The 71,149-nt window shown below is 48.1% G+C and overlaps 2 protein-coding genes across 2 annotated transcripts; one reads left to right on the top strand and one right to left on the bottom strand.

Moving 5' to 3' along the window:
• The first annotated feature begins 33,089 nt into the window (after positions 1-33,089).
• Positions 33,090-44,430, top strand: NEMP2 (nuclear envelope integral membrane protein 2). The gene is made up of 8 exons (XM_056861559.1): positions 33,090-33,205; positions 35,272-35,500; positions 35,596-35,668; positions 36,298-36,391; positions 37,500-37,614; positions 40,584-40,809; positions 42,519-42,695; positions 44,208-44,430. Exons 1-8 carry the CDS (start codon positions 33,116-33,118, stop codon positions 44,428-44,430), a joined length of 1,227 nt encoding a protein of 408 aa, XP_056717537.1. The 5' UTR covers positions 33,090-33,115.
• A 4,662-nt stretch (positions 44,431-49,092) lies between these two features.
• On the bottom strand, positions 49,093-70,892 carry MFSD6 (major facilitator superfamily domain containing 6). The gene is made up of 6 exons (XM_056861233.1): positions 69,274-70,892; positions 62,678-62,775; positions 55,566-55,727; positions 54,487-54,585; positions 52,723-53,003; positions 49,093-49,284 (listed from the first exon to the last, which is right to left on the bottom strand). The coding sequence occupies exons 1-6, from the start codon at positions 70,845-70,847 to the stop codon at positions 49,093-49,095; spliced, it is 2,406 nt and encodes an 801-aa protein (XP_056717211.1). The 5' UTR covers positions 70,848-70,892.
• Between the last annotated feature and the right edge of the window lie 257 nt (positions 70,893-71,149).

The raw sequence follows: 71,149 nt of genomic DNA, 5'->3' as shown, positions 1-71,149 counted from the left end.
AACAGCTCTGCACCATCCTCTATACGACAGCCCTTCAAGTAGTTGAAGATTTTCAGTTTTCAGAGGTTACCCTGTGCATGTAAGAAAGGACCGTGAGAGCCAAACACTGACACAACCCTTCCTGCTCACCCTCTCATGATCTGCCTAAGGTCATAGAATCAGCATGACTGACAGATGGCCATCTAGCCACTGCTTAAAAAACTTCCGAAGAAGGAATATTTAGTATTTATATAGTACAGGGGTCTCCAACTTTTTTGAGCCTGTGGGCACCTTTGGAATTCTGACCCAGCATGGTGGGCACAGCCACAAAATGGCTGCTGCAAAATGCCTGCCACAGCCATTTCATCCACACAGTGAGTCCTTGTGCTGCGGTGGCCGCTGCTGCCAAAGCAATGTTTTTAAAGATCTGCACGAACTATCAAATCTCCAATTGGCAATCAGACGGTTTGCTGGGCCAAACCCCTCCATGGCCCTGCCGCTAGGATTGCCGGGTCCCTCTTTGCCACCAGCGGGAGGTTTTTGGGGTGAAGCCTGAGGAGGGCGGGGTTTGGAAAGGGGAGGGACTTCAATGCCATAGAGTCCAATGGCCAAAGCTGCCATTTCCTCCAGGGGAATGGATCTCTGTCGGCTGGAGATCAGTTGTAATAGCAGGAGATCTCCAGCTAGTACCTGGAGGTTGGCAACCCTCGTTCTAAGGAAGGGGCAGTGCCTGCCAACAGAGAAAAGAATGCAAGAGACAGGAAATGGCCCCCAAGGCCTTGGCAATGGGGATACCCTCACCTGCCTTGCTGCAGATGTTGGCTAAGGGCCAAAAAGCCATTGAATCTTCCTTATCTATTAGGGTTGCCAACCTCCAGGTATAGGGTTGCCAGGTCCCTCTTCGCCACCGGCGGGATATTTTTTGGGCGGAGCCTAAGGAGGGCGGGGTTTGGGGAGGGGAGGGACTTCAATGCCATAGAGTCCAATTGCCAAAGCAGCCATTTTTCTCCAGGTGATCTGATCTCTATCGGCTGGAAATCAGTTGTATTAGCAGGAGATCTCCTGCTACTACCTGGCAGTTGGCAACCCTATCCAGGTACTAGCTGGAGGTCTCCTGCTATTACAACTGATCTCCAGCCAATAGAGATCAGTTCGCCTGGAGAAAATGGCCGTTTTGGCCATTGGATTCTATGGCATTGAAGTCCCTCACCAAACCCCGCCCCCTCAGGCTCTGCCCCCAAACCCTCCCGCTGGTTGAGAAGAGGGAACTAGCAACCCTATTATCTATCGATCAGGCCGACGGAAGGAATCAGTGGGCAGAGACTAACATGCTGCAATTGACTCAGCCCCAAAAGAAATGCCAACAGCAGAAAATGAAATTCAGCATTTCTTCCAGCTCTGACTGGAAGACCGCCAGATGAATGATGATGGGAACCTTACCAACGCCAACCCGACTCCTACGCTCACTGGAGACGAAATCCAGCTTTGCCGGGGATGTGCAATAAATCTTGTGTTATTCCGTTTATAAGAGATGATGCTCTGATAATTACAGACAGAACGAAGGAGGAAGGAAGATCACACGGCGCCACTCCTGTGGGGGCGGGCACAGTGGCTGGTGCAGCTCCAGCCGGAACGCATCCTGACTACTACTGAGCAAAAGACAGAAGAAGGCTTGCCAAACTCCAGGGAATAGCTGGAGATCTCCCGCTCTTACAACTGATCTCCAGCAGATAGAGATCAATTCCCCTGAAGAAAATGGCCGCTTTGGAAAATTGGACTCTATGGCATTGACGTCCCTGCCCCCCTCAGACTCCACCCCAAAAAACTCCCGCTGGTGGAGAAGAGGGACCTGGCAACCCGACCTGGAGATCAGTTGTAATAGAATGAGATCCCCAGCTACCACCTGGAGGTTGACAACCCTACCTCCGGGACCCTCTTTGCAAAGCCTGTGTGGGCATTCTCCCAGTGTCTGCCTGCAGCTGCAGACACCTGGATGCCAGGAACCGCAAGTTCATCGGCACATCTGTCTCACACCTCCCTGGAGGAACACCTGGCCTTGTACTCGTTCCAAGGAAGGCTGCTAAGGAGGGCTGCCTGATACCAGGACGCCTCTGGCTTTCTTGACAGAGGTAGCGGATCGAGGCGGGGAGCCAACTGAATAATTTGGGCATAGCTGTAAACCACTCCCTTTCCGTTTCATCTCGAGAATGGGACCCTGTCAAGGTTGTTTTCTTTCCAACGTCGACCTGACGCAAACTCCACCTTTGCTTGGTCCAGGCTCACCATGTCAGAGTCAACCAAAGACTTCTGATCCTCCCCTCAGGTGGTTTTCTAGCAATATTTCTCCATCTCCGGTATCTTCAAATGAGGCAGTTGGGTAAGGTTGCTTAATTGTCACAGCGTCTGAGACCATATTACCCCCACCCCACCCCAGTGGAGCAAGCTCAGATAGCTATTTTCCTTCTCGGTGTTTTGTCTTTCTGATATATTGTGTCAAAGGCCGTGTGGGTTGAAACAGATACTCGTATGAAATTCACGGTGTGGTCCTCACAATCATTCATTCATTTATTTAAAATGCCGATATGCCCCCTTTCCATCCAAATAGGGTCTTCAAGTGAATCAACATCAAGGCATTAAAGCAGCATTTAAACAATTAGAACATATAGACATACATTTAAGAAACACAATGCGGAGGGGGACCAATAAGATTTTACTGGAGGTACACGAAGAAGAAGGAGAAGGAGAAGGAGAAGAATGAGAGTTGGTCCTTATACCCCACTTTTATCTACCTTTAAGGAGTCTCAAAGTGGCTTACAATCACCTCCCCCTCCCCTCCCCCTCCCCACAACAGGCACCTTGTGAGGTAGGTGGGGCTGAGAGAACAGAGAGAACTGTGACTAGCCCAAGGTAACGCAGCTGGTTTCATGTGGAGGAGTGGGGAAACAAACCTGGTTCTCCAGATTACAGTCCGCCGCTCTTAACCACTACACCATGCTGGCTCTCCATCCAAACGAATAAAAAAAGGCTTCACCTAGGGAGGTCTGGCAGGGGCACTTGCCACTGGTGCAAGGAGAGGGGGGTGCCAACGTGGGCATGGGGAGCAGAGGCATGGACACAAGGGGCACTGCCGCATGGGCGCAGTTGCCTGCCTGCCGCATGGGCGCTGCGCGCTCCACCACCCAACCGCTGCTCTCCCTCTCTTTTTGTTTTTGTGGGGCGGCTGCCATGTGCCCCGCCCAGCGCCTTTGTCTCCGCCCCAGTGCCTGGCTCCAGCGTGCGCATGTGAACACATGGCACACCCCCTCCTTCCCCGCTGCCCAGGGCACTCCTTCCCCCAGCTCCAAGCCTGTCTTCACAACTGGTGGAAGACAATGACAAAGGGAGACCAAAAAAAAAATCTCCTTGGGAAGGGAGTTCCAAAGTTTCCAAAGTATCTGAAAAAGTGAGCTGTGACTCACGAAAGCTCATACCCTGCCAGAAATTTTGTTCGTCTTTAAAGTGCTACTGGACTCTTGTTCTTTTCTACTGTCTCATGTTAATTATTGTTCTATATAACATGTCTTATGTGTGGGGAAAAAAAAGAAGAGATGTGAAGTTTGTTTATTGTTATTTTCGTTAACATAGGTATCACAAGGCAGGATGACTCTGCCCAAAGACTTGAACTCCTTACATTCTTCAACTGTGAAAGGATTTCTTTTGAGATTCCCTCTCTGAGTTTGCATTAAGTAAATGTTACAGAAGCAACATGGGGAATCTTTGCTGTGCAGAAGCAGCCATATACTGGGTTTATACTTCTTAATTCTCGTGGCTTTCCCCAAAGGATACTGGGAATTTTAGTATGGTGAGGTGCTGAGAAATCTCTGCTTTGGAATTCCTACCAACATGGTCCCTATATTTCTCAGGAGGAGGTTTTATACTTTAGGTGCGAGTGGAATTGAAATGCAGGTTCCGCACAACCCTTCATAAAACACGACATCTCCCATTTTAAAAAATCCCTACAGCCAAAATATCTACTTAGAAGTAAGAGCCTTATAGTGAAGATCCCACTTCTTGCATTCTTCCTTTTGTTCCTTTGTTTTCAGCTTAATTAATTACCTCCTGCCACTAATGAATAATTGGTTAATTATTGGCTCTTATTCCTTGGGAGAGTAGGGCTTAAGCGCTGCCTTTTACTAAGTAGAAAAATAAAGTTTCTGATCATTTTTATTTTATTATTGGGGAAAAAAGTGGTTACAAAATAACAATAATAACTTGTTAAAAATAGGGCTGTGCCTATTGATAAACCAAAAATAAACCAGAAAAAGACCTTATTGACTTTTTTCGGATTTAATTTAAGCCAAACATTAAAACTGGGAATCAAGCCTAAGCCGGATATCCGATTGCTGAAAAAGCCGAATTTTCGAGGTAGAGTCACCAAATTTGCAGCATAGCTGCAAGGGACTCTCCTTGCATGAACCCCAAAGTTTGGTAAAGTTAGGGACAGGGGGTCCAATTTTATGGGCCCCTGAAGGGGTCACCACCCCATAGTATGGTAAACGTTTTTGAACAGCCCTAGTCAGAAACAAATGATCTGGTTTTGGCTGAGTATCCCATTTCACTGTTCATCTTATAAGCATTCCCTGCATATGACTCCTATTTCATCTAGGTTTCCAGGAAAATCTAGACGGAAACTCTATTGATTTAATTTCAACCCGTTGGTTCTGGTCCGACCTTCTGGAGCAACAGAAAACAACTCGGCACCATCCTCTATATGACAGTTGTTCAAGTACTTGAAGATGGTTATCATATCCCCTCTCAGCCTTCTCCTCTTCAGGTTAAACATACCCAGCTCCTTTCCTCATAGGACTTGGTCTCCAGACCCCTCACCATCTTTGTTGCGCTCCTCTGGACACGCTCCAGCTTGTCTACATCCTTCTTAAATTGTGGTGCCCAAAACTGAACACAATACTCTAGGTGGCCAAATTTTGCACTTTGGCCCTGCCGATAAGGAAGCAGATGCTTTAACCTTTTTATTATTGTATTGCTGAAATTAGTGCTTACCTAAGTTGAGAATTTTAAATTGTTTTTACATGTTTTATTTGCGTTCAGCTTGTACCTTTATGTTGGCTGATTTTGTGTCATAATAAATTAAATGAATAGGGTTGCCAGGTTCCCCCTTTCCCCTGGCGGGAGCTTTTCAGGCCAAGGTTGGGGGCGGCAATCCCTCGCGCACAGCCACACATGATGCAAGTACATAACTTCCAGGTTTACCCCGGAAGCGCTGCATCACGCGGGACCCTTTAGCACTCAGTAGGAGAAAAACAACAACTTTAGACACTCCTGATAACTACGATGCAGATTATGAGAGGGAGGGCAGGAAGGGTTGTGTCAGTGTCTGGCTCTCTTGCATTGTGCAGGGATGACCCCTGGTGGTCCTTTTAAACTCTTGGGTTCTATGATTCTATGACATCTAAGGGGTATAGCTAACAGTGACATTTTATGGGCCTCTCCGTTGCAAGGGCGGAACATCGTTTGCATCATAGAAAGGAGATGGGAAGTTCCATGTATGTCGCAAAGTTGTGACTCATACATTCAGCACTCCAACCACCAAAGTGTTATGCATCCGATCGATTTTTATTCTCCCACGCACACCACCACCATCATCAACAACAACCTTAGTTGATCCTCCAGTGCAGACAATTTGACCTTACCACCTTCTCGGTTCATTTGATGGCGAAGACCAATGATCGCCAAGGGACCCTTACCCCAGTGACAGCTGACCTACGCAATACTCCCCACGCTGAAAGGACTCCTATATGGTAACACCTAACGGGCCATGCTGAAATAGCTAGGTATCTTGGTAATGTTGCCATGTTTAACCGTTTTAATAGCAAATCCATTTTGTATTTGTTTTACCCTATACCATTTAACTCTATCGGCTGGAGATCAGTTGTAATTGCAGGAGATCTCCAGCCAGCACCTGGAGGTTGGCATCCCTATTAGCCAGGTGTTTTATCTGCCAGTCTATACACTACTGCATGATTTAATATGTTCTCGGAGAAGCATCTAAGCTATTGTCTTATCTGGTGAACTTCTGCCTTTAGGGCGGGCAGAACTATCGGTGCTTAGAGCAGGGCATTGGGGAGATTGGGTATGCTTCTTATCTTCTGTCTACTACAACCGCATTAGAAGTTTGTGAATCCACAGCTCCTTTCATCCATTTTGAAAAGCTGCTCTCATTATTTTCATTAACCCTTAGCTCAAGCCTACACTATCTGGTAGTTGGCAACCCTACCAGTTGTTCAGATTTGGCTATCCACAGAGGAGGGGGGAGGACAGTCCTTTGCTTTTAATTTTAGTTTTAGTGACAGAGAATTCCTCGTTGTTAGTGGTTGTTCATAATTCCTGCCATGGTTGCCTCTGTTTGTGACACCGTTACCATAGTTCCCTCATGGTGTCTCCCACCAAAATGCATCTTGATGAACCAACAACCCTAGCAATAATTATAAAGTATTATTTCCAAATAATGGAAAGTCATTATTGCAACCTCTTGAGCGCAAAACAGCATCCTTTCATTCAAGGAAGCTTGACAACCGCCTTTGATCGTGCAGGGTTTAATCGTTACGGTACCTGAACACTTTGAGGCTAAACTATAATTCTAAAAAAACAGAGCACATTTTGGTAATGCAGTTATCTTCCCCTGTTTTTAACAATTTCTAAGCATGTGCATCCTCCCCCCCCCCCCGCAAATTATCCACAGATGCTTTAGACGTGACAACTGTGAGCATCTAAAATGTTTACTAAAATGCGATCCAGAGAGAAAGGAAGGTGTGCCAAAGAAAAGATAAATCTGGTTCAGGGACACAGGTAAATTCCACCCTGCAGGCAATCCAGATTTGGATTTGCTTATCAGAGGGTTCCTTTAAAAAACACTTAAAAGGCTATACTGATGATAAAAAGCCAGTGTGAAATCCTAGATCCCCTGAAGCCAAAGAAAGCTGTTGCCACTGATTATTTCAAAAGACTCTAGATTTTTGCTTCGTCAGAGGTCTTTTGAAAGTGTTTCTGGCAATTAAAGACTCCCTGCCTCCTCTATCATCAAAGAGCCTTCTTCCTTACATCCTAGTTTTCAATCTGCAGAGCAGTTTGATGTAGGAATGAATAGCCGGCTGCTATTCATGCAATGGGCAGAAGGGGGACCCCTTCCAGACCCCATAACTCCGGACCCCCTGACCCAATCCTAACCAAACTCATAGGTTCTTGCAAGGAGGGTCCCCAAAGCTACCCTGAAAGTTTGGGACCCCCACCTCCAAAAATGCTCCCCCAGAGCCGTGGGAAAAAACCTCCCTATGTTTTTCTATGATGGGAGAATTCTAATCAACCCACTTCCTTTTTCGCGGTTACACTGTAACTCTGTTAGGGTGAAAAAGGAAGTGGGTTGATTAGAATTCTCCCATCATAGGAAAACATAGGGAGGTTTTTTCCCACGGCTCTGGGAGGGGGGAGCATTTTTGGAGGTAGAGGTCCCAAACTTTCAGGGTAGCTTGGGGGGACCCTCCTTGCAAGAACCTCCAAGTTTGGTGAGGATTGGGTCAGGGGAGTGGCCTGGAAGGGGGCAAGCCCCCTTCTCCATAAAAACCAATGTAAAATCTTTTGCAGAGGTTTTAATGGAGGGGGGGCTTGCCCCCTTCCAGACCCCATAACTCCGGACCCCCTGACTCAATCCTCACCAAACTCGGGTTCTTGCAAGGAGGGTCCCCCCAAGCTATCCTGAAAGTTTGGGACCCCACCTCCAAAAATGCCCCCCAGAGGCGTGGGGGGGGGGGAACACCATCGCCTAAAACTAACTTAGGCCATTTTCTTCTACCCTACCTAATAACTAGTGCACCCTTACACAAAGTTAACCACCAACATCACAAACAAGGCAGCTACCTAGAAGCAGATCGACAACATGCACAACCACACTGTCACTGACAACTCTAGACTGTTAACAAAAACCCTTAACACAATCAACTACAAAAAACTACAAAAAACCCTTACCCTAACCCTAAGACAAGACAAGACAACCACAGCAGAAGCCCCCCCCCCCACAAATCTGAAGCCTGATTTCACACCAGGGAATCACTGCCATGAGGCAGATGGGCTGGATCCCCCACCCCTGCAAGCAGGAATCACACAGGTGAGGCAACGCAACCCTCTAGGAACCCAAGCTAACTTCAACCGGTTTCCAGTTCGGATGGAACCGAACCGACAGTCGAACGAACTGCGTTTGATTGTGACGACTGAACGAACTGGAAAATTTGGCTTCGTGTTCCCATCTGGTGAGCAGAATGTGAGCTGAACTGGTGGGGGTTTAAACATTTGTACTCAGGGGAGGGGGAGTTAACGTGAAGTATTTGAGGTACCCGTTCTGTCTCCATGATTGTCCCCTTTTATTTTCCTGGAAGCAGCAAGTGCTTGATTCCCCCTAGGGTTTCCAGGTACCCCCTGGCAACTGGAAGGGGGTGAGGGGGTGAGGGGAACTTACCAGTTTCCCCCACCTCTGAGGCCTCTGTTGTTGGCAACGCGGCACACGCTGGAAGAGATGTCATCACATTGCTGGCTCCATAGGGGAGCTCTGGTATTTGGGTAAAAACTCTATGGTGGCAGCTGTGTTTACCATAGAGTTTTGCCCAAATACCAGAGCATCCATGCCTTGCTGGTGATGTGATGATGCCACTTCTGGTGCACACAGAAAGTGACGTCGGTGCAGAGCTGGTGACAGAGGCTTCAGTTTGCTCCTGGCAAGCCCCCCCCCCCCCGCTGGCTGAATGGCACCGAGGGAAGGGTCCCCAAAGCGGTCTGGGGTCTGGGAATCCTAATCTACCCCCCATACTTCCTTTATGGCTCAGTGCAAGTTCTTCTTCTTCAATGTACACATGTGACAGTCCTGAGGTGTTTTCACATTGGCTGTCTCCAGCTGGATTGCAACTAAGGTTACCAACCCTTGGTTAGCAACACAAAAGCAGTTGCACAACACTACGTCTGGGCCACTACCTGATAGTGACATCACCGCATCACGCAACCTTCTAGGAATTTTCCCCTATTTCTATGGTTTGTACCTGGAAGTGAGTAACCAGGAGGTTCATCGCTGCGTTGCAAAACACTATAGGAATTTCTATTTTCTACCACAGAGATCGAAAAAACTCTTGGAGTGTCACGTGACACTGTGAAGTCACTTCCTGGTACTTGCCCAGAAGTGACATCATGGCATTGTGTGACATCGTTCCCCCCTCCCTTTTTGCCCTCACTTCTCATTTGAGCAGCAGCAGTTGCCAGAGTCCAGGGATGGGCGGTTGACCATCAAACCGGGAAACCTGGCACCCTTAACTAGGGTTGTCAACCTCCAGGTACTAGCTGGTGATCTCCTGCTATTACAACTGATCTCCAGCTGATAGAGATCAGTTCCCCTGGAGAAAATGGTTGCTTGGGCAATTGGACCCTGTGGCATTGAAGTCCCTCCCCTCCCCAAACCCTGCCCTCCTCAGGCTCTGCCCCAAAAACCTTTTCCCACAGCAAGAATCGGCTGCATAAATTAAGGTCAATGACAGGATGCTTGAGTTGTTGAAATCCTGTGTAAAGTTAATTAAATATGAATCACCATCGATAGTACAGTCCAAGCTGCTAATTAACAGACCTTCACCCTTTCCGCCCCTTTCTCTCACATTAAAAGTGGGTGCGAATCTGTTCAATATTCACATTATTTTTGAGATTCAATGAACAAGTTTGCAGGGAATTGTTTCTGGCAGATCATGAGCTGCTTTCACAGAAAAGCATTGACAGTCCACCAGACTGCCTGGCATCCAAAGACTGTAATTTTTCAGTCGAACGAGAACCCCATATTTCTGTATCTAACGAGATCAAACTCCTCATTTCTGTCCTTCCATCCCCATAGGTACAATAAGCAGGGTAATATGGTAAGGTTCCAGGAATCTTGAACCAACTTCTTTGGCAGCAGGATACTGGCGATATACTCTTTGGCACCACCGTGGGGGATGGCCAAACGTTGGTATTGCAGTTACCAGCTCAAGAGAGATTAGGTGGCACGAGGGGGGAGTAAAATTCCACCTGGCCCTGTAACATTGCTGACTTAATTTTATTTAGTGAGCTAGTTATTGAATTTGGGATGTGAAATGGCCCAGTCTCGTTAAATCTCAGAACCTAAGCATAAGGATGGATGGATGGATGGATGGATGGATGGATGGATGGATGGACGGACGGATGGACGGACAGACAGACAGACAGACAGATAAATCCCTTTTAAGGACCTTCCAGGAGGTCCTATTGTGGGGAAGACAGGAGATTGTAAACCAATTTGAGACTTCTTAAGAGTAGAGAAAAGAGGGGTATAAAAACTAACTTTTCTTGTTCTTCTATCTGTCTCTATCATCTCTCTCTCTCTCTCTCTCTCCATCCATCCATCCATCCATCCATCCATCCATCCATTCATTCATCAGCTCATATCTGCAGTTGAAAGAGAGCAGAAGAGTGAACAGAAAGAAGCACAGAAGCTTGACTAATCGTGCGCAGATACCGTGCCATTTTCAAGGCATGGGGGCCAGCTAAAAACAGAACGGCCGTCTGTGCTGGCCTTTCTTTTTCAGGAAACCAAATATTAACTACCTGGATGACAGGGAAAAAAACCCGCCTCTCCCAGCCAAGCCCACTTCCTCTTGACATTCGCCTCCCACGAATGACACACTGTCCGACGCCCACCCGGCAGCCCTGGGAGCACCGCTCACGATGGCTCCAACCGGCATCCACTTTAACTCCAGCCAAAGATAAAACAGCCCTCTTGCTCGCAAAACAAATATAACGAGTGCTGACGTCAAAGGGAAAAGGAAACGACCAGGAGGAAAGGCCTTAGTCATCCGGAGGCTACGCAGCAAGTGGAACGGCTTTGTTATCTTTTATTAGGGGCTTTCAAAAAAGGGGAAAAAAGAACAATAGGTGATATGAAAAAAAAAGGAGAAAAAATTTATTTGAACCGGGGGGAGAATTAAAACCTTTATGGAATTCATCCCCGTTAGGGTTGCCAGCCTCCAGGTACTAGCTGGTGATCTCCTGCTAGTACAACTGATCTCCAGCTGATAGAGATCGGTTCTCCTGGAGAAAATGGCCACTTTGGCAATTGGACTCTATGGCATATAAGTCCCTCCCGTTCCCAAACCCTGACCTCCTCAGGCTCCGCCCCCAAAACCTCCCGCCAGTGGCAAAGAGGGACTTGGCAACCCTACTGTTGAGGCCTGGAGATCTCTTGGAGTAACAACACATCTTCAGACTACAGAGATCAGTTCCCTTGGAGAAAATGGCTGCTTTGTAGGGTTTCCAGATCCAGGTTGGGATATACCTGGATATTTTGGGGGTGGAGCCTGAGTCAGGTGGGGCTTAGTGAGAGGAGGGACTTCGATGGGGGTATAATGGCATAGAGTCCACCTTCCAAAGCGGCCATTTTCTCCAGGCGAACTCATCTCTGTCACTTGAAGATCAGGTGTAATAGCGGGCGATCTCCAGCCGCCACCTGGAGGTTGGCAACCCTACAGCTTTAGAGGGTGGACTCTATGTAGGGTTGCCATGTCCCTCTTCGCCACCGGCGGGAGATTTTTGGGGCGGAGCCTGAGGAGGGTGGGGTTTGGGGAGGGGAGGCACTTCAATGCCATAGAGTTCAATTGCCAAAGCGGCCTTTTCCCCCAGGTGATCTGATCTCCATCGGCTGGAGATCAGATGAATTAGCAGGAGATCTCCTGCTACTATCTGTCAGTTGGCAACCCTAACTCTATGGCACTGCACCCCTCTGAGGTCCAAAGCCCCACCATCCCCAGGCTCCACCCCCAAATCTCCAGGAAGTTCCCAACCTGGAGTTGGCAATCCTAATCCTCAAGTAAATCAATGTAACACATCATTCATCTAGCTTCTCCTTAGGAAGCTGTGCTGACCATGAGCACAGATGGTTTTATGGCGGAGATCTCCATCACTGGCTACTAGCCATGGTGACTAAAGGGAACCTCCACATCCAGAGGCAGTCAGCTTCTGAATACCAGTGCTATGAAGCAACATCAGGGAAGGGGAAGGAGGAGGAGGAGGCAGACGACGAAGAAGAAGAAGACGACGACGACTTTCTCTTAGCCGATAGAGATTTGTTCACCTGGAGAAAATGGCCCCTTTGGCAATTGGACTCTATGGCATTGAAGTCCCTTCCCTCCCCAAACCACGCTCTCCTCAGGCTCCATCCCCAAAAACCTTCCGCCGGTAGAGAAAAGGAGGGACCTGGCAACACTACCAGGGGTACACTTTCTGGGGGTTGTCCAGAAAGGCCAAATCCAGACTACAAGCTTGGGTTGCCAACTCCAGGTTGAAAAATTCCTGGAGATTTGGGGGTGGAGCAAGGGGAAGGCATGGTTTAGGGAGGGAAGGGCCCTCAGTGAGGTGTAAGGCCAATGAGCCCACCCACCAAAGCAGCCATATTCTCCAGGGGAACTCATCTCCGTAGTCTGGAGAGCAGTTGTAATTCCTGGAGGTCTCCAGGCCCCACCTGGAGGTTGGTAGCCCTGCTACAAGTCCATTAACATGACAGGGTCTATTTTTGTCATTTCAAAAACGAAACGGGTTTTCTTTTCTTTTCATGACTCATGAGATCTATTATAGGATAGGTCTGCGGTGGGAGGAAACATTACAAATCTGTACTGAGCTCAGAAAAATGATGCTCAGCCTCTGGGGATGCACAACCCCTGGAGATGTTCCGCCATACCCCAGGGGTCCCTAATATTTACCGAGCTTCGCTACAAACGCTCAGAGAGACAGCAGGAATAATGGGTTGTTGTTGTTTGCTTTTCTACAACCTCCAGGTGGTGGTTGGAGATCTCCCGGAATTACAACTGATCTCCAGACTACAGAGATCAGTTCCCCCAGAGAAAATGGATGCTTTGGAAGGTGGACTCTATGGCATTATACTCTCTCAGGCTACACCCCAAAATCAGAATTAAGTACCCTAAGGTCAAGAACAGACATACATTAGGGCCAAAATTAATACTAAGTGCAAATGATCTTATGTAATTATATACGATGAATTTATTACAGACAAAAATCAACAACCCGTATACAGCCCTGCTATAGCCTCTATATTTCTATTATAAATATGAATGTAAAACACAATTAAACACAAAATTAAAACATGACAATTAGTCCAAAACTAAGACCATACGCATTTCGGCCATGGGGCCTTCTTCAGTGGTCTAAATCCATTAAAATCCAGAATGCAATAGAATTATACAAATATATATCAGTATAACAGTCTTTATGACTGAGTAGAAGTGGTGTTTATAAAATATGATGTTTACTTATATGAACACCATCCAGGTTTTCCTTTTCAATTTTAGGCTTCAATAAATCTGAAAATTTAATTTCTTTTATAAAACTCTCTTGAATGAGTAGATGTTGGATATCTTGCTTACTATGGTGCACTGATCAGGGTATCCCAGTCATAAAGATGTCCTCAAGTCTGAATAAGTGAAGCAGTATATCACCCCCAAATCTCCAGGTATCTCCCAATCCAGAGCTAGCATCCCTATGGTCATGATGCGTGCCTATTCTCTCTACAGTAACCGAGGAGCATGCCTATTATATTTGGTGCTGTGGAACACAGGCTGGACAATGCTGCTGCAGTCATCTTGTTTGTGGGCTTCCTAGGGGAGCATTTTTCGTGGTAGATTTTGCTTCTCTTTTGCCATGGACCCAAAAAAAACAACGATTTAAATGTTTTTTTCATGGCCGCGATTTATCCCCGTCAATCTCGATGTAGTTTTGGTTTTTCATGGGAACAAAGAACGCTGTATTTGACAACGGTTTGGTCTGTCCCTTTTGCAGGAGGCCTCCCCTTCCAACAAGCTCATTGTTTATGCCTGCCCCCAACTCCGCCCCAACTCCGCCCAGCAGATTACCTCGTGCATGTTCCCCCCAGAAGGCCCCTGGCTTGTGCGCCGGCCCTGATCTGGCCCCAGTGCATCGTGAGAGAGAGGAGGGCTCCTGGCTTGAGCGCCGGCCCCGATCCATCCAGTGTGCATGGCAGGGGGGGGAGAGGAAAGAAGGCCCCTGGCTTGCGCACCGGCCCTGATCCGGCCCCAGTGCATCGTGAGAGAGAGGAGGGCTCCTGGCTTGCGCGCTGGCCCCGATCCAGCCAGTGTGCATGGCGAGGGGGGAGAGGAAAGAAGGCCCCTGGCTTGCACTCTGGCCCTGATCCGGCCCCAGTGCATCGTGAGAGAGAGGAGGACTCCTGGCTTGCGCACTGGCCCCGATCCAGCCAGTGTGCATGGCGGGGGGGGGGGAGAGGAAAGAAGGCCCCTGGCTTGAGTGCCGGCCCTGATCCGGCCCCAGTGCATCGTGAGAGAGAGGAGGGCTACTGGCTTGAGCGCCGGCCCCGATCCATCCAGTGTGCATGGCAGGGGGGGGAGAGGAAAGAAGGCCCCTGGCTTGCGCACCGGCCCTGATCCGGCCCCAGTGCATCGTGAGAGAGAGGAGGGCTCCTGGCTTGCGCGCTGGCCCCGATCCAGCCAGTGTGCATGGCGAGGGGGGAGAGGAAAGAAGGCCCCTGGCTTGCACTCTGGCCCTGATCCGGCCCCAGTGCATCGTGAGAGAGAGGAGGACTCCTGGCTTGCGCACTGGCCCCGATCCAGCCAGTGTGCATGGCGGGGGGGGAGAGGAAAGAAGGCCCCTGTGTCAGGCTGCTATCTCGGTTTCAGTATTGTTTCTGTGTCGGTACTGTACTGTCTAGCCTCAAGGCCGACCACACATACCAAGGCCTGGGAATACTGCTCCTGGGAAAGTTGACTCTGTCTGTGTATGCTGATGTTGTATAATCTCCCGCCATTTACTGCCTTATATTATCGTTCGGCTAGTGAGACTCTCATAGCTGCCATAGTTCCCTGTATGCACTGTATTGCCTTTTTGACCAGTAAAAGCCATCTGCTTGGATTCTATATGACTCTGTGGTGATTTCTGGTTCGAAGGGTCAGGAGCTTACATTATGGCAGCTATCCTTCACCTTCTTTATTGTACTACTAGTCAGGCTGGAGCCCAGGGGGGTTCGCCTGCCGCTTGGATGGGAGCTGAGAAGCTCTCCGAGTGACCTACTATCCTGGATTCCTCTCGGAAAGATCCCACCCTGTTACAGGACATAGTCGCTGAACTCTTCAGAACTACCCTAGAGGTTTGCCGCTTGAGGGGACTGGTACAGGAACAGTGGCAATCTCTTAAAGGGACTCTCTGAATGTTGACGTCGGAGGATACTGATACTCGTTTAGATCTTCAAGACTTGGATCAATTACTGGACGATGCCCGGTTGGCAACTGAGGATTTACAAGTACTAACTGGACTTTTGGATAATCTTATTTCTCGAGAGACTCTTTCCTCTAGTTCTACCATGGCAGGAGCCCCGCCGGAGGGTTTTTCCCTGATCCCGGATGCGGCCAGCTGTCAGGCTGAAGCCAAGCGAGTCGCTATTCGCACCGCTCTTCTCCTTGTGGAATGTACAAAGGACACCCCGGTCGCCACCTTGGCTCAAGCTTTGACCTCGACTTTTGGAGCCGATGCACCTGCACTGGCGGTTCGAATACAACCCTTGCAGGGCGGGGAATCCGACCCCATACTCTCACTCCTGGAAACAGAACTTTTACCGCGCATTACGGCGGAGGCTGCCCTAAGACTTGAGAACGCCAAAGTTCTTGCGGATAAGGATGCCGCCGAAGCGGCTAAGGTCGCAAGAGAGAGAGAGGCTGCTGAAGCAGCCAAGGCGGCAGCAGCAAGGGTTAGGGATCGGGCGAGAATGGATACGCGCCCCAAGGACACTGTACAAGGGCTATCAGGTCTGTCTTTTTCCCCGGCGTTCGTCCCGTCGCGCGCGACCCAACGCGCACGCCGTTTGGCTGACCGACGTCGAGACTCAGGAGAGTCTGAAGACGAGGATCTTTATGGAGATAGCTCTCAATGGGCCACGAGCTTCCGGACCAGTAAACCTCATCTCACTGGTGGCCCAAGTGAGGAGGTCCACCTCTTACGAGCCCAGAATCGGGAGCTCTCCGACCGTGTTGATCAACTCCAAGAACTAATGGAACGTATGCTTCAGGATAACAGGCAATTACAACAAACCCTGATAGCCCAAGCAAAGCCCGTTCCGATACCGGGTCAGGGGGTGCCCATCCAGCCACCCCAACCACCCGCTAATGTGCCTGCTCCACCCTTGCCTCCCGGAGCTCCCGTTGTTCCTCCGCCCGGACCACCCGTGCAACCGGGCCAACCTGCGCCCGGCCCTTGGAAACAACTTAAATTGAGGACTACGTACGACGGATCTCTCGAGACTTTGCCTTGTTTCTTGCATCAAGTGGACAGTTATATGCGAGAACAAGGACAACTTTTCCCCACGGAAGATAGCCGGGTGCGTTATGTAGCTTCCCTTCTGACAGGTAAAGCAGCTGACTGGATGGTCCTCCAGTTTGACACCCGCTCTCGGGCTATTCGTTCCCTCAACAACTTCATGACTGCTCTGAGAAGGAGGTTTGAAGACCCCTTCCTGGGGGAAAGAGCCAAAACGGAACTCTTACAACTAAAACAAGGCTCTGCTACAGTTCGAGAATTTGCCGATGAATTTCAACGACTGGCAAGTAAAATTGTAGGCTGGCCCGAGACCACCCTAATTCATCATTTCAGGGAAGCCTTGCACCCTGACGTCCTGAACTGGTCATACATGCGGGGCGATCCCGATACCCTTGAAGACTGGATTCTATTGGCTGAGGAAGTGGAAAGCCGCCGACGCTTTATTTCCCTAGTCCGCCAAAAGCACAAGGAAAAAGGCAGCCAAAAGCCTCAATCCAAGGCACCACCGCCCGTCCCACGAAATCCTCCACGTCCGCCCCAGGAACATGAAGCCCGATTTCAGAGAGGTGCCTGTCTTACTTGCGGAGAAATGGGCCACTTTGCAGCTGTTTGCCCGCACCGCCATGAATTATTTCGTCCCAGCACGACAACCCGCGCCAGAGGTCGTCCACCACGCAGAGGCACCGCGGCCACCCGCAGCGCAGCTCCGGGAAGACCCACACCCTCTGCACTCCATGCCGGAGACCCAGCCTCCCTGCCTACTACCAACGACCCCGCCGGGTCTCGGATTACAAGTGCCCCATTGGGGGACAGCTTTCCCTCTTCGGATGAGGAAAATCCTTGGAATTCTCTAGCCTTAAACCTGGAATCTCCCCTCGACTTGTCAAAAAACGGCTCCGGTCTGTGGTGAATGGAGCGTCTCCACAGACCTCTCAGGATCCTCCTGTTAAACCGAATGCTCCTACCAAAATCAAAGAAGTGGACTCCACCGTCTACGTGGATGCAGTTTTACAACACATTAACGGTGGCCCACAACTACCCGTCAAAGCACTAATCGACTCCGGTTGCTGTCGCACTCTCATAAGCGAAGCCACTTTTGCTGCACTCAGAGCCGAATCTGAGGCTTTACCCGCCCCTGTCCAATTTGCCCAAATGGACGGGAGCCATTTCCAGGGGGGTTCAGTTGATCACCGCACCATAGGGGTGGCAATGGGAATTGGCTCCCACTGGGAGCAAATAGACTTCACTATAGCCCCTATCCGTTTTGAAGTGGTCTTGGGTATTAACTGGATTAAAGGGCTTAGTCCCAGTATTAACTGGGAAACAAACACTATCTCCTTCGCCAGCCCCATGTGCGATCAGCACCGGCAGAACTTTGCACTGTTATATCCGCCCGTCCCAGCATTGGCCTCCGATGTCCCAGCACTTCCAGTCCTACCTAATGTATATCGAGACTTTGCGGATGTCTTCGACCTTAAAGAATGTGATACCTTACCCCCCCACCGGGCCTCGGACTGTACAACTGAGGTGGTCAAGGACTGCACATTAACCAAAAGTAAAATTTACCCTATGAGCGCTTCCGAGCGCACTGTTCTCCGGGACTTCCTTGACAAAAACCTCGCCAGAGGGTTCATTCGCCCATCGAATGCCCCGAACTCGGCCCCCGCGTTTTTTGTCCAAAAAAAAGAGGGCGACCTTCGTTTATGCATTGACTTCAGGAAACTCAATGCGGTTACCCAAACCAACGCCTATCCTATCCCATTAATATCTGATATTTTGGGACAGTTACAGGAGGGCCGGATATTCTCCAAGTTAGACTTGGTGGAAGCCTACTACCGAGTCCGCATCCGCGAAGGGGATGAGCACCTCACTGCCTTCTCTAGCTGTTTCGGTATGTATGAATTCCTCGTGATGCCGTTCGGATTAAAAGGGGCCCCGGGGGTCTTTATGCAACTCATCAACGAAATCCTTCATGACTTGCTGTATCGCGGGGTGGTGGTTTACTTAGACGACATTCTTATTTATTCAAAAACCATGGAAGAGCATGTAACTCTAGTCCGAGAAGTTCTGCAGCGCCTGCGCGACCACCAACTCTTTGCAAAACTGGCTAAATGCGAGTTTCATCGAAGCCAGCTCACATTTCTAGGATACATAATCTCCCACCAAGGTCTTCGCATGGACCCTGTCAAAGTCCAAGCCGTTCTCGATTGGACTCCTCCCACCAACCGCAAGCAAGTGCAACAGTTTTTGGGATTTGCGAACTTTTATCGAGGATTCATTCCTAACTTCGCCCAAGTGGCTCTACCCATTACTGATCTACTAAAAACCAAAGGGAAAGCAAACACAGCTACCTTACCCTCCGCAAAAATCCTGTGGACTGATCAATGCCAAGCCGCGTTTGTGGCTCTCAAACGCCTCTTCACATCCGAACCCATACTACAGCACCCAGACCCAAACCAAATGTTTATTGTGCAAGTCGATGCCTCCGATGTAGCTATGGGAGGGGCCCTCCTCCAGAAAGGTCCGGATGGCCTCCTTCACCCGTGCGCTTACTTTTCGAGAAAATTTGCGCACGCACAATTGAACTGGCCCATTTGGGAAAAAGAGGCAGCGGCCGTTCACCATGCCCTGACTCTATGGAGACAATTCTTAGAGGGGTCCAATATCCCCTTCGAGGTTTGGACCGATCACAAGAATCTAGCTGCCCTCACGGGGTCCCATAAACTATCAGCAAAACAACAACGTTGGGCTGAATTCTTCGCTCAGTTTCGTTTCGTCCTAAAGCATGTTCCTGGGAAGCAAAACGTTCTCGCGGATGCCCTCTCCCGGTTGCCACAATACCCGGTAAAACTCGAGAGACCAACTGACTCTCTGTTCACCCCTACGCAAAGGGGAGCCCTTCCTGTACTGGCCGTGCAAACTCGATCTCAGCAAACTCGATCTCAGCAACAGCATCCCAGATCCAGTTCTCCAGCACCTCCAACCCGAGCGGCTACCCAACCGCCCTCGCAACAACAACGAACCGACGATTCCACTCCTCCAACCCCACCGGCTACCCTACCGCCTACAATCTGCGCACCACCGCACGTAAGCACTACCCCCATAGCTGGTCCTAAGACTACTATAGCCGGGGGGGGGGTTTCCCGCCAAGGTTCCCATCTCCGAATCCTTTTTAAATACCCTTCGGGACCACTGCCTTTCTGAACGCTCCACTCACACCCTACCCCCTGGGGTAATAGAACAGGGAGGCTCATGGTACAAAGACTCTAAATTGTATGTACCCAAGGCACTTCGAAAAGACGTTTTACACTTAGCTCATGGAGTAAAAACAGCTGGACACTTTGGATTCCTAAAAACTCTCCATTTATTGCGCAGACAATTTTGGTGGGGGGGAATGCGTTCCGACGTTGACTCTTTTATTCGCAGCTGCCCTGTTTGCGCCACAGTGAAACGATCACAAGGCAAACCCCCGGGGCTACTGCAACCTCTTGAAACACCCAACAGACCATGGGAAGTGATTGCTATGGACTTTATGACTGATCTCCCTCTCAGCGGGGGAAAGACTGTATTATGGGTTGTTACTGATTTGTTTTCCAAGCAAATCCATTTAGTTCCATGCGCAGGGATCCCCTCTGCTCAAAAAATGGCCCGCCTCTTCGTGACACATATCTTCAAATTACATTCGTTTCCGCGCAAAATAATCTGTGACCGCGGCAGTGGCTTTGTTTCCAAGTTTTGGAAAGCATTCCTCAAGTTGGTAGGGGTTGAACAAGGATTGTCTACTGCATACCATCCTCAAACCGATGGTCAAACTGAACGTGTAAATGCTGTCCTTGAATGTTATTTACGCTGTTATGTAAACTACCACCAAGATAACTGGGTAGAACTGTTACCTTTTGCAGAATATGCCTACAATAATGCTGTACATCAATCTACAGGTTTTAGCCCATTCTATGCAGTGTATGGACAGGATTTCGGTCCTGTTACTCCCAGAAATAATGTGGAGGGGGAGGGAGATCCTGACGTTGCTTCCTGGGCACACACCCTCCGTACCACTTGGCCTTGGCTCGTTAGCAATCTCGACCGAGCCAAGCGCAAATACAAAGCACAAGCTGATAAACATCGTTCCCCCGGGGGCGAACTGCGAGTGGGTAAATTGGTCTATCTTTCCACCAAAAACCTACGTTCCACCCGTCCGTGCCTTAAACTCAATGCTAAATTCATTGGCCCATTCCCGATCACACGGGTCATAAATCCTGTCACGGTGGAATTAGCTCTCCCGAAAACCCTGAGGCGTGTGCATCCCGTTTTCCACATTAGCCTCCTGAAGCCCCATACGGCCTCTCCACAATGGCATCCCGATCCGCCCCCCGAACAGCCCATTATGGTGGGGGGGGAAGAGCACTTCGAAGTCTCCAAAATCCTTGACTCTCGTGTTCACCATGGAAACCTACAGTATTTGGTCCGTTGGAAACACTTCCCCCCTGCCTACGACGAATGGGTTCGCGCACGAGATGTCTCCGCCCCCAAACTAATCGACGCCTTTCACACTGCCTACCCGGACAGACCATCCCCCTTACAGACTGGGAGGGGGCCTTAAGGGGAGCAGGATGTCAGGCTGCTATCTCGGTTTCAGTATTGTTTCTGTGTCGGTACTGTACTGTCTAGCCTCAAGGCCGACCACACATACCAAGGCCTGGGAATACTGCTCCTGGGAAAGTTGACTCTGTCTGTGTATGCTGATGTTGTATAATCTCCCGCCATTTACTGCCTTATATTATCGTTCGGCTAGTGAGACTCTCATAGCTGCCATAGTTCCCTGTATGCACTGTATTGCCTTTTTGACCAGTAAAAGCCATCTGCTTGGATTCTATATGACTCTGTGGTGATTTCTGGTTCGAAGGGTCAGGAGCTTACACCCTGGCTTGCGCACCGGCCCTGATCCGGCCCCAGTGCATCGTGAGAGAGAGGAGGGCTCCTGGCTTGCGCGCCGGCCCTGATCCAGCCAGTGTGCATGGCGGGGGGGAGAGGAAAGAAGGCCCCTGGCTTGCATGCTGGCCCTGATCCGGCCCCAGTGCATCGTGAGAGAGAGGAGGCCTCCCGGCTTGCACTCCGGCCCCAATCCAGCCAGTGTGCATGGCAGGGGGGGAAGAGGAAAGAAGGACCCTGGCTTGCGCGCTGGCCCTGATCCGGCCACAGTGCACCGTGAGAGAGAGGAGGGCTCCTGGCTTGCGTGCTGGCCCTGATCCGGCCCCAGTGCACCGTGAGAGAGAGGAGGGACCCTGGCTTGCGTGCTGGCCCTGATCCGGCCCCAGGGCATCGTGAGAGAGAGGAGGCCTCCCGGCTTGCACGCCGGCCCCAATCCAGCCAGTGTGCATGGCAGGGGGGGAAGAGGAAAGAAGGCCCCTGGCTTGCGCGCCGGCCCTGATCCGGCCACAGTGCACCGTGAGAGAGAGGAGGGCTCCTGGCTTGCGCGCCGGCCCCTATCCAGCCAGTGTGCATGGTGGGGGGGGGGAGAGGAAAGAAGGCCCCTGACTTGCGCGCCGGCCCTGATCTGGCCCCAGTGCATCGAGAGAGAGGAGGGAGACCCAGAGCAGACTGGCCGCCCCTCTTCAAAAGAGTGATGGGAGGGAGTTTTGCCTTGGGTTTTCCGCTCTCAGGATGCATATTTTTCTCATCTGAATTCTCAAAAATCCCCCCTCCCCGCTGGGGTAGAGGGGCCAACAGCCCCTTCCCTTGAACATCCCCCCCACTGGTCCAGCTGGCCAAGACCAAGCTGCCACCACCACCACCCCCAGCGCACGAGGCGCACATGGCGTGGTCCTCCGGTCTCCCCCTGGAGCCATCCGTCCAACGTCCCCCTGGGCTTGGAGGTGTGGGCCCAGCTCCACGGCCCATCCCGGACGAGGGGCGGGGAAGGTGTGCTGCCTGCCCACCTGCCAGCCTCCGGGATGGAGGAAGAGAAGTGCCAGGACTCTAGGCAGGCAGGCAGGCAGCAAAAGGGGCGGTATTCTTGTCCAAGCGCGAAACTCCCCCAGCCAATCGCCGTTCTTGGGGGAGGAGAAATTAACCGGCATGGGCAGGGACAATTGTTCCAAACCAAGGAACAAAGGCAGTTTTTTTCATGGAGCTCCGAGCCAAAAACCGTGCAGCAGCAGGAAAGAACAGCGCAAAAGTGGTTTGACTTGCCCCAGTTATAACGCGACTGTTATTGCTCAATCCTAAAAAAATCGGAGCAGCTATGAATAACCAAAAATTTGCAGCGATGCAAACCGGCTGGGAAACCGCTGCAAAGCTCCGTGAAAAATCCCCCTAGAGCAGTGGTTCCCAACCGGTGGTCCGCGGACCCCCAGGGGTCCGCGAGAACTAAACCAGGGGTCCGCGAAACAAAGTTTACCACCAGGGGTCCGGCACGCAGCTCTCTCCCTCTCTCTCAGTTGAGCTGCGGCTGCGGCTCAGGGGCCGTGTGTGAGGTAAAGTGCCCTCCTCCTCCTCCTCCTCCCCCCTTTCCCTCTCCTCACAGCGCGGCCGGGTTTTGCACGCGGCGCTCAAGGGCCGGCGGCACCAAGGCGGGCGGCGGCAGCAGCCAATCAGCGGGCAGGATTTTCCCGCTGGTTTTGGCTGGCGGAGGAGGCCGAGGCGCTGAGGACGGGCGGATGGCCGGCCCCCCGGGGAGGGAAGGTAGGAAGGAGCCCAGGCGGCGGCAGCGAGGAGGAGGAGGTCTTGGATTTGCCTTCCCGTGGCGATCCTCCTCGGCCTCCACCCCTCTTTATAGGGCCGTGTCTTCTCCCCCTTGCTCGTCCTCCTATCTCCCAGCCGTTTGTGGGGAGGTCCCTCGCTGTGCTCCTCTCTCATGACGGCTTCCTAGAGGAGAGGGGACGTATTGGCAAGGGACCGGCTGGGCCTCAGTTCCCCCCGGCCCCCAGGCCGCTCACGCGGCCACCATCCTCCCTCGCCGGCGACGCGACCAAAGGGGCGCTTGTTGGCACGCGTGCTGCCTTCCCGGCTCCCTCCGTCGGGGACGGAAGACGGCCCCCTGGGCTAGCCTCCAGGCATGGGTTGCCCCCCTGTGCAGTAAGTATGCGGCATTGTAGAGGGCCCGCGACGGAAGAGCTAACAGCCGTCGGGGGACGGGGTTATTGGCCATTTGTGAATGGGAGGTTTTGCCTTGGATTTGCCACTCAGATGCACGTTTTCCCCATCCAGATTCTCAAAAAAACTGCATGGGGGGTTATTGGCCATCTGTGAATGGGAGGTTTTGCCTTGGATTTGCCTTTCAATAAAAAGTTGTTTGTATCATTGAAAGCTCTGCTATTGTGTTTTTCTTTTAAGGCAAAAGATGTTAACATATGAGTTGTTTTTTCTAAACTAAAACCTCAGTATTCAGGTTAAATTGCCGCATTGGCACTCGGAATTTTTATTTTGAACCTTGGGGTCCCTGCACCGAACAAAAAAGTTCTAGTGGTCCCTGGTCAAAAAAAGGTTGGGAACCACTGCCCTAGAGGAACCTGGTTGGCCACTGTGTGAACAGACAGCTGGACTTGATGGGCCTGGGTCTGATCCAGCAGGGCTTTCTTATGTTCTTATGTAAAGCTGAATGTTGAAGCCGACTACGTTCTCTAGACCACAAAAATATACGCTTTGCATGTCCCTTCAGGATTCCTGAACCTGTCAGAAGAAATTACCAGTGAGTAAGTTTGGAAGTGGAGCGTCATTCCAAGGGCATGTGTTGTATGTCAGGAAGGGTGGGTGGGAAGGAGCGGCGGATTGGGGCTGTAATACAGGGGTTTGCGCATAGCATGGAGTTCGCCTGTCAGACCCCTTGCTGGGTAGCTAAGCTCTGCCTCGCTCCCGCTTCCCCTTTGGTAGGTGAAGCGAGTGGGCTCCGATCCTCCGAGGGAATGTTTCCCATACTTTTAATGAGCATGCCTCAGGGTTTCTTCCCCTCCCTTCTGGATAAGAAGTGGAAGCACATTTTGCTCCTAAAGATATTAATGGGGTTGCCAGGACCTACTTCGCCACCGGCAGGAGGTATTTGGGGCAGAGCCTGAGGAGGGCGGGGTTTGGGGAGGGGAGGGACTTCAATGCCATAGAGTCCAATTGCCAAAGCGGCCATTTTTCTCCAGGTGAACTGATCTCTATTGGCTGGAGATCAGTTGAAATATCAGGAGATCTCCAGCTAGTACCTGGAGGTTGGCAACCCTAGGAATTGAGCACAAGTTTGCACTTCATTCACGGGATTCCGCCTTCCTTCCTTTTACCTACATTTTCCTTGTAATGCAGAGAAACCAGCAATGACCCTCTGACAGACTGCAGGTTAATTGGAAGGGAAATGCAAACATTAAGGAAAACTGGAGGTTCCACACTTACTAAAAGGACTGCGTCAATATTACAAACTAACCACAAAGAGGTTACTCTAATTGGAAAGAATACCGCATTCAAATGTGAATCCTTGTTCCTTTCCGTTCTCTGCAGCTATAAATACGATCACCTTTAAACAAGCCTCTTATGATACTGTTGTGAATTAGCCTCTCTCTTGAACCCCCTTTCTGTTGTCTGCACCACTGAATATAAATACTTCTTGCCCTACTGGATTAATATTTCATGTACCTGTCAAAGGTCATTTATGCAGGGCTGTTTCTGTCGTGGTCTTCATCCCCCCAACTGCTCCTGCGCTTTATTTAGATAATGCATGCCTTTCCTGACCGTCAGAGGTTGCCTCGCTCTCCCCGCGCATTTTTTCCGTGTTTTCTGAATTCTCGCTAAAACAGCACCCAGAAAACACAAAAATCTACCTGTTGTGCTTTTAAAGGCTATATCCATTAATGTGTAAAATGCTTTAAGAATTGGATGAATCCCCCCATTTATTATCCTACGCTCATTTGCTGCAGTTTCACACATGCCAAATAGTGTACTTTCAATCCACTTTCAATGCACTTTGCAGCTGGATTTTACTGTGTGAAATGACAAAATCCACTTGCAAACAATAGTTAAAGTGGTTCTTGTAGGTTATCCGGGCTGTGTAACCGTGGTCTTGGTATTTTCTTTCCTGACATTTCGCCAGCAGCTGTGGCAGGCATCTTCAGAGAAGTGCATTGAAAATGCATTATTTAGCATGTGTGAAAGCGCCTTAGTTTGCAGGCTCCGACTCCTGGGAGCTAGTGTCCAGGGCAAGCATCTAGGGTTGCCAATTTCATGTTGGGAAACTCCTGGAGATTTTTGGGGTAGAACCCGGGGAGGGTGGGGTTTAGCAGGGGAGGGACCATAATGGAGCATAACGCCATAAAGTCTGCCTTCCAAAGTATCCGTGTTCTCCAGGGGAACTGATCCCTGTAGTCTGGAGCTCCATTGTAATTCCAGAAGATCTCCAGGCCCCAGCTGGAGGTTGGCAACCCTAGTAGGTATACCCTCCAACATCCTTTCTTCTGCAGGCCAAGGGCTGGGCCTCAGTTTAGGGAGAGGAGGGAGGTTCATCTGCTCCCTGACCCTTATCTCCCCTCTCCCATAGGGTTGCCAGCTCCGGGTTGGGAAATACCTGGAGATTTAGGGGGTGGAGCCTGAGGAGGGCAGGGTTTGGAGAGGGGAGGGACTTCAATGGGGTATAATGCTAAAAATAGTCCATCTTCCAAAGCTACCATTTTCTACAGGTGAAGTGATCTCTGTCGCCTGGACATGAGGTATAATTCCGAGGGATCCCGCAATTGGACTCTATGGCATTGAAGTCCCTCCCCAAAACCTGCCCTCCTCAGGCTCCACCCCAAAGACCTCCTACTGATGGTGAAGAGGGACCTGGCAACCCTACCAACAGGAGATTTTGGGGCGGAGCCTGAGGAGGGTGGGGTTTGGGGAGGGGAGAGACTTCAATGCCATAGAGTCCAATGGCCAAAGTGGCCATTTGTCCAGGTGAATTGATCTCTATCAGCTGGAGATCAGTTGTAATAACAAGAGATCTCCAGCTAGTACCTGCTGGTTGGCAACCCTACTCTGAAAGGTGCTTTTTAACACCAAACCAAACAAAAGGCTGTGGAAGCAACGTGGACCATGTTGTTTGGTCTCTAAAGCGCTGTTCCCTATACAAAACAGATACTCTTGTTATCCCCCCAAAGAAGTATCTCTTTGTTCACCCCGTCCTCAAATGAATGCAGGGATATTTTTTTTGTTTTGTTTTGTTTTGCTCTGCAAGTTTCTTTGAAGTCTAATTTTCTGATCACTGCTTGTTTGGGAGCATTTTACAGGGAGAACCTCTATGAAGACTCACCCAGGAAATGAACCTCTCCGCAGAAAGCTCTTTCTCGCCCCCAGGTGTTCGTTCACAGCAGAGATGCTAAAGCTCCCATTTTGCATATTAACAAGAAAAGCGTAAAAAGGGGGAAAATAATGATAGGCTCTCTGCTGGACAGCCCCGTAGCCAAATGTTTTATGGTGAGGGGGCATGAGTGCATCATTTCTAGGGGTGCCTACTCTGGATCTGGAAATTCCTGAAGACCTGTCAGCGATTTATGCACTGGAGGTTTTGCCTTGGATTTACCGCTCTCTAGATGCATATTTTCCCCATCCAAATTCTCAAAACTGAACAATAAGGCCCCATGCAGAATTTTGAGAATCTGGATGGGGGAAATGCAGAAGCAGGCAAATGGCAAACCACCTCTGTTAGTCTCTTGCCTTGAAAACCCTACTGGGTTGCCATAAGCCTTCTGTGACTTCATGGCATTTTTCACATGAGGATGGAGCATGAAGAGGGCAGGGTTTGGGGAGGGGTGGGACCTCAGAGGCATCTAATGCCTCAGTGGCGATTTTTCTCCAGGGGAACTGATTTCTATTGCCTGGAGATCAGTTGTAATAGTGGGAGACCTTCAGCCACCACCTGGAGGTTGGCAACCTACCGATCCTGAAGACCTGTCAGGATCAGAGGATCCTGTACCAGAGGACTGGAGAATGGCCAATGTAACACCCATTTATAAAAAAGGTTCCATGGGGGACCCAGGAAATTACAGACTGGTTAGCTTAACATCTGTTCCGGGTAAATTAGTGGAAAGCATTATTAAAGATAGAATTGTCAAGCATATAGAAGGGCAAGGTCTGCTGGGCAAAACCCAACATGGCTTCTGTAAGGGTAGGTCCTGTCTCACTAACCTATTAGAGTTTTTTTGAAAGTGTCAATAAGCATGTAGACAGAAATGAGCCTGTGGATATTGTATATTTGGATTTCCAAAAAGCTTTTGACAAAGTCCCACACCAAAGACTGCTAAGCAAACTTCATAGTCACGGGATAAGAGGACAAGTCCTCTTATGGATTGAGAGCTGGCTGAAAAATAGGAAGCAGAGAGTAGGAATCAATGGTCAGTTCTCACAATGGCAGGATGTGAGCAGTGGGGTGCCTCAGGGATCTGGGACCAGTGCTTTTCAACCTGTTCATCAATGACCTGGAGTTGGGGTTAAACAGTGAAGTAGCCAAGTTTGCAGATGACACTAAATTATTTAGGGTAGTTAAAACAAAATCGGACTGTGAAGAGCTCCAGAGGATCTCTGCCTACTGGAAGAATGGGCATTAAAATGGCAAATGAGATTCAATGTGAGTAAGTGTAAAGTGATGCATATTGGGACAAAAAAATCCCAACTTCACATATACACTGATGGGATCTGTGCTGTCAGCGACAGACCAAGAAAGGGATCTTGGAGTGGTAGTGGATAGCTCAATGAAGATGTCAACCCAGTGTGCGGCTGCTGTAAAAAAGGCAAATTCCATGCTGGCTATAATTAGACGAGGAATAGAGAATAAAACTGCTGATATCATACTGCCCTTGTACAAATCTATGGTGAGACCGCACTTGGAATACTGTGTACAGTTCTGGTCACCACACCTAAAAAAGGATATTACAGAGCTTGAGAAGGTGCAGAAAAGAGCAACCAAAATGATTAGGGGACTAGAGCAACTGTCCTATGGGGAGCGGTTAAGACGCTTAGGGCTGTTTAGCTTGGAAAGAAGGCAGCTGAGGGGAGACATGATAGAGGTCTACAAAATTATCCATGGTTAAGAACACGGGGTCATCTGCTAAAGCTGGAGGGTGAGAGATTCAAAACAGACAAAAGGAAGTATTTTTTCACACAATGCATAGTTAAATTGTGGAACTCCCTGACCCAGGATGTGGTGATGGCTGCCAGCTTGGAAGGCTTTAAGAGGGGAGTGGACATATTCATGGAGGAGAGGGGTATTCATGGCTGTTAGTTAGAATGGATATTAGTTATGCTGCATATGCCCCGCATATATATATATATATATATATATATATATATATATATATATATATATATATATATATATATATATATATATATATATATATATATATATATATATATTAGTTTTTCACGCTGAACCGTCATTGCGGAAGTGAGTGCATTACTTTAAAAGGTAAAGGTCCCCTGTGCAAGTACTGGGTGATTCCTGACCCATGGGTTGATGTCACATCCCAACTTCCGTTGGGATTGAGCTCAGGTTAGGAGCACAGCTTGGACTGCAGCTGACCACTCTGCGCCATGGGGCTGGCATAACGCGACTTTGGTGTTTGCCTCAAGAATCCCCTCAAGGGGCCATGCACAATCACAGCTACGGGTGAGCTATGCAAACGGTGGCTGCTAATAGCTATGCAAACGAAGGAAGGAAGGAGCAAGGTGAGTTGGGGGGATGGAGTGTCTCCTTTGACGTTGGGACTGTGATGTGGCATTTCTCTGTGTTTGTGTGTTAAGTGCCGTCAAGTTGCTTTCATCTCATGGCGACCCTATGAATGAAAGTCCTCCAAAATGTCCTATCTTTGACAGCCTTGTTCAGATCTTGCAAATTGAAGGCTGTGGCTTCCTTTATTGAGTCCATCCATCTCTTGTTGGGTCTTCCTCTTTTCCTGCTGCCCTCAACTTTTCCTAGCATGACTGTCTTTCCCAGTGACTCTTGTCGTCTCATGACGTGACCAAAATACGACAGCCTCAGTTTAGTCATTTTCGCTTCTAGGGTCAGTTCAGGCTTGATTTGATCTAGAACCCACCGATTTGTTTTTTTGGCAGTCCACGCAATCCGTAACCCTCTCCTCCAGCACCACATTTCAAAGGAATCTACTTTCTTCCTATCAGAAGAAAGTAGATTCCTTTGAAATGTGGTGCTGGAGGAGAGGGTTACGGATTGCGTGGACTGCTTTCTTCGCTGTCCAGCTTTCACACCCATACATAGTAATAGGGAATACGATGGCATGAATTAATCTAGTCTTGGTGGCCAGTGACACATCCTTGCACTTCCAAATCTTTCCTAGCTCCTTCACGGCTGCCCTTCCCAGTCTCCATCTCCTTCTGATTTCTTGGCTGCGGCCTCCCTTTTGGTTGATGGGGGAGCCAAGGAATAGAAAGTCTTGAACAATTTCAATTTCCTCATTGTCAACCTTAAAGTTGTGCAATTCTCCGGTAGTCATTACTTTTGTTTTCTTGATGTTCAGCTGTAGTCCTGCTTTGGCACTTTCTCTTTCAACTTTCAGCAGTAGTCGTTTCAAATCTTCACTCTTTTCTGCCAATAATGTAGCGTCATCAGCATATCTCAGATTATTAATGTCCCTCCCTCCAATCTCCTCCTGATTTCTTGGCTGCAGCCTCCCTTTGGGTTGAATGTGGAGCCAAGGAACAGCAAGCCTTGAACCATTTCCACGTTTCTAAAGCCGCAGGACAAAAGGGCTTGGAGCGAGCCTGGCCAGGGAGCCTGCACAAAGGGCCGGGGCAGGTAGAGCATCCCCGGCGCTGCCGCCCGAGCGCAGGCGGCCTTGGGTGGCTCCTCCCGGCGGCTGCTCCGGGCCGGCCCCTCGGCTGGCCGCCTCCCCGGCAGGGAGGAGGAGCCGCCGGCCCGCCATGGCCGCCGCCTCCCCGCCTGCCCAGCCCGGCATGGGGTGCCGCGCTCCGCCGGCCGGCGCCGTGCGCTCCAGGGCTCGCCGCCTGCGCGCGCCGCGGCCACATCTGGCGCCGCTGCTGCTGCTGCTGTTGCAGCTGGGCTCGCTGGCGGCGGCGGGCGGCGGCGAGCTGGCCTTAGCTGCGGGTAAGCCAGGGGGGCGCGGGGGGCCTTGGAGAGCAGGGCTTCCCAGCTCTTTTTTGGCGTTGAGTGCGCCTTTGGGGACGCGGAGCGGCTCACCTCTGCCTCCTCTCCTCCGTTCAGTCCTCCCAACAACCCTGGGAGGTGGTAGGAAAGGGCCAGAGTCCGGTAGCACCTTAAAGACTAACAAGAACATTTTCTGGCAGGGTTACGCGCTTTCGTGAGCCGCAGCTCACTTCTTCCGATGCAGCTAGAATGTGAATCCATCTGTCTTTAAGTAGAGGAGAGTGAATTCACACACACATTAGTATGTAAATGTGAATAGCAGGCCTGATGGGATTACCACACCTAATCCCCTCACGCCTGCTATTCACATTTACATACTGGTAACATTTACATACTAATGCTTGTCTGAATTCACTCTCCTCTGCTTAAAAAGGGCAAGAGTCCAGTAGCACCTTAAAGACTAACAAGAACATTTTCTGGCAGGGTTACGAGCTTTCGTGAGCCGCAGCTCACTTCTTCAGATGCAGCTAGAATGTGAATCCACCTGCCTTTGAGTAGAGGAGATAATTCACAGTGGGCAGCCGTGTTAGTCTGTTTGCAGTAGTCAAAAAGGGCAAGAGTCCAGTAGCACCTTAAAGACTAACAAAAATATTTTCTGGCAGGGTAGGAGCTTTCTGAAGAAGTGAGCTGTGGCTCACAAAAGCTCATACCCTACCAGAAAATATTTTTGTTAGTCTTTAAGGTGCTACTGGACTTTTGCCCTTTTTAAGTAGAGGAGAGTGAATTCAGAAAAGCATTAGTATGTAAATGTGAACAGTATGTAAATGTGAATAGCAGGCGTGATGGGATTAGGTGTGGTAATCCCATCAGGCCTGCTATTCACATTTACATACTAATGCTTGTGTGAATTCATTCACTACTTAAAGACAGATGGATTTACATTCTAGCTGTATCTGAAGAAGTGAGCTGTGGCTCACGAAAGCTCATACCCTGCCAGAAAATATGTATGTGAGTCTTTAAGGTGCTCCTGGACTCTTGCCCTTTTCTACTACAGACAGACTAACACAGCTACCCACTGAATTACCTGTGAGGTGGGTTAGGCCGAAAGAGTGACCTGCCCGAGGTCACCCAGCGAACGTCCGTGGCACCAGGGGGGATTCGAACTCGGGTCTCCCAGATCTTGACACTTGAGTCTCAAGACTCGGGGCTTGACGCTCGACTGCTACACCGCACTGGCTCTTCTGTGGCAGAGCAGGGATTTGAACCTGGGGTCCTGGCCCAGTGCTGTCTGCATTACCCTGCAGTGTCTAACTCAATTTATTCACAGAGGGTAGCCGTGTTAGGCTGTCTGCAGTAGCAGAAAAGGGCAAGAGTCCAGTAGCACCTTAAAGACTAACAAAAATATTTTCTGGTAGGGTAAGCTCATACCCTACCAGAAAATATTTCAATTTATTCAGTGTCTCTTGGATTGCCAGCCTCCAGGTGGTGGCTGGAGATCTCCCGCTATTACAGCTGATCTCCAGGCAACGGAGATCAGTTCCCCTGGAGAAAAATGGCTGCTTTGGAGGGTGGACTCTATGGCATTAGATCCCATTGAAATCCCCCTCCTCCCCAAACCCTGCCCTCTTCAGGCTCCACCCCCAAAACCTCCAGGTGTTTCCCAATCCGTAGATGGCAACCCCAGTTGGGTCCTTTCTTCTCCATCCTTTGGGAAGGGTTGGATCCAGACCCGCAGCAAGAAACCGGGAATGGGAAGAGCTACGTTTTATCATGTCGCTACTGCAGTTCACGCATCCGCACGGGAGTGAAGGAATTGCCGTGTCCGGAATGAGAACCCTTTTTGCATTCCTGTTGAGATGGCTGTTAAGAACATGAGTTAGATGTAAAATTCTGAAAGTTATTTTCACTTTAGTACTCATTTGGGATTGCAACCACATGACCTCACACGGTTTACAACACCATTTTATCCTTCACCTCGTGTGTACATACTAGTAGGCTGTGACCCCTGAGGAAGGCCTTCTTGGCCGAAATGGATCTGGTCCATGTATATTGTTTCACTAGATTAATTAGCTGTACTTTAAAGAATCTGTGGTACTTTAGAGAGCCAGCGTGGTGTAGCGGTTAAGAGCAGCAGACTCTAATCTGGAGAGCCGAGTTCGGTTCCCCACTCCTCCACATGAGCGACGGACTCTAATCTGGAGAACCAGGTTTGATTCCCCACTCCTCCACATAAAGCTTGCTGGGTGACCTTGGGCCAATCGCAGTTCTCTCTGAACTCTCTCAGCCCCACCTACCTCACAAGGTGTCTGTTGTGGGGAGGGGAAGGGAAGGTGGTTGCAAGCCGCTTTGAGATTCTTTTAAGGTAGAGAAAATCAAGGGATACAAACCAGCTCTTCTTATTTTTCTGCAATAGGTGCATAGTGTATTGCACAGTTTATGGCAGGTATGGCCTAGAAGCCTGCTTTGTTTTAAATGTGTTTTTAAGCGTACTGCTAGATTAAAAATATAGTTTGTTTAATTCCTTTTTATAGTGTTACCCTTAACCTCCTAGGTTTCCAGTTCAGTTTTATGTTGGGGTTGCTCCTTTTGCGCTGTTGGTTAAAATAATAGTACATACATGTTCAGGTTTTGCAATGTTCTTCCTTTTTCCTGTCCGTAGATGGTAACTGTAGAAATCTGAAGGCAATGGATGTGGTGCGTACGTCGGAGTCAAACTGTTATTGCTACATTCCAAACGGAGCAATACATTTAAAAAACACTTGGTCAAGTATACAGGTACAGTTGCACCGTTGGGTCATACAATGTTAATGTGATGGGCGTTTTTCTCGGCAAAGCATCAGATAATCAAGATGGGGAATATGAATAAAAGAAGACAAGATTCTTCCATTCTTATTTGATTTTTTAAAAAAAAGAATAAAATGGTCAAGATAAAATAATCATTCTAAGCAAAACGATTCCTTTCGAAACCCATTGACTTCCCTGGACCTCGGAGGGTATAATCTCTGCCTCGGGTGGCTGTGAATAAGTTGCATGCTGGTTTGGGAAGAAATCTGTTTGAAATCAGCTGGTTCTAAGCAAACTGCGACAGAAATGCTCTTTAACAGTGCAATTCTAAAGAGAGTTACCGTACTTCATTCTAAGCTCATTCATTTCAGTGCGCTTGTGGAATCCTAAAGAGAGTTACTCCAGGCTAAGCCCATTCATTTCAATTAGCTTAGACTGGTGTAACTCTCTTTAGGATTGCACTGTGTCATTTAGGTAAGGTTGGAAAATCATCTGCAGCACGTTTTCATTGCTCTTGGAGGCTGGGACTTTGGGGGCAGTTCCGTGCTTCTTACCCAGAGTGGGTTTGACCTCTTTGCATAGAAGGTGAAAAGCAGTATCAGCTACTCTGGGCTACACACACTATGTATCACTTATCCGGACTGCTTGGGACCAGAAGTGATCTGAATTTTGGATCTTTCCGAATTTTGGAATATATGCACGTAAATAATGAGATATCCTGGCGATGGGACTCAAGTCTAAGCACGAAATTCATTTATGTTTTATATGCACTTCATACACACAGTCTGAATGTTAATTTAGACAATATATTTAATAATTTTGTGTACACTGAACCATCAGAAAGCAAATTGGCGTCCTACCTGTGAGTCATGGTTGCATTCCAGCTCAAAAAGTCTGGTTATATATATATTTATCTCCCCTTTATTTTCTAAATGCATATGCAAACAGATAAAGCAAATACCACAGTTCCTGCCAAACCAAGGAAACGTTTCAAATGCAGATCAAGTACAAAGTCCTACCTTAGTCTCACAATCTGTGACAGTTAACATTTAAGAAAAATAATAATATCTGCTGCTAACAACTATAAGGCTACCCCTATTTGTATTTTATTTTGTCTGGAAATTCCGTAGTCAAATATACCTGAAGATGCTTTCCTTTACCCATACATTGGGTTCATTTCTATTCCAATATGGAATAAGGGGTGCTGTATCTTGATAAATGCCCCACGTTGTCCTTCTCGCGCATTCTTACGTGGACTATTTTGTGAAAGATTGCAGTAACAAAAACAAGAATGAGTCAGAGGATCTGCACGCTCTTCCAGTTCGACAGTCCTAGACAGACTGCGTTGTATAGTAGAGGTCCTTATTTGTCAGACTGAACTGTCTTTAAAGTTTGACATCTGCTTTGGGTGTCGGTGAGAAAGGTGTGCTATAAACCAAGTAAATGAAATCAAACAAAATAAAGGATCCCCATCGTTGGAATAGTTTTGGTTCCCACCAAGTCCTTTCCAAAGGTGGGCGGGACCAGATGAGGCTGTTGACCATCAAGGCTTCTGATTGGCCACTGAAGATCTGATTGGCTATGCAGATGAAAATAATGTAGTTTTACCAGCATCTGCCATTTTGTGGTTGGTTCCACCTCCAGAATTGCAAAGGTCCCTACAGGCTCAGAAAGGCAGGGGACCCCCTGAATTTGGTATCTCTACGGTGATTAAATAAAGTTTCTGGTCTCCCAAAGAAATGATTTATTTTATTTACTTCATTTGTACCCACCTTTCTCCCCAATGGGACCCAAAGTGTTTAACCTCATTCTCCTCGCCTCCATTTTATCCTCACAACAACCCTGTGAGAGATAGGTTAGGCTGAGAGAGTATGTCTGGCCCAAGGTCACCCAGCGAGCTTCCACAACATGAGTGGGGATTCGAACCTGGGTCTCCCAGATGCTAGTTAAACTAGCATGTGTTGCTTCCTCACTTTTGACAGTCTAAATGTCTTCGGCTTGTCATCAAGATAGCATTTCTGATTCCAAACTTACTCAAAGAGCTCCTTCTTTCTCAGGTGAAAATCAACAGCACGGGAACGTTCAGGGTGGCGTCCATCCCCGAAGAAAGTCATTGCCAAAGTGCAGAAACTCTGTTTGCCTTTTTAAAGTGCGTCGTTCAAAACATTTGGCAATCGGGGACATCTAATGAAACCGTTGTAACCGTGGCCCAGTACGGAGAGCGGACATGCTTCCGGGTCCAACCAGAGAACAACGGGCCTTACACCATGGACGTTCAACAAACCAGTGAGTAGAAGCTAAAGAGAGCTTGAATGAGTGGGAAGATGTCTGCAGAAGAGCATGCTTGGACTTTAACAGTCTGCTATTTTTATTTGTTCCAGTGTTGGATAAGAAACTGTTCCTCTTGTTCATTGCTGGGGGCCTCCTCTTCCATTTTGCTCACAACCTAAGTAGGTAAGTGTTAGTTTTCCTTTACAGGCACACCTTGTTTTATTGCACTTCGCCTTATTGCACTTTGCAGATATTGCGTTTTCGAGCAAGTCTATCAATGTCGTTTTCCCAACAGCATGTGCTTACTTCGTGTCACATTTTTGGTAATTCTCGCAATATTTCACACTTTTTCATTATGATTACAGTACATTGTTTAGTATCTTTGGAGCTGTGGATTCTGATCTGGAGAACTGGGTTTGATTCCCCACTCCTCCACATGAGCAGCTGAGGCTAATCTGGTGAACTGGATTTGTTTCCCCACTCCTACACATGAAGCCATCTGGGTGACCTTGGGCTAGTCACACTCACTCAGCCCCACCTACCTCACAGGGTGTCTGTTGTGGGGAGGGGAAGGGAAGGTGATTGTGAGCCGGTTTGAGCCTCCCTTAAGTGGTAGAGAAAGTCAGCAAGTAAAAACCAACTCTTCTTCTTTCTTCTATCTTCTCCTCTTCCTTCTTATTTGTCTGCAACTACACCTTCGGCTATGGGTCTCTAATGCTTCAGTCAAGTGGTCTTTTTGAATTTCGGTACATTTGATGCCAATCACTTTTCTGCAAAAGCTTTAACCACGTCACTCTGTTCTTTCTAAACAGAAGCGTCACGTTCTATTATTCTGCTGGAGTGGCGTTTGGCGTTCTCGCTACATTGGTCTTCTTCCTGTTGATGCTTAAAAGGTTTATTCCCAAGGTAAGCGTTCCAGGAGTAATATTAAAATAAGGCAGATGATCTAAGTCATCCAGTATTTATTGCACTTTTTGTCAGGGTTCTCGTATTAATTGAACTTTTGTTCATGTTGGACTCTGGAAGAAAATCCATCTAACGCCCCTTTTAGTACGTCTGAGTTAAATTGACTGCATGGTGGCAGAAGTTTCCGTATTTATCCTGCCCGTTCTTTCGAGATAAGTTTTTTTGGGATAACCTTTTCCTCCATCATTCTAACCATCATTTTAACCTTCCAGGACATTCAGTTGCTTATTTGAGAGTAGCAGTTCTCTTACAAAGGGATTGTAAAGGGAGGTTAGCAAGACTGCTGAATTACAACTAATAATGAAGCTCAAGACAATGCTTTCTCCTGGACTGAATAGGGACCTGGGATTCCTGTCTCATTACCAATGCTGATTTCTCCATGCCTACTACCCCTCTGCATATCACATCTAATCCAATCACGCCTGCTAATGTCATTTACTAGCTTTAGAAATTTACATTGCCATTGTGTGTCTGATTCGCTGTTCTCTGCTTAAGGATAGATGGACTCTCATTCTAGCTGTACCTGAAGAAGTGAGCTGTGGCTCATGAAAGCTCTGACCCTGCCAGAAATGTTGTTAGTCTTTAAGGTGCGACTGGACTCTTGCTCATTTCTATATCTGGTCTCCTGGATTGAATAGGGACCTGGGATTCCTGTCTCATTACCGATGCTGATTTCTCCATGCCTACTACCCCTCTGCATATCACATCTAATCCAGTCATGCCTGCTAATGTCATTTACTTGCTTTTGAAATTTACATTGCCATCATGTGTCTTAGTCACTCATCTCTGCTTAAGGATAGAAGGACTCACATTCTAGCTGTATCTGAAGAAGTGAGCTGCGGCTCACGAAAGCTCCTACCCCACATGAAATTTTGTTAGTCTTTAAGGTGCTACTGGACTCTGGCTCTTTTCTATTCTAACCTCAGTTTGTCGTTTGGGGAGATGCCATCTCTAGTGAAGGGTGGGCCCCCATTTATGCATGTGTTTGTGCAGTATATAAATAAACGTACCAAAGAGTCGCTCATTTCCCTCTCCTTTTCCCCGGCAGCTCAGCACCTTCTGGATTTTAATGAGCGGATGCTGGTTCTGTTCTCTCTATTTTTTTTATACGTTGAAAGAGGATTTGAAACTACTCTGGTACGATTATACACTCTACTTAGTAGGTAAGAGAATGAGCAGAGGCATCTGTCCTGTCAAAATAGTGTGTGAAACTGAATGCTACCCTTTTTTTGCTCGACAGCTGTCTTCATTCATAAAATGCGAAGTCTGAAAAACATGACATTTACTCACGCTCAGATATACTAGGTACGGTTTATATTATTAGTTGGAGGAAAGCAGTTTTTTTGACAGATGCGCAGCAGAGGTTTCACAGACGAGAGTAATTGTCACTCAGTGTTGCTGGAGCAGATGTGCAAGTGCGACTCTATCCCAGGGGCCCTCAGCGTGGTGCCTGTGTAGGGTTGCCAACCTCCAGATACTGGTAACCAGTGAAAATCGGTATATAGTTATTGCTGTGTTCCGTATGGAAAAATACCGACATAATAAACAAAATTACAAATAAACCTTATTTGCTTTTACTGTATGTTGTATATACTTCATACAAACTTACAATCATTTAGTTTCTCATATACATGCAGATTTACACATCTGAATACATAGGCATGATATGCCCTTGCAGTTTTTTCAAATCTGGTATAATTGCCAATTTTTCTATGAGCATTACTTGCCCTTGCAATCTATGCTGTGCCATATGCCATGCCAACTTTATTTCCCGGGATTGGGTAAAGTTTCAATAATCTTTATCAAGGCATCAACCTAAAAAATAATAATGAAAACATTTTATGATCAAATGCAAGTACCATAAATTAATTTGATTATAAATGTTTTCATTATTATTTTTTTAGGTTTATTTGTAATTTTGTTTATTATTTCAGTATTTTTTCATACGGAACACAGCAATAACCTCCAGGTACTAGCAACAAGTCGACACTTGTGTGTACTCAGTAATTCTTCCAAATTCACACAGAAACAATAAGTTCAACCAATCTCAATGTATTCCAATACTGACCCAAACAAAATCCAACTACTGGTATCCTAATACAGTTTCACAACATTCAAGTTACAAGGTAAGATTTCACCAAAAATATATATAAATAAATACAACCTGTCTGACATCTGATGAGAGAATATAAATGAAGTTTATACTTACCTGTGTTTATTTATATATATTTTTGGCAAAATCTTACCTTGTAACTTGAATGTTGTGAAACTGTATTAGGATACCAGTAGTTGGATTTTGTTTGGATCACTATTGGAATATATTGAGATTGCTTGAACTTATTGTTTCTGTGCGACTTTGGAAGAAGAACCTCCAGATACTAGCTGGAGATCTCCTGCTATTACAACTGACCTCCAGCTGATAGAGTTCAGTTCCTCTGGAGAAAATGGCCACTTTGGCAATTGGACTCTATGGCATTGAGGTCCCTCCCCTCCCCAAACCCCACCCTCCTCAGGCTCTGCCCTAAAAACCTCCCACTGGTGGCAAAGAGGGACCTGGCAACCCTATACCCATGGGCCCACTGGCACTTTCTTTGACGCCTACCAAGTGTTTAGAAAATGGGCGTGGACAGGTGGGGCTTCTGACTGGCCATTAAAGATTAGATTGGCTGTACGGATTTTTAAAAATGTTGCTTTGCCTGCAGCTGCCACCACAGCACAAGAATCTTCCCTGTGTAATTTAAGGTAAGCTGCGGCAGCTATTTTGTGGCTGGATCTGCCTCCTGCAGCAGCCGTTTTGTGACGGCACCCACCATGCTGGGCACCCCTGCTCTATCTTAAGCCTGCAGCTGTCTGCACTCTTACTTTGCAGTAAGCATCACTGAAAACGCACTGGGCCTTATTTCCAAGCAGGGTGGATTTGATAGGGGCTGTGGCTCCTTGGTAGAGCATCTGCTTGGCATGCAGAAGGTCCCAGGTTCAATCTCCGGCATCTCCAGTTAAAGGGACCAGGCAAGAAGGTGATGGGAAAGACCTCAGCCTGAGACCCTGGAGAGCCGCTGCTGGTCTGAGTAGAAGATACTGACTTTGATGGACCAAGGGTCTGATTCAGTATAAGGCAGCTTCATATGTTCATGTGTGTTCAAATCAATTTAAATCACGATTTAAGTCACTGGTCAGTAAGACTGGATTTAAATCATGGTTTTCTACATAAAAAGCACTTCTCGTGATGTTGCTTCATTCAGGCCACCAAGCCCTTCTTTGTTGCCGTGTTTGCATTTTGCGCATAATGCCTGCCTTATCCATACTCATTAAAATATTCCCAAACTAGGTCTCTTTTACAGCCTGGTTACAGCCTGGTTTTCTCCACCAGGGAGCAAATAATATGATAAACCTCAGGCTATACAGACAAAGATCCAGGACTTGTGGAAAGGTTTCACTTTCATTTTTCCTGCGTGCCCCTCCCTCCTCACACTTAGCTCCTTGAGCAGATCTATTCAACTCCAAACAATCTTCTGTTCATTGAATTTCTTGAAACTTAGCACTTAAGAGGTAAGGGGTTGATTCTGTGTACATTGATTTGCAAAGGAACAAGAGGATTAAGGTCTTTTTCTCAACTCTGTATGTTTATTTTATAACATTTTTGCCATGAAGAAGAGACATATCTCTGCAGACACAAATTCACACTTTTGAGAACTGCAAAACATATCTCTGCGGACACAAATTCACACTTTTGAGAACTGCAAAACCAAGCATCTGTGATAATATCTTCTAGATAGAATGATTGCACAAAATAAATCTTACAGAAACCTCTGGAAGAGCATGACATTGTGAATAAATAAAATCTGTTTAACCTATGCTTTCAAGCTGGTGGAAACAAATATCCCCAGCCCACCAGAGGGTCTACCGGCCTTTTGACTCAAGGCAGCAGGAGCTATTAATGAGTAGAAATTGGAAAGGTCAAAGTCCTCAGTCATCCAAGTCTCTTGCAGCGGTACGACATTGTGAATGGATTTATGGAATTCATTTACCAAAAAATGTAAACGCTGCATCAATATACATCTTGTTGGTCTCCAAGATGCTACTGGACCTAAAGCTCGCTCGCCCCTTTTACAATTTTTTTTTTTTTTTGCAGGATACGTCCTGATAGCCGGATCCGTCAGCTTTGCCGCTTGCTACCTGCACAGACCCCTTGTCAGCGAACAAAGTATGAACCTCTTGATGTGGACGCTGCAGCTGATGGGCTTGGTTTTAATTTATCTGGGCATCGCCATCCCTCAGGTTGCCTGTGCGGCGATCGCCACCCTCCTCTGCTCAAAAATCTTGCATTACCCACTTCGAATGTTCTGCAGCATTGGTAGGTTAGTATCTTTTGGACTGGGTCCCCTGTTATTGGTCATTTATGCATGGGCGCTTTAACTTCCTTTCTTCCCCGTTTCAGTCAGGATCAAAGTAACCCGGTTTGGGGGAAACTATGCATTAACTGGAATGATCAAGGACGAAACTGTGTGCTAATGGAGGCATGAATACAGAAAAGCAGTCTCCCAAGTTCAAATCAAGTCCCACCCCTTTAAATGCTGCTCTGTAATTGGCTTACCTCATGAGAGAAGATATCCTTCCCCCCCAAACCCAACTGCTACGTAAAAAAGCATTTTAAGAACAGAAAACAAAAAACGGAGCAATCTGAAAGGGGGGTGGAGAAATCCAAGACTCGTTTTAAAAAAGCCTTTCTTTGCTCATAAAGAGCTCCGAGGTAGCAGGAAGCACTTGAATCCCCGCGTCTTTACACACTGTTTCATGATTGGCTGTGAGAGAAGTCAAACTTCTGTGCTTCCCCTGTTTGGCTTTCTTCATGCTGCCTTGAAGAGGGGTTTGGAAAAGGGTGGGGCGAAGCTCAACCCGAGAAAGTTGTACGCACGCTCTGTGTCTCTGGAATGAGCCAGGATCAACAGTTTAATTCTGGCCAGAAGAGGAATAGGAAAAGCCGGGTTTATTTTGCATCGAAATAGCGTTGAGCTTCCAAGGAATGAGGTAGTGTGCATACTGAAAAATTTGATCCTGGGTGAAACGGGGAATAAAGGAGGGTTAAAGCAACCATGCATAAATGACCATTGTGAACACACGGAACTGGTGCGGCCTGAGCTTGATCTGGGGAGAGGATTGTGGGTCGAAACGAAAATGGAGCGTGTGTTTCCACAGTGGGCACAAGCACTTAAATGTATGGATTTTTGTATGCACTGAAACTTTGTAATCCTTAAGAACGCTGCAACAGGCTTGAAACTATATGGGCAAGGCTTGGCGAAATTTCAGGAGACGGCTGAAAGAAACAATTTAAGTTTGCAAAATAAGGAAACGTGCATTAGCTTAAACTGCATAATTTTGGCATTTCACATATTCCAGCATATTTTGGCACAGTTTATTTTAGCGTCCTGTATTTCAAGACATAATTTTCTGATGGCCGGTTTCAGTAAGCCATCATGGTGTAGTGGTTAAGAGCGGTAGACTCCAATCTGGAGAACCAGGTTTGATTCCCCACTCCTCTACATGAGTGGCGGACTCTAATCTGGTGAACTGGGTTCGATTCCCCACTCCTCCACATGAGTGGCAGACTCTAATCTGGAGAACCGGGTTCGATTCCCCACTCTTGCACATGACCGATGGACGCTAATCTGGTGAACTGGGTTCGCTTCCCCACTCCTCCACATGAGCGGCGAATACTAATCTGGAGAACCGGGTTCGCTTCCCCACCCCTCCCCATGAGCAGCGGAGGCTAATCTGGTGAACTGGATTTGTTTCCCCACTCCTACACACGAAGCCAGCTGGGTGACCTTGGGCTTGTCACAGCTCTCTTAGAGCTCTCTCAGCCCCACCTACCTCACAGGGTGTCTGTTGTGGGGAGGGGAAGGGAAGGTGACTGTAAGCCAGTTTGATACTTCCTTAAGTGGTAGAGAAAGTCAGCATATAGAAACCAACTCTTCTTGTTCTTCTTCTAAGTACATTAGTGTGCCATTTGCATTTCAAATCCACGATACAATTTCAAAAGACCAGTCTTATTTTGCTTCTCCTCTAGAAAGGCCCGTTGGTATTTCAGAGCAGACAAGCCAGAGGTTCGTTCTCTGACCGAAGAGGAGTACAGAGAACAGGGTGAATCAGAAACCCTCGAAGCTTTGGAGGAGCTGCGGGCCTTCTGCAGGAGCCCCGATTTCCCCTCATGGGTAGCCGTGGTCAAGCTGCGGTCCCCTCAGAAGTAAGAACCATTTCTTGGCATCCCTGACAACTCAAAATTGGTTTTACACTTCCCAGAAGATTAGCAGGATCAGGGCTTTCCAGATCCTTTTCTAGGAGGCTGTTGCAAAAGAGAGGGAGAGCAACTGAAGATGCCCGAATCCGGCAGTGGAGGTTCGGACCCTGGCAGAGTAAAGCTGCACAAGGACAGAAGGAGAGACGGTCCGTCAGAACAACATTCGACTCCAGGCCAGATTGGCCAGAGATCCTGGAGTGTTTTTGTTGTCCTCTTCTGGGCATGGAGTAGGGGTCACTGTGTGGGGGGGGGCAGGGGGGAGCTGTGAATTTCCTGCATGGGGCAGGGGCTTGGAATAGATGAGCCTGGTGGTCCCAACTCTATGATTCTATGCTTTTCTCAGATCATAAAAATGAATTACAGAAACTCTGTAGGTTCCCAAGCATTGGGAGGGGTCATGGCTCAGTGACAGAGCATCTGCTCGGCATGCAGAAGGTCCCAGGTTCAATCCCTGGTGTCTCCAGTTAGCAGAAGATACGAAAGACCTCTACAGGAGTGCCACTGCTAGTCTGAGTAGACAGTACTGACCCTGATGGACAAAGGGTCTGATTCAGTATGCACTGATTCAGTATAAGGTAGCTTCATGCGTTCATGTGAGTTCATGGAAACTTGCAAGCAACGGGTTACGTAGGTGCGCCAATTCAGAGACTTCCTTTCAAAGACAAGGCATTCTGAACAACCAGTTCCGACCTAGCATTTGGTCTTCTGGGGGGAATTACTTCCAATTAAATCTAAAGATCCTTAAGTGGGACTTAACAGGAATCTCGGATCCTGGCTCACAGATCTGTCCTTGGTGGAGTCCACTTTAATAGTTCTGCCCCAGGGAAGAGGTTTTTACCATGCTAAATGTCTGAGTAATATGTTTTTTTAAAAATGTATATGCATGTCTGGGACCATTTAAAATTATGATCTCAAACATCCACAATCACTTAAACTTTTTTGGGGGGGCTGAAAAACTCAGCTTATACGCGAGTATATGCGGTAATTAAATTTAAAATGGGCCGAAGAGCTGCAGTGGATGGTATTCATACAGCAAATGCAGATTGTGTTTCTAACAGGGTCCTCTCAGGCCATTTTTAGATTTCTTCCTAAGAACGTAAGGAAGGCCATACTGGATCAGACCAAGGTCCATCAAGTCCAGCAGTCTGTTCACTCAGTGGCCAACCAGGGGCCTCTAGGAAGCCCACAAACAGGACGACTGCAGCAGCACCATCCTGCCTGCGTTCCACAGCACCCAATATAATAGGCATGCTCATCTGATCCTGGAAAGAATAGATATGCATCATGACTAGTATCCATTTTTACTAGTAGCCGTGGATAGCCCTCTCCTCCATGAACATGTCCACTCCCCTCTTAAAGCCTTCCAAGTTGGCAGCCATCACCCCATCCTGGGGCAGGGAGTTCCACATTTTAACCTGCCTGATGATTCTCTCCGCTCACGTTTCCCTTTGCCTTCAGATTTGCGAACTTCGTTCTGGGATCACCGCACGTGTCACCTGAAGAAACGAAGGCCCACGATGAACAGTACGGCATCGGAGGAGCCCTCTTAGAGGAGCAGCTTTTTACCTCGGAGACCGAGTCAGAACCGGACCAGCAAACAGACCCCTTTCAGGAGGAAGAGGAGAGGGAACAAATGCCACCACAGAACTGCTTGCCTGTCCGTAGCAGAGAATTTCTTTGAGCCGCTCTGTCAAGGGGAGACCGGCAAAACTCACAGTACAGAGCTGGGAAATTCTGCTAGTTGGGCTGCAGAGGGCAACCGTGATCTCTAAAGGACTGATTCCCGCACTGCAGCTAAGATTGCCGTGGGATTTAAAGGAACATCTGCGATCCTCGAAGGTGCCCTTCAACCAGCTGTTCTACTAAGTGAAGGTGTTTTTAAACTCTGAATAGGAGGCTGGCAGGGCAAATTTTCCTCCAGTCAGCATCTCCACTTACAAACTTTACTCAGCCATACTATCTCAGGTTCATACTCCTGCTCATCTTCTAATGTGATTTATGCCATCACATGCCAGCAATGCCTTTCCACAATCTACATTGGACAAACAGGTCAGTCTCTTAGACAAAGATTAAATGGACATAAGTCTGACATCAGAAACCACAATATTCAAAAACCAGTGGGAGAACATTTCAACCTTCCAGGACATTCTGTTGCAGATTTAAGAGTAGCAGTTCTCTTACAAAGGAATTTCAAAGGGAGATTGGAAAGAGAGACTGCTGAATTACAGTTGATATTCAAACTAAAGTCAATGCATTTACCTGGACTGAATAAAGACCTTGCATTCATGGCTCATTACCAATGCTGATTTCTCCAGACCCATCTCTCCCCTGGACATCACACTCTTCTGCATACCACACCTAATCACATTTACATACTGTTAACATTTACATACTAATGCTTGTCTGAATTCACTCTCCTCTACTTAAAGACAGATGGATTCACCTTCTAGCTGTATCTGAAGAAGTGAGCTGTGGCTCACGAAAGCTCATACCCTGCCAGAAAATATTTTTGTTAGTCTTTAAGGTGCTACTGGACTCTTGCCCTTTTCTACTACTGCAGACAGACTAACACGGCTACCCACTGTGAAATTTTACTCAGGGTCCTGATCTGTCTGATTGGGGTGTGCCCGGTAGGCTCATGAGCAGAGGAAACCTGCAGAGGTTAGGCACTACAAAGCTATTTGTGCAAACAGTTTTAATTCTTCCATCATAGATGTGAGGGTAAACCAAGGCCAAGTCTACACATCCACCAGTATGAGATAGGAGTGTCAAACTCATTTGTTACAAGGGCCGGATATGACATAAATGTCATTTGGTCAGGCCGGGCCATGCCTTACCAGCCCAGATCAGGACCCTGGGGGTGGGGGTGGCTGACTCGGCTGGCTCACGGGCCAGATAAGAGCTCTCAAGGGGCCAGATCTGGCCCACGGACCTTATGTTTGACACCACCAAGGTAGATGATTACTGAAGTGGTTGATTGGACTGCACTGCTTGACTTGAAGATAAGCTGTGTGTATGAAAAAAAATATTCAAGGTGTTGGTTTTGTCCTTTAAAACCCTACATGGTTTGAGACCGTGGTATCTGAAGTGCTGCCTTCTCCCATACGTTCCTGCCCGGGGAGGTGTCCTCCAGACTCTCTCACCAATTAAAGACACTCGTTTAGGTGGGTTCATGAGAGGGCCTTTTCCATGGCAGCCTCACAATGGAACAACCTCCCTAGACAGGTGCACCTGACCCCCCTCATTGTCGGTCTTCAGGAGGTAGTTGAATACAGTTTTATTTAGGGCTGAATTTTGCTTGATTCAGGATTTTATTATTGACAGTCTTCATTGGAGTTTTTAAACTGTGGCTTTTGTAGGCTTCATAATTGTTTTTACTGTTTTTTTTATCATGTTTTATTTATATTGTAAGCCGCCTTGACTTCTGCAAGTGGGAAAGGCGGCTAACAAATGTTTTAAATAAACAAAATAAATTAAATGTCTGATTTGCAGTGAGTAGTTAAGCGTGCTCTCGAAAGGCAAGGCAAAATTGTTCCCACCCTCCCATCTTCATGGTGCTTCCCCACTGGTTTTAACAAGAGAGGATATTCTTCACCAGCGTGCCGTTACAGAAACCGAAAGATAAAAGAAGCGCTCGCGTATGGCTACGAGTACAGTGAATCTCTTTATTATTTTTTGGGGTCACTACATCTTAAAACAAATCTCACAAATATGAAAACCCGTGTACAGTTCCACCGCCCACATGGAACGAAGGGACAGATTCAAAACACAATCCAGGAGTGTAAACGTAACACGTCTGCTCTACAGCCTCCCGCCAGACGGGCGCGGCCCCTCACCTTCTAGCAGGCAAGCTCTTTACGAGTTGGCTGACCGGCCGAGTTTGGTTTTTAAATACCCCCCTCCCCTATTTTAACACCCACCACCTGCTTGGTTCTTCCTATCCTGCCCACCCCCTCCCCCAGACATAAACAGAATAAATACATTTCTGATTTTTTTTTTTTAAAGGACACTTAGACAAGTCGTGAGAAATTTACAGTACAGTACATTTAAGTTGAAGTGCAAAAAAAAAAAAAAACAGCTAGTGACTACCCTCTGGTGTTTGGTCCCAGATATCCCTGGGCAAATTCTGCTTCAGCTCGTTCAACTTTCCCTTAAGGCTTAGGAAAAGAGAACGCCCCGCGCTGTTCCGCGGGGCGTTGTGAGGGACCTGGAGGAGCTTCTTTCCTAATCCGTGGGTTCCCCTTTTCATCCCTCCCGTCCAGCTTTGTGGATCTTGCAGTTAACAAGAAAGGCAGGGTGCACCTCTGCCGACCAGAGGCCTCCCAATCTAACTTGGCCCGGAGTTTACAAAAGGATTTGCCTGCCTCAGCTGCCGCGGCTTGTCTCAACCACGTCGGGAACAGCTATCGGTCGCCTCTTCTCGGCAGCCCGGTCCGGGCAACCACGGGGACGGGTCCAGCACACACGTTAGCAGCCAAGGAGGGCAATTTCTAGGACCCTCCTCGGCCGTTTGCCAACTAACCGGGTTGCCGAAAGACCCCGGCGACGGAACCAGTGGGATTTGGCTCCACACAAGTCTCCCTTTAAGGTGGTCAGGTCGCCCATCTGGCTTCAGAAGGGTTGAATCGGAGAGGCCCACTCAAGTTCCACCCAGCTTCAGATGCCACCCTCCCCTGAGCCAAAGGACTTCAGCTTCGAGCTTAAAGTTTTGCTCTCGGTTGTTTGTGGAGGAAGTGAGCCAGGATCATCTAACACTGAGAAGCACATGAGAGACCAACCCTGCCAGTGTCTGACAAAACATAAAAGTGTAAAAACAACACCTCGAAATGTAGTGTGTCCATTTCCCTTACATCTGTGTCCATACTCCCATTTCTGTATTAACCGTGTTCTCCTTTCCTCCTCTAGAAGTCGTTCGGATTTACAGGCCAGGGCTTTCTGGATCTTCTCTGGCCCCCAGGCACTTTGTTTATGGAGAAATGTGAAATTAAGTGTTTTCCCCAAATTAACCGCTTTTATACCGTATCCTTGAATTGCAGTGTATTTGGCTTGTATCCTACCACTCTAGTCAGCAATGTTGGAAGCCTTCCTCCCATGGAAGGGGCTCTTCTGTGGGAAGAAGGCCCCGTAGGCTGGAGGACATCTTCAGCAGGATACAAGCAGTTGGCCCGCTCGAGAGAGGTCCTTCGGCAGTGTTTGGCCTATGCACCTGCTACTGGGCGTTAGATGCCCTCTCTTCCACCAGTGCTGTCAACAGACAGCGCACCCCCTGTGTGAGCTAGACTCAACATCATGCCCCCCCCAAGAAAAAAGTAGTTGGAACCTACTATATTGGACTGCCTGTTTGAGAGGAACAGAGTGCAGTCCCAAACGCAGGGAAGGGGGGGTGTTTTCCCCTTGCCCCTACCATCGCTTCCGCAGGTAAAAGGGAAACCCCACACAGACACAAGAGACTTTCTGTTGGTGAATCCCCCTCACTGCACTAGGGCTACTGAATCCCCAGGGAATGCGCTCAGCCTAAAAAAAAATCCCTCTTGTGGTTTGGTGTTCTGCTTGAAGTCTTACCCCTTAAACTAGCACCCTCCGAAGCAAAGAAACGAGCACGATGCATTTCTCGGATCACTCCCCTCTTCCTGAAATTTCCCTTATCGACGGTTCTCGGACCGGCGACAGAAGGATTAAACACCGACTTTGTTGGCTCGAGGAGTTCACAACGTGTGCTTCGCCTAGAACCTGGCCAGCCAAAATGTGGCTTCCAAGAAGTCTTTACGAAAGACAGATTTCTATCCGGCTCCTTCATTTAGGTACTCACTAGTATTTTTCTTGGAACTTCCAGCCGTTTATCCAGTTTTTACAGTATTTGTCCTATGAAACCGAAGACAGACGGGGGGTAGGTGGGGGGGGAGAGACAACTGATTTCCCCTTCCCCCAATAACTAACACAAACCATTCTTTTTAAAATCAAGCTAGAGGTAACTGTAATGCAGCGTTCCTCTTGGGAAACATAAAGCATACTGTGATTCTGCCCCCTTCCCTTTTGTAGAGGACAAATTAAAGACAAATAGATCGAGATCGACCTTAAGTTCAACACCCGGATAGAGGCCAAGCCGGCCTTTCTATACAGATGGCAAATTGGTCGAGTGAAATATTGAACGGCGTTGCTGGTTACTAATAACACAGTCTCTTCTATCGAGTCCTCCCCGGCTTACATCGGTTTTAGTCACAGAAAAGTCCTTGAATATTTTAAAAGCCTGTCGGGTTACCCTGGCAGCGAAGCGAGCCGCGGTTTCAGGCTCTCCAGCCAAGAGCAGGATTCAGTGCGGCGGGTGGGATCTGATAGACTCGGTTTAGTGCTCGCCCGCCGGAGACGGAGCTTTACAGTCCGAAGGAGCCGGGTCCGGCATGGGGCAGTCGGGGCTGGATTGGGGGCCGAGGGGAGCCGGAGGCACCGAGGCGTCTCCGGAGGCGTCACCGCTTCTCGGATTAGGAGACTGGTTTGAAGGGCTCCTCGGCGCTCCGCTAGGGCTATCGTTGGCTTGCTAGGAAAAAGAGAGAAATGAAGAAAAAAACAACATGAAGTGGACACTCGGCAGGAGGTGGGGTTTTCTCCCCAGGGAAAGCGGGTATCGGGCCATTCCGGGGAAGCCAGGCAGGTTTCCTTATCAACAGCGCACAAATATTATGCAGCCACACAAACATGAAAGCACGAAGGAAAGCTGCCAGGAGTCCAAAAACAAGGCGACCTGACTTACCTCCCTTATCTCTTCCTAACTGCTCTTCCACAAGCAGCATGTAGGGAAAAAACTCATTGTATTTCAAGATAAAAAAACTATGATTTTTTTTTAAACATGTGAAAGAAATGAAATATTCCTACTGTTCGTTAAAGTGTTTCAGGTTCCCGTTTTCTTTTTCAAACACAGCTGCGCGTGTTTCCTTGACTTGTTTTCCCCATGTAACACTTTGCTTCCCAACGGGTGCCAACCTTTGCTATTTCTGGAGTGTAACTATGAATATTTCAGTAGACAGACTAAACAGCCAGCAATAACCATGGGATGGGGGCGGGGGAGAGATTAAATTTTGGATTCAGTCAACTCCATGTATTTTAAAAGCCGTCCCCCCCTCCCAGAAGTTGCAATTGTAAGGTTTCCTAGGTTAGAGCCTTCTTATAGCATTATCATCTGACATGAACAAATGTTAATTTCTGTGAAATGGGCCAACAGTGATGCCTGAGCTGTGATCCAGCAAAGGTAGTCCACATACAGAAGCCAATTAAATGGGCAGATTAAAAAAAAATCTATATACAGGTAGAGAATCCCTTATCCGGACTGTTTGGGCTAGAATTTGTTGTAACCCACCCTGAACCTAGCCTAGGCTGAGAATTAGAGGGTGGGCTAGAAACTGGAATAAATAAATAAAATAAGTGGTCCCTATTTTGGTGAGAGGAAACACTGAAAGCAGGCAGCACGGATCTGCCTGCATGCCGGCTCGAAGGGTCCGGTTTTCGGATCAGTCCAGATATGGGACATCTGGATAAGGGATACCCTACTTGTGTGTGTGTGTGTGTAATGTGATTTTAACTCAAACAGTTGCAAAAGCACGGCAGTAGATGTCACTTGAGAAGAGGCATCTGTCTCGCACAGGAGAGAATACCTCCAAGAAGACTGCTGCAGCTGATAAATGCAAGTACCTAAAAGCCAAGGAAGTAGGCCAGCTTTTCCAGATCTAATTTTTTTAAATACAGACTTGCTAATTAAACAGACTGAAGCAACTGATTTAGCCTCACTGACTGACCCTTTAAAGTGACACCCCGGACCCCCTTGAAACGTTTAATTTTTATGTGCTGATGCTTTCTTTCTCTAAGCAGACTCATGTGCAATAATATCCAGCCAAGTTCCTTTGGTTTGAGCAAGATTTTGGCTCCTGTCTCGCGGCGCGGTGGTTGCAAGTTGTGGAGGATGAACTCCAGACAGCATAAGACTGAATCAATCCTAGCTGCCTGCCCACATAGGAGGGTTAAAAAGAAAAACGAGGCCTTGTCTACTTACAGGAAGTTCTGACCATAGAGTTCCTGGCAATTCCTAGAGCTAACCTTGTCGCTCCAGGTAACCCTAGGAATCACCAGGAACTCTATGGTAAGAACTTCCTGAAGGCAGACAAGGCAGAAATCCTTCCATCCACAGAAGGGCTCCAGTGGATCTAAGTTCATATGTATCAGTTTGACTCTTGAGACTTCAGCAAATATATCCACATTTTTCTAAGTGACTTTTTGACAAATTAGGAGACTTTTTTTAAAAGAAAAGTTGAAGTGCAGGTTGACAGTGGCATAAAACTGTGGATGTTTACTTCTAGTAAGATCCCCTGCTAATCTGCCTAATGCATTGTATCAGCTGCCCTGATCCCAACCTTTGACCGGGGATTGAGGGCGGGTTAGAAATCGAAAATAAATAAATGTTTTTATTTATTGTTCTCCCTGGGGTTTTTCTCCCTTAACCCCAGTTTCTGCCTACCAGTCAGGAGTGTTGGCGAACCAAGGGTCACAATTACCTAGAGGTCGCCCACCATAAACAGGCAAATGGGAACCCTTCTACATAAGCCAGGAAATAAATTGTTCGATTTGTGAAGTGTCCTAAGTCAATATCGTATATATTGGTTACTCCATTTTCCAAACATCCAGTTTTACAAAACGGGTCTTACATCTGTCTCTAAAGTTAAAACAGACGAAAATGTGCGGTCGGTGTATATGTGTGTGTATATATATATATGTATGTATGTATGTATGTATGTATGTATTTAGTAGGATAGTAAGCAAGGGGAGACTTAGGAGCTTGAGTTCCGCACAAAGGATCCTAAACCCTGCTCGCCCTATTGGCTAAAGCAAACGGATCCTATTGGCCCTAAGCCAGCATGTCCCATTAGTCACCGAGAGGGTATTCCCCCCTATCACGGATCAGGGGGGGAGTGGCCGCAGGCGGCCAGGGGGGCATATAAGCAGGGCACGTTCAGTGTGTAAGTTAGTTCTGTGCTGAAATCAAATAAAGCTGTGTTGATGAACTCCGTCTCTGATCTCGTGAATCCTTCCCACGCGGACTTAACAGTGGCGATGAGGACTGGAGAGCAACTGGCTAGGAGACATTCGTCCCTTGCGTTTGCCCGGAGACACAAATATTGTAACAGCGGGACACGGCTGCTCCTCTGGTGCCCCAAAGCAGATGCCAATTCACTGGAACTGACGCACAAGATGGACAACACGCGTCACAAAGCCTGAGTTGCAGTGAGTTTATAGGGGGGGGGGGTTATTTTTTTAAAAAACCCACTCATTTGTAATCAGCTATCAGCAATAAGCGCGTGAGGTACTATCAGAGGAGCGAACCGAGGTCCCTCCTACCCCACCCCATCTATAAGAAGATATATATTTACAGGCTACATAAGAAAATACATTGCTTTGGACCATGGGTCCGTTTGGTTTGGCCCTCTACCTCTGACAGCGGCCAGCAGGAAAGGAGGCAATTCTGTGTCTTGCGGCCAGCGGCCGTCGCTTCGGCTCAGAATACAGAGCAGGGCTGTTTCGTTAACAGCCGCCGACAAGCCGATCGCCTCTCAAGTTGCATAATTCCTTTTCAAGGCTCCGACGGTTCAACCTGCCGCCGCATCTTGCAGCAATGTGGCTCGCTGCGGTGTGCGGTTTGCAAAGGACAACTTGCGTTAGTCCACCCCCAACCAACTGCGCCGGAAGAGCGCCCCGGTAGAACTCGGCGCCACTGTAACATAGAAGCGTGAGCGACACTGGCTACTTTCAGCTCGGCTATTCATTTAACGGCCCTGAAGATTTTAAGAGAGGGATCTGCGAAGTGCTATTCGTCGGGAGCAGAGTTCGCGTTCTGCTATTTTAAGGCTTCCGATAACGGACCCCACTGCTCGTATTTCCGAAGACTGACCCACTCTTAGAAATAGCTTTTCTGCAGTAAGGGCTGGGTTACCTGCAGAGGTTGGTTCTCCAGGGCCTGGTTGCTCTTGGAGAGTTGCACCATCTCCTTGATTTGGTAGATGGCGTAAGCGAGAGTCACCCACGGAGAAGAACTGACTCCCCAGGCGGGTTTGTTCACATCCTCCTGCTCTTCCTGGTGCTTGGTCTTCTTGGGGGGGATCCGGGGCTCAGGCCGAGGCAGGATGTCTTCGGTCTGTTGCTGGACGAGATCGATCGTAGCGATGGGCACAGGGCTAGAAGGCACCGGGATCCTTTCGGCCAGCATGGCCTTTTCTGGAAGGGTGCAAACAACAGTTAAAAGGTCAGCGGTCACCCCAAGGGGAAAAAAAATTAAGCACAGTTGCTTCTTATAATCCTGCCTACGGGATGTTGCCCAGTGGTAACAGATTTCTGTACTGGCAGTGTAAAGGCAGCCCCGACCCCTTAACCAAGACAATGGCAGTTCTCATTTTGACTGTGCTAAGCCAGATCTTGGAAGCTAAGCAGGGTCAGTCCTGGCTAATACATCAAGGTTGCTACGCAGAGGCAGGCAATGGCAAACCACCTCTGAAATCTCCTGCAATGAAAACCCTACGGGGGTCGCCATAAGTTGGCTTTGACTTGACGGCACTTTCCACCACAGCGCGCAAGGAAAGCCTCGATGCCTTTTTTGAACAGGACAAGGCAGAACTGAGGGTACCACCCCTTGCCAGCCCTCCGAAAGAAGATTTCAGAGCAGCACCAGCATAAGAACATAGGAAAAGCCCTGCTGGATCAGACCAAGGCCCATCAAGTCCAGCAGTCTGTTCACACAGTGGCCAACCAGGTGCTTTTAGGAAGCCCCCAAACAAGACGACTGCAGCAGCACCATCCTGCCTATGTTCCACGGCACCTAATATAACAGGCAGGCTCCTCTGATCCTGGACAGAACAGGTCTGCATCATGACTAGTATCCATTTGAACTAGTAGCCATGGATAGCGCCATCCCTCCATCAGAACACAAGAAAAGCCATGCTGGATCAGACCAAGGCCCATCAAATCCAGTGGTTTGTTCACACAGTGGCCAACCAGGGGCCTCTAGGAAGCCCACAAACAAGACGACTACAGCAGCATTATCCTGCCTGTGCTCCACTGCCCCTAATATCATAGGAATGCTCCTCTGATCCTGGAGAGATCAGAAAGCAGCATCCAGATTTTAGTAAGAGGCCGCCTTCTCAGGGAGCGGAAAAATTGACGGAGAGCAAAACATCAGCAGGGCGACAGGGAGACAAGGGAGGGCAAGAAGGGTTGAGTCAGTGTTTGGCTCTCATGGCCCCTTCTTATGTGCTCAGGGTAATGCCGATCGCCACTTTGGGGTCAGGAAGCAATTTTCCTCCAAGCCAGATTGGCCAGGAATCGTGGAAGGTTTTTGTTGCCATCCTCTGGGCATGTAGTAGGGGTCACTGGGGGGGTAGGTAGTTGTAAATTTCCTGCATTATGCAGGGGGTTGGACTAGATGACCCTGGAGGTCCCTTCCAACTCTATGATTCTACAAACCAAGGCTGACCCTTCCTAGCTTCCGAGATCTGATGAGATCGGGCTAGCCGGGGCTATCTAGGCCAGGGCGTCTCCACACACCAACACTTCTCCTTTGGTCTTTGTGAGAAAGGTAGGCGATAGATTAAGTAAACAAATAAATTAACAACCCAAAGGGCACATATGACATTGATGACGGTTTCAGAGCAGCTTCACAAACAGCTCGGCAGGAGTTCGCACGCAAACTGTGGCTGTCGTTTACCTTCAAGTTCATCAGGAACTGCCAGCCACTGGATTAAAGCAAAAAGCAAGAGGATCACGAGACAGGCCATTCCGATCCCTCTGAAAGTTGACGCCGCCCCTGCAGAGAGAAATCAGTTTAGCATCCAGCCTTTATTCCGCTGAAAAGAGGAGGAGGAGGTCTGGTTAAAAACAGCAAAGGACAATTGAGCGGTCACGTGAGACTTGGTGACGGGAAAGCCAGCCCATATAGCGATGTGGGGTGTTGAAGGGGCTCCCCTAAGGATCTGGTGAGTTTCCATCGTCTACCTCTGAAAGACAGGGGGGTGGATTTGTTAAGGGAAATCGCCAGGACCACATCAGGAGTCTCTTCATGCCAAGAGCCTACAAACGGGGAGGTGAAGATCAAGTTCGGGCAGAAAAGGGTAGCATTTCGTAAGTGACGAAACAGTCACCAGCGTGGCGTTGAGGTTCAGAGCGGCGGACTCTGATCTGGAGAACCAGGTTTGATTCCCTGCTCTTCCTCATGAGTGGCAGACTCTAATCTGGTCAACTGGATTTGTTTCCCCACTCCGCCACATGAAGCCTGCTGGGTGACCTTGGGTCAGTCACAGTTCTCTCCGAAATCTCTCAGCCCCACCTACCTCACAAGGGGTCTGTTGTGGGGAGGGGAAGGCGATTGTAAGCCGGTTTGAGACTCCTTAAAGGTACAGGAAATTGGGGTATAAAAAAACCAACTCTTCTTCACAATATGAACAAATCCAGTCTGGCTGTTTCCAAAGATGACCATTTAGAGCTGTGCCTGATTTCTCAACTATGGCCTGCTGGAATATGATGGCTCCTGTCCCAAGAACCTGGAGCGGAGTTCTGCAAATGCGGTTTCTCCCGTTCCAGTACCACCGAGGCTGCTTTATTGTGGACTGTTCTTCAAGAGTCAAGATGGTTCCTGCCGTTTGGCGGGCAAAGTTTTCTTGGCAAGGTATAAAACGCTTTAGAAGAGTGACACCAGCCTGTGACCAACCACCTCTGGTAGCGAACGAAGGCATGTCCACAGTGGGCAAATTGGCATACATACCCCTCACAGCCCCCCGTTTCTCTCACCAAAGTAGTTGACCAGGACGCCCCCAACCATTGCGCCGCATCCTCTGCCTAGGCCCAGGTGAAGTCCCTGGAGGATGCCCTGAGCCGAAGTTCTGAGTTCGGGAGGTACCGCAGCGCTCAGGTAGGAGATGCAGGCCGCCCAGATGGCCGCGTGAGTCACACCTGTGGAGAAGGGACAGTTCTTAAAGGGGATCTGCCGTTACGAAGACAGTTTCCGACAAGGAACGATGTCTACTGAAACATGACGCATACCAGTGTCTCCAGTGTGGTGCCTCTGGTGTCCGTAGGGCTGCCAACCCTCCAGGTGGTGGCTGGAGATCTCCCATTGTTACAACTGATCTCCAGGCAACAGAGATCAGTTCCCCTGGAGAAAACAGCCACCTTGGAAGGCGGACTCTCCGGCATTATACCCCACTGAAGTCCCTCCCCTCACTAAACCCCATCCTCCTCAGGCTCCACCCCCAAAATCTCCAGGTATTTCCCTACCCGGAGCTGGCGACCCTACCCGCAGATCTCCTGAAATTACAACTAATCTCCAGACTTCAGAGATGAGTTCACCTGGAGAAAATGGCCACCTTGGAAGGAAAAACCATCTCTAAGTCTCTTGTTCATCAAATCTGGTACACAGGAAAAGACCGGGGAGTTGTGCCCGTTGGAATCCCCTGCCCCCTAGTTAATCTGCGATTACTACTTTAGCACTTTCAAATGCCATTAAAGATTACCATCCTCATTTAAATCCATTTTAGGACCATTATGGCTAATATGTGTCAGCGTTACACATGAGACTTAATCGCTCTGCTTGGATCCATCTGCGGTGAGACTCTGAACCCTATTTTGGCTAGAACATGTATTTAACTTCTCTTCTGCATTTTATTGTGCATCTTTAAAAAACTCCCATGGGATTTTATTTTGAGAAGGCCCAAAGATGCTTTTTATTTTTCAAAGAAAACAATTTTTCAGACAGAAAACCACCACCCAAACAAACAATAACAATGAAACCCTTTAAAAAACAAAGTTAGAAACAATAAAAAAATAAAACATAAAGTTGAATAACGTTATTTACAGAGGGCTTAGTATTTAACACATTTTTCAATTGATCTTACAATTATAAATAAGAGATGAATTCATTAATGGCATTGGGGATTTAAAAAAACAATTATTTAAATATTTTGGACTAAATTCCTTTCCCATAATCAGAGGAAGGGCTTAGATAGATGTTGGATACCTTTCTGATGCGTGTATGAAATAAAATCATGCCACGTTTCATAGAAATCTGATATTTTAGCTTCACCTTTGACTACTCTAGGTTGATGGGTGTATTTTTCTGCCATAGCTATTTCCACAGTTTGGAATACCAAGAATGAAGTGTTAAAAGGTCTGTAATTTTCCAACATTTTGCTATTACCCTACAGGGTGCCATCAGCATAAACACTATTAATCCCTTTCCCATTCTGCTCTCCCCAGTTTGTTAACAGAGCCAATGCTTGGTGTAGCATGGGATGATCTGAAGCATAATATTTGCCATTTCTATAAATATTTCCCCCCCAAACTGTGACACTACAGGGCATGACCACCACATGTGAATATGTTCACCTTGCCAGCTGCAATTTCTCCAACATTTTGTATTATTTGTATTATTTATTTTTATGAATGAATGAATGATTTTTACAGCATTGGCCAGAATAAACTTACCATCGGTGTAGTAGTCTCAAAGATGCTTTTTAGAGGAAACAGCCTTCCTTCCCTTGGGTAGGCGGAGGGAGAGTTCCACAAGCACAAGCAAGCAAGTCCCGGAAATAGTTAAATTGTGGAACTTCCTGCCCCAGGATGTGGTGATGGCTGCCAGCTTGGAAGGCTTGAAGAGGGGAATGGACATGTTCATGGAGGAGAGGAGTATTCATGGCTACCAGTAAAAATGGATACTAGTCATGATGCATATCTATTCTCTCCAGTCTCAGGGGAGCACGCCTATTATATTGGGCGCGGTGGAACACGGGCAGGACAATGCTGCTGCAGTCGTCTTGTTTGTGGGCTTCCCAGAGGCACCTGGTTGGCTCCTGTGTGAACAGACTGCTGGATTTGATGGACCTTGGTCTGATCCAGCAGGGCCTTTTCTATGTTCTTATGTTGCTCTCTGTGTTGGATGAGATGGGTTCTGACTTATCGAGCCTTTACAAGGTAGGTGTGCTACCTGCCAGGAAGCCCTGGCCGCCTCACCCTTGATGCTGGCAAAGAGCCATGGTAAACAGCCAGTGGGTGCCACGGGTGACCCTGCTTACGCAACGGGATCCCTACTGCTCTGTTTTAGCTTTTTCTAATACAGAGTTTAGGGGCGGCCCAAACACCATATAACCTACCCCCGCCCCCGAGAGCCTTAAGATCATAAAATACCAACCTATTAGAGATCCCTGGCCCCAGGAGTGTCAGCACAATGAAGAGTGTCCCCAGGTGTGCCCTCGAGCAGGGCCAGGGCCGTCTCTGCTGTGGCCCCGGCCTGGCAGAACTCTAATGAGACCTGGGACCTGTGGGACCTAGCTGGGTTCCGCAGGGGCTGTAAGGCGGAGACGTTCCGCCAGGTCTACCTATGGTGGAGGGCAGCGATGGTGTCATCAAGATGTCGGCCTCCCTATCCTATTCTTCCCTTCCCCTCTTTCCTTTCCCTACTTTTCCTGTCGTCCACCACCCCACCCACGCGTTTCCTCCCGAGGTAGGTGGGGCTGAGAGAGTTCGGAGAGAGCTGTTGACTAGCCCAAGGTCACCCAGCAGGCTGCATGTGGAGAAGTGGGGAAACCAACCCGGTTCACCAGATTAGAGTCCGTCACTCATGTGGAGGAGTGGGGAATCAAACCCAGTTCTCCAGATTAGAGCCCACCACTCTTAACCATTATACCACACTGGCTCAAAAGCATGGCCCATGTATGGGAGGGGCTGTGGCTCAGTGGCAGAGCATCTGCTTGGCATGCAGAAGGTCTCAGGTTCAATCCCCGGCATCTCCAGTTAAAAGGACTAGGTAAGTAGGTGATGTGAAAGACCTCTACCTGAGACCCTGGAGAGCCGCTGCCCGCCTGAATAGACAATACTGACTTTGGTGGACCAAGGGTCTGATTCAGTATAAGGCAGTTTCATGTTCCTGTTAATGAATTGTCTGGGGCCGTCTCTATTTGGCACTAGCGCTCTGCTTTCACCCACTGCAAGGAAATCAGCCAGCACAGTTTGTTGGCCCATTTATTTAATTCATTTGTACTCCACCTTTCTCCCCAATGGGGACCCAAAGCGGCATACAGCATTCTCCTCTCCTTCTTTATCCTCACGACAACCCTGTGAAGTAGGCTAAGCTGAGACAACATGACAGGCCCAATGTCACGAAGAGAGCTTCTGGGGCACGAGTGGGGATTCGAACCTGGCCCTATCAGATCCCAGTCCGACAGTTTTAACCACCACATCACGCTGGCTCAGTTGCATTCTTCCACAAATCCCATGATGACAGACACAAAGCTCCTCACATGAGGAAGGTCAAGCCAAACCACAAGGCTAATGCCGGGGAGCCGCCACACGGTATGAAAAGCATACACCGTCCCTGTCACAAGAGCAGGAAGACAAAGCGCAAATACCATCACACCCCTGCACACAACCTGCAGGTGGGCGGACGGCCATGGGACAGCGCTCTCTAATCTGTGCATTGCAAACTTTCTCTGCCACATGCCGGAGAAACAGGCTATCTCAACACAAGACCTGATGGGCAACAGACCTTGCTGGGGAGAACAGAGACAGCAGAGAAGGAAGTGAAAGAAGAGGAGGAAGAGGAAGAAGAAGAACAAGAAGAGGAAGAAGAACAATAAGCATATGGACAGGAATGAGCCTGTGGACATTGTGTATTTGGATTTCTAAAAGGCTTTTGACAAAGTCCCCCACCAAAGACTGCTAAGCAAACTTCATAGTCACGGGATAAGAGGACAAGTCCTCTTATGGATTGAGAGCTGGCTAAAAAATAGGAAGCAGAGAGTAGGAATCAATGGTCAGTTCTTTCAATGGAGGGATGTGAGCAGTGGGGTCCCTCAGGGATCTGTGTTGGGACCGGTGCTTTTCAACCTGTTCATCAGTGACCTGGAGTTGGGGTTGAACAGCGAAGTAGCCAAGTTTGCAGATTACACCATATTATTTAGGGTGGTTAAAACAAAATTGGACTATGAAGAGCTCCAAAAGGATCTCTACAAATTGTAAGAATGGGCATTAAAATGGCAAATGAGATTCAATGATAGTAAGTGTAAAATGATGCAGGTTGGAGCAAAAAATCCCAACTTCACATATACACTGATGGGATCCGTGCTGGCAGCAACAGACCAAGAAAGGGATCTTGGGGTGGTAGTGGATAGCTCAATAAAGATGTCAACCCAGTGTGCGGCTGCTGTAAAAAAAGCAAATTCCATGCTGGCCATAATTCGAGGAAGAAGAACAAGAAGCAGAGTTGGTTTTTATATGCTGATTTTCTCTACCTTTTAAGGAGAATCAAACAGGCTTACAATCATCTTCCCTTCCCCTCCCCACAACAGACAACTGGTTAGGTGGGGCTGAGAGAGGTCGAAGAGAACTGTGACTCGCCCAAGGTTACCCAGCTGGCTTCATGTGGAGGAGCAGGGAAACCCACCCGGTTCACCAGATTAGAGTCCGTCGCTCCTAACCACTACACCACACTGGAAAAGGACTGGATAAAACAAAACAAAGCAGCAGCTGGCAACGGGCAACAGCGGAAAAGACAGAGCAAGAAATCTGCAGAGAAGCAAGCAGGAAGGGGCCGTCCGTCCCCCTGAGAGCTCCTTCTCAAATTGCACACGTGGAGTTATTTGGATTTTGTGCGGATTCAATTATGTTATCTGATCGCTTCCGCCTGAACAGGGAGTCTCTGGAAATAAAGGGAGGGAGCCGATGAAAGGAAACGGCGTATTCTTTGGGTGGAACCGTAAAAGGTACAGGGAGTGACCAGTCTTTTTAAACCATGTCTCCTTGCAGTCAGGAAGGCTGGGAGTTAACAGGGGAGCCTCCCCCAGCAGAGGAGGAAAAGGGTTTTCGGACCTGTTGTCCGCAATGGCTAACCACTGAAAACTGCCAGCTCTCCAAGTGACGTTTCTCCAGGCAAGGGAACATGAAGGGGTCACCACCGTAGCAGACATTAGTCCATAGATCCGAGCAAGCAAAACTGCCTCTTGGTGAGGGAGGGGCCGTGGCTCAGTGGCAGAGCACCTGCTTGGCATGCAGAAGGACCCAGGTTCAATCCCCGGCACCTCCAGTTCAAGGAACTAGGCGAGTCAGTGATGGGAAAGACCTCTGCCTGAGACCCCAGGGAGCCACTGCTGGTCTGAGTAGACAATAATGACTTGGATGGAACAAGGGTCTGATTCAGTATAAGGCAGCTTTATGTGTTTTCTAGGGGAGGGGCTGTGGCTCAGTGGTAGAGCATCTACTTGGCATGCAGAAGGTCCCAGGTTCAATCCCCAGCATCTCCAGTTAAAGGGATTAGGCAGGTAGGTGACGTGAAAGACCTCTGCCTGAGACCCTGGAGAGCTGCTGCCGGTCTGAGTAGACAATACTGACTTTGCTGGACCAAGGGTCTAATTCAGTAGAAAGCAGCTTCGTGTGTTCATGTGATAAAGATACAGAACTGTATGCTTTGCTATTGGTGGGGCGGGGGGAGTGTTAATCCATGGCAGTAAATAAGCAGAAAACAAGCCCAAATGATACTGTTCAGGAGTTATAACAAAAGGAAGCTGGAGCAACATGCTTAATTTAAAACTTCCGGATTTTTACTTCTTTATTTTAACATTGCAATCCTAGGAAAATGTTGATCTCAAGGGCAGGGGGCAGCCATTCTTCTCCGAACACAAAGAACTCTTCTGTACCAACTCTAAAATCAAGTCGGAGTCGAGAACCGTGTGGGTGACGAGAAGCCAGGCATTCCCCAAAGGCCTTCTGATCTTCAAAGAGCCGCTGCCTGGCCCGTCAATCCCAGCCTGCCTCGGTTTCCCTTTGGCAGCCATGAATTTCCTGCTCTCTTCCTCCTCCTACTTCACAGGCCTTCATTTCTCTCTGTTCCCCCATCGGCACTCTTGAAATGGGCCGAGTGGGAAAAGGGCAACGTAGCTGAAGATCGTGGAGGGAGAACTGGTTATTCCTGAATTTGTAACTAGCTATTTATTTCTTTGAATGGCTGAAAAAGAACTGCTCCCTTTCAGGGGAGTCAGACAGGAAGCCAGCGTGCCTGAGACGTTGAATGCTTGAGCAGAACCCCGCCGGAGCCTGCCAATGACCCAGCCTAGTTTGCTCCCGTCTCTCTGTTTAGATACAGGGCGTGTGCTGCCAATTGCGCCGTTTGCCGAGGTCAAGACCCAGAATCTCACATCAGCAGCAGAATCTTCTTGCTCTTTAGGAACATAAGAAAAGCCCTGCTCGATCAGACCAAGGCCCACCAAGTCCAGCAGTCTGTTCATACAGTGGCACAACAGGTACTCCTAAGAAGCCCACAAATACGACGACAGCAGCAGCATTGTCCTGCCTGTCTTCCACAGCACCTCATATAATAGGCATCCTCCTCGGATACTGGAGAAGATAGGTAAGCATCATGACTAGTATGCATAAGAACATAAAAAGGCCATGCTGAATCAGACCAAGACCCATCAAGTCCAGCAGTCTGTTCACACAGTGACTGACCAGAGGCCAACCAGGTATGAACCAGGTGTTCACAGTGGCCAACCAAGTGTTTACACAGGTGTTCACAAGTGAACAACCAGGAAGCCCACAAGCAAGACGACTGCAGCAGCATTATCCTGCCTGTGTACCACAGCACCTAAGAGAATAGGCATGCTCCTCTGATCCTGGAGAGAATAGGTATGCATCATGACCAGCATTCATTTTGACTCTAAGGTGCTGCTGGATTCTAATCTAGCTCTGCTACCACAGCCCAATGCGACTACCCTCCCGAAAGGCTCACTTGGGTTACTGTTCAGTGGGGTGCCCAAGCGATGCTGGGCCGGTGCTGAATTATGACTCGGAGGTCACACACGGGTCATTCAAGCTCCCGGTCTGTGCATTCCCCAGCCGGGGGAGCTCTGCCTCCTTACCTTGAAGGACTTCCATCGGGAGAACGGTCCAGGCGTTTTCCAGGTAGGAGATGTAAATGTACCGAGCCGTGTTGCAGGCAAGACCAATATACAGGACCCTGAAGGAGGAAAAGGAGAAAAGGGATTGGCTCCTTCGACACATTTCGCACCTTGCAGTATACAACCAAAGTCTACACGGAGTGGGGGTGCCCTTGCAGGTCAGGTGAAATGGAAAGTATAAGATGTTCTGTTTAGGTGTATCTGTTACGAGGGAATCCGTCAGAAGCTAATTCTTCCCCTCATTAATATGATGGAATCCAGTCCGGAGGAAGAGAAAATGAAATTCCTCTTATGGGAGGGAGACTCTCAGTGTTATTTACAGGTAGCCAAATATTGTTCTGCAGCAATTAAAATCCGCTTGGAAAAGGTTACTAGTGTTAATAAGGTTAATTTTAATTTATATAATTTTATCTGTATTTTTTACAAAGAGATTATTTTACCATGTAATGGGTTTTATTGACAAGGTTTGTATCTTTTCTGGCTAATGCCGTAATAATAAATCTAAATCTAAACCAAAGTCCACGTCCTCGGAGCTGTTCCCATTAGCAGTTTTCTTTGACTGAATTTAAACGTTTTTACTTTTATTTATTTATTAAATTTACACCCCCGCCTTTCTGCCCTCGCAAGGGGCCACCGAGGCAGCTAACCATTTAAAACATGCGTGATAAAAGCCACATTTTAAAGCCATTAGAATCAACCCCCACCAACACACGAATAATTAAAACGAATACGTTAAAATACACACAAAGACATTAAGAACTTTGGTCAGGGAAGAGGGGAGACTGGGGGAGTGCCAACGAAACAAAAAAAAAGTCTTCACACCCTGGAAGAGGACAGCAACAGAAGGGGACACGAATCTCCCCTGGGAGAAAGTTCCAGAAATTTGGGGCCATGACCAAGAAGGCCATCCCCCAAGTTGCCACCTGCCTAATCTGAGAAGGCGGGCACACCCCACCCAGAGGGTGGCAACTCTAGGAGAGTCTGGCAAAAGAGCCGGAGGGATTTTTCTCCATCTGGGACAGTGCCCTGCACAAAATGGTGTTTATTCCTAAAGCGTACGGGCAAAAAAAGAAAGAACCAAAGGGAGAAATGAAATAAGGGTTGAAGAGGGGAAATGACCTGGCCCTTGGCTTTTCTGGCACAGCAAAAGGAAAAACAGGCCAGGCCAGTTCATGACCAGTTTACGATTTAAAAGGACAAAACCCAAACGCCTTTTATCGGCTCCCGTCTTAGCAAGCCTTCCTTCTGACTCAGTTAAGGTGTTTTGTTTCTCCCAGAAAATGAAATACTGCCGAGGCCGTCTCCTGTGAAGCACCACAGACCTCGGGTCTCTGAGGTCGATCTTCCGGGAGTCAAGCCGAAGGCAACTTTCAACAGACCCAGTTTAGCAAATACCCATCTTTGAGGTCTGTCATTAAAAAATGGAACTATTGAACACGGCCCAGGTATCATTATCCCAATCCTGGCATGACCTAAAATCGGCCAGATGATCAAGCACCGTATTTACAGCTGATCCCGAAATGGGTACCCAACTGGGGTTGCTGGATGCCTGTTCATGAATTGAACTCGAAAATTGCACTGGTATTAAATAGACTAGCTGCAGGAAGAAATAATACCAAACTCGAAATATTCAGTAAGAAACTTATATTCTACAATATGTGCAGGTGCTGTGCTAGAACAATTAAACACAAATATAATTACAAAGGAAACTTAACTAACTAATGGAGATAATATACATAGGATAAATTTATACAAAGTAGCTGAATACAAACGCTACAACGTTTTGCAAGGCAACAAAATCACAAGATAATAAGGTAAGTACGAATAGCATAAAGTATTTACAGCTGATCCCGAAATGGGTACCCAACTGGGGATTGCTGGGTGCCTGTTCATGGCAGGTAACTGCCCGCCAATTAGGGTTGCCCACCTCCCAGTATGGCTGGAGATCCCACGGGCACAAGTGCCAAAGTCTGGCTGGCAGAAGTGTTTTGAACACAGGAGGGACGTGGCCCTTCGCAAGTGAAGCGTTTGCTGGCGTTTCCCTAAACGCAGCTTGGAAATTATTTCATTAAATGACGCATTCAGGTGTGGCTAAGGAGGTCACCGCACGACAGTCCCTCAAGGACACAGTTGACTTTCTTTGTTTTTGGCTTTTGATATAACAGGTCACAGGTTTATACTGCGTCTGTACTGTTGGGTGTAAACAGAGAGGAAAGCCTATTCAAAGCAGTCACCCAAAATATAGACGCTGTTGTCACTCAACGGAAGATCGTCTGAAGAGGATAACAAAAGAAGAAGAGTTGGTTTTTATATGCCGACTTAGCAAATTATCTGCCTGTTCTCAGGTAGGACTGACATCAGTTCAACACTGCCATTTATTTATATAGAAAATTTATCTCCTGCATCTCTAGAGACGTGCTGGAGGAAGAAGAGTTGGTTTTTATATGGCAATTTTCTCTACCATTTAAGGGAGACTCAAACCGGCTTACAATCACCTTCCCTTCCCCTCCCCACAACAGACACCCTGTGAGGTGAGTGGGGCTGAGAGAATGTGACTAGCCCAAGGTCACCCAGCTGGCTTCATGTGGAGGAGTGGGGAAACCGACCCAGTTCTCCAGGTGAGCCTCCGCCGCTCATGTGGAGGAGTGGGGGAATCAAACCCGGTTCTCCAGAGTCCACCGCTCCAAACCACCACTCTTAACCACTACACCACGCTTGCCAGACAGGATGGATAAAAATGCGGTGTGGGGGGGGAGAGACCTTGGGCCAGTCACATACTCTCAGCCTAGCCTACCTCACAGGGCTGTTGTGAGGAGAAAACGGAGGTGAACAACGGAGGCAGCTTTCGGGTCACCGCTGGAGAGAAAGGGGGGTATAAATGAAATAAATAAAAATTAGCAGTAGAAAAGAGCAAGAGTCCAGTAACACCTTAAAGCCTAACAAAATTCCTGGCAGGGTTTGAGCTTTCTGAAGAAGTGATCTGAAGAAGTGAGCTGTGGCTTACAGAAGCTCCTGCCCTGCCAGGAATTTTGTTAGGCTTTAAGGTGTTACTGGACTCTTGCTCTTTTCTACTGCTAGTGACAGACTAACCTGGCTACCCATCGGGCAATAAGAATTAGTAATGGGTTTTTTATTGTAAACTGCCTTGAACCCCGAGGAAAGGCGGAGTATACCATGTTTTAATAAATAAATACATAAACAAACCTGTTTAGTCTCAATTCCATAGAAATGAACATTAAAGATTTTAAATGCACCCTCCCAGTCATACAGAAACTCTACTCAGTTGCAAACCAATGTATTTTACTTGCTACAGCTAACAATAAGGCTTCATGCTCACTCAGGAAAGGCAGGATTCAACCAGCTTTGGACTTGTGATTTAAACCAGCTATTTTCTCTTGGGGATTTTAAAGTACAGGTCACCAATGTGGTGCCCGTGGTGCCTGCCAAAACCTTTCCTGGCACCCACCAAGGGTTTTCAGATCACAGAATCATAGAGTTGGAAGGGATCACCAGGGTCATCTAGTCCAACCCCCTGCACAATGCAGGAAATTCACAACTACCTCCCCCCACACCCCCAGTGACCCCTACTCCATGCCGAGAAGATGGCCAAGATGCCCTCCCTCTCATCATCTGCCGAAGGTCATAGAACCAGCATTGCTGACAGATGGCCATCTAGCCTCTGCTTAAAAATCTCCAGGGAAGGAAAGCTCACCACCTCCAAAGGAAGCCTGTTCCACTGAGGAACCACTCTAACTGTTAGAAAATTCTTCCTAATGTCAAAACGGAAACTCTTTAGATTTAATTTCAACCCGTTGGTTCTGGTCCGACCTTCTGGAGCAACAGAAAACAACTGGGCACCCTCCTCTATATGACGGCCCTTCAAGCACCTGAAGATGGTCATCATATCAGTCTCCTCTTCGGGCTAAACATACCAGCTTCTTCAACCTGGGCAGGGCCAGGTGTGAGATTTTGCCCAGCAAGGCTTCCGATTAGCTATTGGAGATTTGATTGGCTGTGCAGATTTTTGGCACCGCAGGTCCCAAGACAGATAGATCCCTGAGGCACGCCCCTTGTCCAAGAGGATGAGGAACCACTAACAAGCACTCTATGGCTGCAATCTGTTCTCCTCATACTCCAGTGGAAAACTCTTCTATTTGAATGTGGGAAACCCATAACAAGGCCTGCCTTACAACGGCTCCACCCACTTTCTGAAAAGGTTGGTGGGCGCCAAGGGAAGTACTTGGGACTGTAGCTTCTCAGTCCATATAGATCAACACATGCGTGACACGACCCCACATGGAGACCATCTATAGGGATGAATTAGCTTATACATGGGAGAGGTTGTGGCTCCTTGGCAGAGCATCTGCTTGGCATGCAGAAGGTCCCAGTTTCAATCCCCGGCATCTCCAGTTAAAGGAACCAGGCAGGTAGGTGATGTGCAAGACCCCTGCCTGAGATCATGGAGAGCCACTGCCGGTCTGAGTCGACAATACTGACCTCGATGGACCAAGGGTCTGATTCAGTATAAGGCAGCTTCGTGTGTTCATGTGTAGAAGCGTTTGTAACATCGACAGATTCTGTGAAATTACTTTTGTGCAGGAACTGGGGCTCGGATCCCATGTAGCGTGAGCAGAACTGGCTACGTAAATGGTAACTTTCCTCCTCTTCCCACATCTTGCAGTCTACCCCCTCCCTGTTGATCCACAGAAGGTCTCGTTCCTACAAACACTCACCCACATGGATTTGTGTTTACAACTACTATGCACCGCTGCATCTAGACATCTCTCCTGCTTACTCCTGTCCGTCTTTTCCTCAAATTGTACCTCCAGTGAGGTTGGTCTGATGCCAACCGAAAACCATCCTCAAAGAATTATCTGCCCTCCTATCTCTTTTATCGTCGTGCCTTCAAACCGCCATTTCCATCAAATGTTATCATAACCAGCAACCCAGCAAGGTTATCATCTTAATCCATCATCTGTAACAAGTTTGATTTGGCAAGGGAAAGGAACCACCAAGAGTTAGAAACAGAAAGATTCTGAAAGAGCATCTGCCTACTCAAACGGATTATTATTTAACAACAACAAAAAATGCCAGAATTACTTTTATACCCTAAACGTCAGCAAGGACATACAGTCATTTCTGTATTGCTTTTGACCAATACAATGCTCCTTTCAGGGGTGGGGGGTGTCCTTGTACACTAATTTTATAAATGCAGCAATCTGTTTACTTTCTCAAGGCGGACCACGCGATATAAAACGACGGGATCACAAAGCACCCAATAAACAATGCAATAAGAATAGGATTAGAAAAGATAGAAAAACCATGCAAAACCATGCCAAAAGGAAAAAGTATGAGATGCATTATAAACAATGCAGAAAAGGGAATTTCAGCAGTAGGGAGATTCGTCTGTCTCCTTTTGTTGCTGTATTCCACCAACAGGTAAAGACTTTTTTGTTTCGTTTGGCATTCCCTCAATGATCCCTCCTTTCTAATCTATGTTTTGTACGTATTTTAACTCTGTTTTAAAACTGTTTTTAAAGTTGTTTTAATGATGCGTGTTTTACGTGTTTTTACAGTAACAGTTTTATAATGTGGTGGTTTTTTATTATAATGTTTTTATAACAGCATTTTCTAAACTGTTAGCTGCCTTGGCAGCCCTTGTTAAGAGCAGACAGGTGGGATATACATTTTGTACATAATAATAATAATAATTATAAGCCACTACAATAAGAGTAGGATAAAACATACAATGAACCTTGGAATAAACCTACAGTTCCCAGCGTTTTCAGTATGGTGACCCACAAGTCCAAGTTTACTTAGTACGGTGACCCATCCGGGGCTGGCCCAAGGTTTTCTGGCACCCTAGGCAAACCAGGGCCTTGGCACTCGTCTAGTTCAGCACTCCATTGTCCAGAGAGGCTGGTGATGAACCCCAAGTAAATGGCATTCCAACATACACAGCCTTTGCATACGGTTAGATTCCAGCTTTTGACCACTTTCTTCATTACTCGGCCTAATCCCCATTAAGATTCTAAGAAACTCTAAGAAACTCACTCTAGTAACCATCAGGACCCATTTTACTTGATCAGCCTGTATATGCAGAAGAAAATTTCTGGGGTCAGATGTTGTTTTCCAGAGTACAAAAGTGAGCAATAGAAAGGGGGAGGGGAGGAGGAAGAGGAAGAAGGGGAAGAAGAAGAGTTGGTTTTTATACCCCGATTTTCTCTACCTTTAAGGAGTCTCAAACCGGCCTACAATCACCTCCCCTTCCCCTCCCCACAACAGACACCTTGTGAGGTAGGTGGGGCTGAGAGAGTTCGGAGAGAACTGTGACTAGCCCAAGGTCAACCGGCAGGCTTCACGTGGAGGAGTGGGGAAACCAACCTGGTCCTCCAGATTAGAGTCCACCACTTTTAACCACTACACCACGCTTATTTATAAAGAAGTGTCCTCCTGAAAAATTCATTTGTGCTACAGCCCTATTCCCTTTGCAAAACGCACTCCCAAACAGTTCTGTTTCACACAGAAATACGGAACCCTTTCAAACGTTCGCTCACCTGATGTGGCCGATCAGCTCGATCAATTTGTGGCTGAAGAAATAGGCCGTCAGTTCAGAGATGTGACTCAGGACGGAGCAGACGCCAAAGAGAGTGGTGGTGCCGTTCAGGTCCTCCAGATGCCAGTAGAGAAAGGTGAACACGAAGCCATATCCAAAACCCATAAACCAAGCCACGAAGAGCACCGACCCATACTGGATGCTGCAGAGCAGCTTGAGCAAATCCCGAAAGCTGAAGGACTGCGCGGGACTCGCGTCGCCGGGGGTCTCGTAGGACGAGTCCATGGAGGGATTCCTGTCCCCCTGGGAGCCCTCCGCCTCTTTGCTCTCCTCCTCCTCCTCCTTGTAATGGTTGTAGTGAAACCGGAACTGGGTGGCCACGATCAAGGAAAGGGTCATCAGCACCCCGAAGACGATGAAAACGATACGGTAGTTCTTGTACTCGGGAGCTTTGCAGCCTTGGCCCTCCACCAAGACCTCGATACGGGTCGAGTCGATCCCGATGCCCACGGACAACATGGCCAGCCCCCAGCCCAGAGAGCCCCACATGCGCTGCAACCCGTAGCGGTCCCGGTGCTTGCCAAGATACTGCAGGGTAACTGTGTCTACGATGGTCACAGAAGAGGCACTGAAAAACTCTCCTATGATAACCACTAACAGGATAAGCAGGAAGATAGCCTCCACCTCCCTATGATCATAGACGAGAGAGACCTGAGCGGGAGACACCGTCTTTGTGGTGACCGCAGGCGATGTCGAAGAGTGGGTTGTATTTCCCACAAGTCCCATGGTAACCGCCGAATTCACCGAGTTTAGATTTGTGGTATTGCCAGTAACGATATTCCCTTCATCATTTAGAGATAGTTTCCAGTCTCCACTGAGAGTAGTTGGGTAGAACGGGGCTTCAGGAGTGACAGATAAAGCCGAGCCCACTGGTGGAAGGCTGGAAGGTGGCAAGTCTCTTTTCTCTTTGCCCTTTGGTAACGTCGCCCCAGCTGCAGCGATCGGGGAAGAAACAGAAATGTTTTGCGGGGCCGTCGCCGGGATGTGGCTGGCGTTGGTTGGGTGCACCGCCGGTGGGACCTTCGGTGAGCACCTTAAGGTGGCCGGTTTCACGAACCCAATCCCCAAATTGAACAACACCCAACACAGGAGCGAGAAGAGGAGGACCACTTTCCCTTTCTTGAAGCGGTCCGCCACCACGCCCCAGAAAGGGGCGCTGCAGAACTCGATGAAGTACCGGATGCCCACCAATAGTCCGCTCTGGCTGGGGGTCATGCCCAGTTGTTTGTAATACACGGGCAGCAACGGGTAGAGCGAGCCGTACGCAGCATAAAAGAAAAAATAAAACACTTTTGAGACCAGGAGGTCATTGTTCACGATGACACAGTGCTTCTCAAGCCAGTCCAGCTCCTCGTCGGGAATGGTGGTGGTAGTGGTCTCCGTCGACGGCGTGTCGCTTCGGGCTTGGAGATCTTCCTCCTTGGAAATCCCATTGAAAGGATCGGCCAGCACATACTTCCTCTTTTGCTCCTCCTCGTCGTCTGTTAAAATGGCTACTTTATCATCCGTCGCCATGGCTTACAGCGGGCATGGGAGGCACAGGTGGGCCTCCAGACTACTGTAAACAGCCTGCGGAAACATAAAACACACAATTGGGTGAAGCGGCACATGGGAATGTGCAAAGAATGTCATGCAACTCAACTGTGGTGGTGGTTGGCAACCCTACGTGCGTAAGAACGTTAAAACATTAGTAGCTCCGGGTTGGGAAATACCTGGAGATTTTTGGAGCCTGAGGAGGTTTGGGGAGGGGAGGGACTTCAATGCCATAGAGTCCAATTGCCAAAGCGGCCATTTTCTCCAGGGGAACTGATCTCTGT

The sequence above is a fragment of the Euleptes europaea genome, chromosome 15 (assembly GCF_029931775.1).
Source record: "Euleptes europaea isolate rEulEur1 chromosome 15, rEulEur1.hap1, whole genome shotgun sequence".
NCBI lineage: Eukaryota > Metazoa > Chordata > Lepidosauria > Squamata > Sphaerodactylidae > Euleptes > Euleptes europaea.
The sequence above is the reverse complement of the archived record's forward strand: the minus strand, read 5'-3'. Positions and strand labels throughout refer to the sequence as shown.

Bases quoted from the DNA above. Each gene is read 5' to 3' on its own strand.
- MFSD6 (XM_056861233.1), bottom strand. From the start codon at position 70,847: ATGGCGACGGATGATAAAGTAGCCATTTTAACAGACGACGAGGAGGAG. The intron at 62,776-69,273 runs GTGAGCGAACGT...TTCCTCCTTCAG, and splicing joins GAGCTGATCGGCCACATCAG to GGTCCTGTATATTGGTCTTG. The intron at 53,004-54,486 runs GTAAACGACAGC...GCACCCTTCCAG, and splicing joins AGTTCCTGATGAACTTGAAG to AAAAGGCCATGCTGGCCGAA.
- NEMP2 (XM_056861559.1), top strand. From the start codon at position 33,116: ATGGATGTGGTGCGTACGTCGGAGTCAAACTGTTATTGCTACATTCCA. The intron at 37,615-40,583 runs GTAAGAGAATGA...TTTTTTTTGCAG, and splicing joins TTATACACTCTACTTAGTAG to GATACGTCCTGATAGCCGGA. The intron at 42,696-44,207 runs GTAAGAACCATT...CTTTGCCTTCAG, and splicing joins AAGCTGCGGTCCCCTCAGAA to ATTTGCGAACTTCGTTCTGG.